Genomic DNA, 70308 nt, shown 5'->3' with positions numbered 1-70308 from the left:
GCTCTCGGGGTGAAACCCGAGTGTCTGACTTGATGGGCCGAGTGTCGTATGACCTCGCTCGCTGACCTGTCCCAGCTCACCTCCCTATGCCACCACCACCACCACCACCATGCCCACGGGTCACACCTGCGCCCGTGCTGTTCCCTGGACGCCCTGCCCTTGTCGGGTCTCTGGGCACACACTCGCCGTCTTCCCTCTGTCTGGGATGCCCTCCCTCCCTCGGGGCTACTCGGCCTCAAACCCTGGCTCGGAGACAGTGTCCCTGGGGCCCCCCTTCTGCCCGGCCCCAGGCAGAGAAAGCAGTGCTCCCTTCGGGGCCCCCCATCCTCAGCAGCTAGCGTGTCCCTCTGCCGCGCCCCACTCACCACTCCCCGCTCTGACGACCGCAGTGCGTCTGTGCCCCGAGGGCAGCGCGATGCCTGATCACCTCAGGACCCCGGGCGCCTGCGGCAGGCCCTGGGAGTGGGGACACCAGGGGAATTTGTGTTGAGTGCGCGAGTAGGGACACCCCACTGCGGGTCCAAGCAAGATGGGGGCGGGGCGGGGGATGAAGGCGGTGATGATGGAGGAATGATTGACAGCCGCCCATGAACTGACGACCCCGTCTCCATCCTGCTGTGTCAGTAACTACGGAGGAGTCACCTGACCTTTCACCAGCCCTCAGTTTACTCATCAGCCAAATGGGCTTAACGGCAACGCAGGGCCAGTCTCTAGCGCCCTCCAAGAAGCCAACGACACAGCGCAAGGCCCTTCAGGAAAGTCGCAGCTCTTTGGAGATGTGGCTTCTGGGTCGCTTCCATGGGTTGGGGCTCTTTAGGGAGCTGGGTGCCAGAGGCCCCTGAGAAACGGAGCTTTCAAGGATGAGTAAAATGTAGGCAGATGGATGGAGAGGAGAGGAAGTCTGTTCAGTGAGAGAACATGACGTGGGGAGACCTTGGCAGGAGGGAGAGGAGCCCAGGAGATAAGCCCCTTCCGAGGCCCCTGCTGTGCGCACGACACGCCACGTTCTCTCACTCCACACGCCCGAGACTTGCCTGCAAGCAGAAGTGGGGGGCTGCAATCACACCCACGACTTACAAAGAACCCCCCCCCCCCATGGCAACGGTGAAAAGACAGCCAACCCAATGTCTTCGGTGACAAAGCCTGGGGCAGACGTCACGGAAGAAAATACAGGGACAGCCCGTATGCACCTGAACAGTGCCTTCAGGTCACCAGCCAGCACAGAAATGCAAACTGAAACCAGAACGAGACTCCACTCCTCGTCCACCAGAGACACTGAGGTTAAAAAAAAACCCGACACCGACACATGTCGGCAAGCACCTGGGGCCCCCTCACGTCGCGAGTGAGTGAGAAACGGCAGGGCCACTTTAGAAAAACTCTGGAAATTGTACCGTTAAACACACACCTACCTGTAACCCAGCAATTCCACCCCGAGTATCCACCCAAGAGAAATGAAGACATATGTTCACATTAAGATTTGTACAGGAACATTCATAGCAGCTTTATTCAAAACAGTGCGAAACTGCAAATAGCCCAAACGTCCATCGGTAAGTGAAAGGAAACACACATCGCGTGGTATATCCCTACAACCGGATACTGCTCAGCAATGAAAGTGACGCGCTGTTCGTACGTTCGTGCAAAAACATGGATTCACCTCAGAAGCGCTGAGCTAAGTGCCTATAAAAGTATATACAATGTATACAAAGTCCCGTACACTGCGTGATTCCACTCCTACTAAACCCAGGGACAGAGCACGCTGAGATCCATCAGACCGGGGGGCGCCTCCGGCTGGGGGAGAAACCGGCGGAGAAGAGGCGGGAAGAAGGATGGGAGTGGGCTACGCCTCGCTTGAGTGCTGGGTACTTGGGGGAACACATGGGTCGACACTCATGGAGCTGAACACCTAAGATCTATGCAGTTCTGTGTATTTTAATCGCCCCTGAATTTAAAAATAAAACACTGTGTATAGTCGGACCACCTGAGTTCAAATCCCGGCCCCAACACCCCTCACCATCTTCGTGACGCAGGTGAACCTCCGAGCCTGCACGTCCTCGCGGACAAAGTGGGAACGCAATAGCCCTTACTGTTCACTGAGATAATCCGGTGCCACGAGGCTGCCTCCGCACCCTGAGACTGGGAAACGCACGCCGCACCTGTGAATTCGGTAGGAGCAGCTGGCCCCAGGTCCGGCAGCAAAGCAAGGGGAGTGAGGTGCAGGCAGTGCTGACCTGAGGGTGAGGGATGGACAGATGCAGGGCGAGGGGTGGACAGACGCAGGGGGAAGGACCGGAACGGGCCGGGCCGGGCTGGGCCCGGCGGGGGCGCCACCAGCCCCCCGACTGCCCCCGGAGGAGGAGGAGGAGGAGGCAGCAAGGCCGGAAACTCTGGGAAGGAAAGAACCAGCGCCGGGACCCTGTGTGCACCTCGGTCCAAGGCACAGCTCGGGGCTGACGCTGTCACGTGCGAACGAGACGTGGCTTCCGGGCCGCTGGGGGCTGCGGGGAGAAGACAGGCGGGCGCTGCCAACACCCGCTGTGCGGGTTCTCAGCATGGACAGCGGCGGACATTCAGACCCCAACAGCAGAAGGGCTGCCGTGTGGGGAAACCGAGGCAGGCGCACAGGCCGCACATCGGGATGAGCATGGGGAAGCTTCCCCCCACCCCTGCTCCCTGGGCCCACGGGTGTGACGGAGCCCGGCCCCACCTGGCCCCTCCGTGGCCCCCGGCCTCCCGCAGACCCTAAGCGCCCCCACCCACTGCTGACGTCCACAGGGCTCACCCCTCTGCAGAGCCTTGAGGCCAGAGGCCCGCGGACCTGGCCTGGCGCCGCCCATCACGCATCTCGAAGGGCCCCCTCTCCACGAACGACACTAATTAATGCGCAGCCCCCAGCGCGGGGTCTGCTGCATCCTGCTTCTGCCAACCTAATTGTGAAGCAGTTCCTCCCGACTGGCTCACAGCGCCGGGCGGTCCCCGCACAGGCACCGGCCGCTGGAGGCAACAGCAGCGGCTCCAGAAGAGAATGGGGAGCGGGGCGGCTAATGACGACAACGGCAGTCACACTGGCCGTTATTTATCAAGCTCCTGTGAGGTGCCCTAAAGGTGCTTGACAGACAGTAGTAAAGGTACTTGGCAGATATTACCTCCAGTATCCCCGGGGAACCGAAAGGCGTCGTTAGCATTGTTTCCACGCCAGGCAGCGAGGGCAGGGAGCCAGTCTGCGGTGACACGGCCGGGGGAGCAGGCCCGGGACAAGGACGCTTGCATGCCTCACTCCGACGCGCTGGTTCCCACGGGGCAGCATGCCTTCCACCCAGTGTGGGCCAGTCTCCCCATGGCTAGGTGATGTCCACTCTGGTTCACCGGCCTGCTGCCCAGGAACACAGCCCGGTTTGTCAGCCACACCAGTGGCTGCCTGGGCCCCGGGAGGACTCAGTGAGAGCCCGCTTCCCAGGGACAAGGGGGCCGGGGGGTGGGCACCACTGGGCAGTGAAGCCGCAGTTACGGTTTACTGCCCAAGTCACGAGGCTTCTGTCCCACAGGCAAGTGCCAGGGTCCTCCCTCAAAAGCTGTGTGCTCCCCACCACGGTGTCTGCAGCTAAGAGTAGTTGAGCGCCTACTGTGTGCCGGTCGCCTACGACATGCCAGGCACCCACCACTCGAGAGACATGTGGAGGTGGCTGGTGAGAGGGAGAAACAGTTGTGGGACCGGGCGAAGCTCGGGGAGGGCAGGCCGTGTGAGGCGCTCGGGCCTCCAGACGCTCGTGGGGCGGCCACAGGTGAGGAGAGGGGGGGCTTGCTTCCAGCGGGGGGCGCGGACGGGGGCCCCCTGAGGAGGACCGCCGCAGGAAGGAGCGTGTCAGCTGGACCTGGGCAGGCAGGGGCGCCGTTCCCCTGCGCAGCTGCGGGAGAAGATGCTCAGAGGAGAGCAGGAGCAAAGGTGCGGAGCAGGTGGGTCTGCTGAGGGCGAGATGATTCGTTCACAGGCTCCACAGATATTTTACCCAGGAAACCGAGAGCTCGGGAAGACAGTGGCTGGAGGGGTCCCGATGACAAGCCACGCGAGACCCAGCCCCAGGACCATGGGTCTGGGCTGGGAGGAGGTTGTGCAGGTGATTGGGAAGGTGTGGGTGTCGCACACAAGAGCAGGGCCAGCGGCTGCAGAAGCTGACTGTGGGTGGAGACGGCCCGTCTGGTTGGGGTAGGAGGGTGCTGAGCTTCATCGGCCCTGCGTCCAGTCAGCCCGCGAGCGCCCCGCCCCTGAGACTAGTCCCACCAGGCAGAGGGGGGGACCCCCCAACCCCAGGGCAGTGGGATGGGCTGCCCGAGCGACAGCCCCCTGGTCTGCACCAGGTTTAAAATCTTCGCTCCTTCATTGCTGTAAATTACCACTTTTTCTCTCCATCCATTTGCTGGGCGTCTTTGACGCTCTGCTCATCAGAGAGAAAAATCGGCTGCGAGCAGAAAGGCACAGCAGCGTGGCGTATGTGAGCATCAGGAGGATGAAATTGACTCAGAGAGTTTATTTCCAGCCAGAGTGCCAGCACACGCACCCACCGCAGAGCCCGTCCTCTTCAGGACCAATGGCTCCGCCCTGGGAGGGGGCGGGAAGCTCAGAGAGCAGGAAGGGGGTGTGGCAAGTGCCCCCCACCCCCGGGGCGAACAGCACAGCCTGGCTTCTGCCTCTCTCCAGCCTCAGGAGGCTTGTACACAATGCAGATCCCCAGGGCCCCGGAGCTACTGTATCCAAATAGGGTGGGCTGGGGGGGGGGGCTGAGAATATATATTCACAGCAAGTTCCTAACTGCCCACGCAGGCTTGGAAAGCACCCTCTCTCCAGCCCTGACCTCTCCGAAGGACTGGCCTTCCCTCTGCCCCTGGGCCCACTTCCAGGACTCGTGGGGGTCCTTAACTCCAGCCCCCAGTGCTTCACGTGGGAAGTCCTGCTCTGGGGGTGAGGTCCAGAGCCCGGCCCCACGAGCTGATGGGAAATTCCATCTCAATTTCCTGGGGTGGGGGTGAGGGTGGGAACATCCCGGAGTACCGATGGAAGGAAGTAACACCTGCAGCCCTGGGGGCATTCTTATGCACTTGAGGTCACAGCCCATGTTCAAGATTCTTCCAAACCCAAGGAAGCAAGGCAGGGAGCCCGGGGGCCCAATATCCTTAGCCTTTTCAAGCACCCCCCCAAACCCATCTCCCTTCCCCAGGATCCGTGGAGGGGTTCACCAAAAACACCACCCCCTTCCCAGTCTGGGGACTCTCCTCCCAGGGGCCCCATCGGCCTGCTCAAGAGCTGTCCTGCCCGAACATTCTCCCCTCCACCCCCGCCCCCTCTCCCGGGTGTGGGGCTGGGGCGGGGGAGGACGTGATGAGGCTGGTAAGCTTCTCTTCATGACCTCGCCCTTTGCACTTGCCGTGTCTATATTTCTTCATTTTACCAAGGGCTGTTTAAATTAATAAAGTCCACTGGTTTCAAATGAGTGGCTTAAAATGCAACGCCAGGCACTACACTTAACACGACAATAAACAATCATGAAACAAGAACTCTCATTTGCTGACGGCCCACTATGCGCCAGACTGTGTGACAGGAGCTTTGCGTACAGGAGTACTTTTCCTTCCCAGCTGCACCTTGGAATGACCTGGCAGCTTTTACAACGGAACGCTGACATCCAGGCCCCACTGCCCAGAGATGCCGACGCAGTGAGCCCAAGTGGGTGGGGCTTGGGGGCGGGCCCAGGCGCTGGTCCTTGCTCTGGTCTCCCCAATGATCCTAGTGTCCAACCAGGACTGAGGACCCCTGAGTTCGGTCCTAGCCAGGGCCCGGGAAGGTGAGTGGTGTTGGTGTCTCCAGCAGGTAAACGGAGAAACTGAGGCCTTAGGACGAGGTAGAGGTGGGAAGGCACCCAGGCTGGGCGACTGGCATGATGGCGGGGGTCAGGGATGAAGGGCTCCGACCCGCTCTGGTTCTGTCTACGCAGACTGGGGCGAGGGGGCAGCGCAGAGCCTGGGCCCCGCCCCCCCGCCGGCAGCAAGTCACCGGGAGGGGGCTGCACAGGGGAACAGGCTCCAGCCAGCAACGAAGCAGGAAGCCGTCTAGACAAGGGTCCCCGCCTGCTGTGTGTCAGCCTCCCCACGGCTCTGACTGGACATCCACCCCCCACCTCCCCGGGGGCCACGGGGGGCTCCCCTCTCTCTCCCAGAGCCGCCACGGCGGGAGATCACCGCTGGCCGGGCGGGGCTGGCCAGGCTGAGATGAGAAGTAAGAACAAATTTCGGAAAGGACTGAATTTTGCAATTTAAAAATAATTGGGGATGGGGGTTGGGGGAAAGTTGTGAATCGAACAGCATAGGGGAGCAGGGGAAGGGGGCAGTTCTCCTGGCCCTGAATTACCCTGCTTCTGCTCCCACAACCGGCAGCGGAGTCATCAGAGGGACGTAGAATTAACAGCTGTTATTGCACTAGCACGTGAGGTCCATGCTGATGCGAGCCTGGGTCTGAGAGAGGCGCAGACCAGGAAGGCGGCGGGAAGGTGGCAGGTGCAGAGGACCCCTGCCTGACCTCTGGACCGCTCCCAGTGGCCAAAACACACCCCGGACCCCCCCACCCACCGCCTCCCAGCAGCCTCCACCTCCGGGGGACCGACCTCCCTCTCCAGGGTTGGGTGAGGGCACTCGCCATCCCCTCAGCCTGCCAGACCATACCTCCGCCCCTCCCCCCGCCCCCAGCCTCCTTCCAGGACCACCGTCAATACTTAACATTCCCCATCAGGCTCCCGGAAGATGTTCTGAGTGTTAATAAATGCAGGGCACGTTGGGATTCTGAGCAGCTGGTTATTTCAAAGCCACACTTTGACACGGTCCGGCAGGCAAACACCACCCAGGTCTGAGACCAGCAGGGCCTCAGCCATCAGAGCAGCTTTTCTGGGTCTACCCGGGTTGGGGAGAGATGTCCCCCAGAGCTACCGTCCCACCCGTTCACAGAGGTAAGGCTTGAGGCTGGGGACAGGATGCTGGGCCTCCCTGGGGGCATCTACGCCCTTGATTCTCCAAGTGTCTTCCACGAGCCACCCATGCCACCATAGTGCCCATGAAATGCAGATTCCTGGGTCCAGCCCTGCTGCATCCCTGGGGGCCCGAGACTCTGCATATTAATTGTAACACATTTCTCAGGTGCTTCTGAGTCATGTGGAAGTTTGGGGAGCCTCAATCTGAGGGCACGGTGAGAGGGCATGCGGTCACCAGTGAGAAGAGCCAGACGCTAGGGGGACGCTTGTTCAAAGGTCCTGGGGCCGAGCTCCTACAACATCCAAACCCCACACACACGAGATCCCGGCCCCATTTATGCCTCACAACGTGAAGATGAGGAAATGCGGGGGTCACAAAGGTCCAGGTCTCAGCTCAAAGGTACCACTGCCTCCCAGAGGCCGTGACCACTGAGTTACTTCACCCCCGGGGCACTCCCCGTCACAGGATTTGTCCCCGTCACAGGACTTGCCCACGGCACTTGACACTGTGTGAAATGATCTTGGTTAGTGGTGCGTTTATGCCCACAGTGGCCTTGACAATCATGTCTTAGCAACCCCGGCGCCCAGCACTGCATCTGGCACCCAATCAATATGCCCTGAAGAACAGAGGCCATGGGGGCAGGGCTCACCATCCGGTTTTGGTGACTCCATAGTTGTCTTGAGATGGTGGCCCGGGGCAAGGCCATGGGCCAGGCAGAGCTGAGTCCACAGGCATCACCTTCACCTGCAAGGCGCTGGGTTCAGAAGCATAAGGCAGGCAAGGTCACACTTCCTGTCATGCAGATGAGGAGCGGACACCAGGGGGCCGAGCGATGGGCCCAGGGCCCCCCAACCAGCTCCTGTTCCCAGGTCCGGAATTCTTCTCCATGGGGGTGCTAGGGGCTGAATCTGGCCTTGCACACAGGTCAGCCAACACCCAGCCTTCCAGGGTTCTGGAAGGATCTGCTGAGCTGGGTGGGGCCGGGAGGAATGTGGGCAAATGGCCCAGTCACGTCCAGCGGCCAAAGACAATCGCAGCCCAGCCTTGTTCTCGGGGAGACTCCTGTGGACGCCGCATGTTGAGTGGCTGCGGCAGCTGGTCCACAGCGAGGCCACAGACCTGCCCCACCGGCGCCTGCCCCGGCGCAGGAATGGGCTTCTAACAGACCGCAAATGAACACATCAAGCCCAGTCACTCCACAGCCAAGGACCAGGCCTGTGGGGGTGGGGGGACAGCTGAGGGACAGTGGCCTCAGGGCACAGCTGTCTCCAGTGAGGCACTCCTCCCTGCACAAGGCTCTCAGCTCGGCCGTGGACCCTCCAGTCCGATCCCGTACACTTGGGCCTGGGCAGAGGCCACGGCAGAGCCGCAGAGCAGAGGGGCCAGCTGTCAGGGGACACCGACAGGCTGGTGCAGGGGGACGAGGGGACTGCCCTGGGGGAGGGCGGGGTGCAACAAGGCCTAGCCAAGCTTGACCAGGCAAGCTGTGGCCCCAAAGCCAGGGAGGGTCTGGCCCCTCTGCTCTCCGCTTGACTCCAGGCCCCGGGAGCCTTGCTTCTCCACGCCTCTCAGAACAGCTTCGAGGGCAAGTCCCAGTTGCAGGGGAAACCGTCAGAGGGCTGGATGCCCTTTACAAACCTAGCCATCCTGAGGGGCTCCCCTCGGACAGGCCCACCTTGCAGGCTCAGCCCAGTCACTGCGGACATCAGGGACCCTCCCCATCGCACCCCCACCCCGGCCCTAAGGACCTTGAGTCCCCTGCAGACCCACCCAGCCCCCCACCTCCTCCCACAGCCCTGACCACAGTGGCCTCAGCAGGGAGCTGTCTCTCCATTTAGTGGGGGAGCTTCCAGAAAGCAGGAAGGAGTGTCTCCCACACCCCTAGGCCCGAGCCCAGCCCAGGCTCTGCTGGGTGAGGCAGAGAGCGGCACCTACTGAGCGGCAGGCCTGGGGCTGGGTGCTTCCCCTCTGCCTCCCAAGAGGCAGCATCCCTGCTTTGTCAGGAAAAACGAGTCCAGGAAGGCTGGGGGGCTCGCTGAAGTCACAGCATGCGCGGCACACCTGGGACCCCCCGGGACCCCCAGCAGCATGCAGCACACCCAGGATAGAAGCCAGGTGGCCCGTCTCCCAGCCGTACCTCACCAGGGTCCTTTCAGGCATTTTGTATTTAAGATTTCGGCAGAGAATGGCTCCCCTGTCATGCTAACCGGCAGAAACCAGCCCCACAGACGCAGCCTCGTGTTCCTGGCCTGTTCAGATTCTGTGGTCACTATCGCCTTGTCACCCCGTCCACCTTGTCACCCTCTCCCTGAAACCTCAACCTACATCCACAGACCTGGGCGGGACACCAACTCACCACCAAAGGCAGTGATCGGCTGGATGGGCACAACTGGGCCCCGCCCCCCAGCAGTCAATCTGAGACATGACTCGGAGACGGTGGCCTCCTTGGCCTGCCCTCAGCTCCTTCGTGAGGGACAGAGGAGGCCCCACGGCCGGACTGGGGTCAGGCAGGCAGCAGGCTCCGGAGCAGCGGGGCCCTCTGGGCGGGCCGGGCACATCCAACATAGATGGGCGAGGCCCTGCAGGGCTATCGGTTTCCACAGAGAACATCGCCGGTCTGGTCGATGGGGTCATTAGCTCCTGAGGCAGCTCACTCTGCCGGATGGAGCATCCCGGAGCCCCACCCCTTGCTCTTGGCCTTGCCCTTTCCCCCTCCACCACGTGTCCTGGAAAACGCACCCAGGGCTCCTCCGTCGCCCCTGGCCCTCGAATCCACCTGGCCAGGATCACCGAGCCACCCCGTTGGGTTGTCACCTGCCTAGGTTTTCCCTTTGAGTCCTTCTGAGGAATGGGCACTGGCAAGCAGCAGGGGCCAGTGCTGACTCCCTACCTCGGGCACTGACACTTCTACGTGAGGCAAACCTCAGCACGTGGTGCGAAAGGAGGAGAACCTGCCTGAACCGCTAGCAGAGGCGGAGCCCAGAATGAAGATCCGAGCGCTGGGAAGGATGTGGAGTGACCTCACTGACCATCCGCAGGGCCCGCCTGTGTGTAAGAATCACCACGCAGAGGGCCAGGTTAACTCTCTTCCATACACACCTTCTCTCCTAAACTGGAAGGGCCAGGAAGAACGGGGTTCCCAGAGGGGTGCCCAGCATGTTGCTTCACTAAGTTAAACTAAAAGGCAATGATTGGAGCGACCAGGTAAGGCTGGAGCTAAGGGCCATCTTGTCCAGAGCAGGCCCAGGTGATGGACAGGTGTAGCCCAGGCCTCTGGTAGAAGCTGGGTGTCAGCACAGGGGCTGGGGTGCCCCACCCATTAGAGTGGAGCATGCAGAGCAGCCAGGCCTGGGCCAGTGCAGAGATGCTGCCGGCGCTTCCAGCTCTCAGAGGACACAGTGTGCTTGAGGGCAGGCAGGCGGGACAGACACAGCGCACCGAGGGGACTGAGGACATTGGCACATGGCCTCTGAAACGCAGACCCAGCAGCCAACTGACACGGGCAGTGGCAGCATGTGGTAGAGGAGCTGGGGTCCATCACACCACGCAGCTCCTCCGCAGTCTCATGCCCAGACCGGTCCCGCTCGGCTCCTTGGTTCCCGCAGACGCAGTATCTCAGGCCCTACATGCAAAGAGGCATGCAAATACTCACAAACACGTATGCACACTCATACTCAGCCCACACACACACAGCTCCCCTGTCTGCACACACACACAGGTCCACACGTAGCTACACGCACACCTTGCGAAGACGCAGGCACTTGCACACAACATCCCACGACCACACAGCGGACTCAGAGCCACAGATGTACGCACATGCGCACAGAGCACTCTCCCTCAGGATGCCCCACCTCGCAATGGCACCCGCGGCTTATATTTAAAGCGTTTCCCTGGCTCCTCGGCGGAAAATAAATTTCTTTTCACACTTTCCAGATTTGTTATTCTTAACCTGGTGCCAACTTCCATTTAACAAACGACACCCAAGAAAGACCAAGAAGCTAGAAAGGGAAATGAGTGTCGGCGCGGCAGATGCTGGCACTGGGCTGCCCCCGCGGTGTGTGACGCGGTCACAGCCCGTCTCCCTGGCCGGGGCGGAGGGGCGCAGGGGAACAGCTGAATGGGGCTGTGGGGCTGGCGCTCAGGCCCGGCATCAGTGGCGATGACCGGGCGCGGGGTTCACGCCTCTGGGAGGCAGACACTGGGGCAGTACAGCGGCAGGTGGGGAGCAGAAGGAGGTGGGGGAGGCGGGAGCGCCACGAACTGCACAGGCCTGTGACCGCAGCCCCAGCGGGGACGCTGCCTCTGAACTGTGCACGATGGTGAGGGTGGGGAAAGGGGGGGGGGAAATGCAATGGCTTTCCGGGAAGTACTGTGGCAGCCGGGACCCCAATCAGGAAGGAACTTCTGCCCCCTGGTGGCAGTGCGGGCAGGATGCAACCGGGTGACTTGCCAAAACTTGCCCTAAAATGAGAGAAGTCAGAGGAGCTCAGATAAAGCATTCGTTAGTGAGGGCTGCCACGCCAAAGCACCACAAACGGGGCAGCTTAAACCACAGAAGTACACGGCCTCACAGTTCTGGAAGCCACGAATCTGGAGTCAAGGTGCTGGCCGGGTGGCTTCCTCCTGAGGGCTGTCTCCTCCCTGTCATTTCACACGGTCTGTGTCCAAATTTCCCCTTTCCGTAAGGACACCAGTCCGATCGGATTGGGCCCTGCCTTAATGAGCTCATTGTGACTTGATTACCTCCGTAAAAACCCAATCTCCAAATAAGGTCACGTTCCCAGGTACCGAAGGTTAAGACTTCAAACTCTCAGCCCTGGCTGGCGTAGCTCAGTGGATTGAGCGCAGGCTGCAAACCGACGTGTCGCAGGTTCGATTCCCAGCTAGGGTACATTCCTGGGTTGCAGGCCATAACCCCCAGCAACCACACATTGATGTTTCTCTCTCTCTATCTCCCTCCCTTCCCTCTCTAAAAATAAATAAACAAAATCATTTTTAAAAAAAGACTTCAAACTCTCTTTGGGGGGACGGGGAGGACACAATTCAACCTGTATCACCCATCCCAAGACAGAACCACGTTGCTAACAGAACTGACCGAGGCTGTGGTTAATCTCCACCCTTCGGCTCCCAGCGGAGCAGGGCGCCCGCCCGAGGTGGAGCCCATTACAGAGGGCCGCTAACACTTCCACAGAAAACCAAGGCTCTGCACTCCGCTTTAAAGTTTTCCGTTTACCCCCACGTATTTATTATTCTTACAAAATAGTCTTTCTAGAAGGATGAATGGCTTTATTTGCGTTCCCAGCTGGGAGCAGGCACAGCCTTTCGTGCGGATGGGGCTCATTATACCTGTATCTGTGAAGTCCACATGGGCTCATTTTCGGAGCTGGTGAATAAAGTCAACCTCACATAAAAATCGTGCGTTACAGCTTTAAGTGAGCAAACCATTTTCTGCAAACATTCTAACAAATTTGGTTTCCTATAACAAATATTCATCATCTCAAATGTAAAAGCCTACAGTCCTTGGAATGATTAAATTACACCTTTCAATATTTCAGGAATACTCCTTGTCCCCTTAGGAAATACACTGGGACAGAAAATCAACTTTATGACGACAAGATACAGAATAAATACGGACTTGACTTGAATTTCATGGTAACTGGTATGTAAATAAATATTTGCTGCACTCCTCTCGTCTCTCTAAATAAAGGCTAACCGTTAATCCAGAGTTCTGCATTCTCGCAAGTGCTGGTACCCTCTCAGGGCACCGGCTACAGAAGCTTGAAGCCTCTGGCCTCAATTTAATTTTAATCAAGCCTGATTTGAAAGTGTTTAGAGTTTATACTTTTTAATTCTACAGAGCTACCGGGAAACACTCCCAGGGCCCCGGTTGGAATGCGTGACCTTGAGGCGGTCTTGAGGCAACTCAAGTAAGGCCAGGCCTGGGTCCTGAGCAAAGACCCGGGCTGGTCTGGCGCTGGAATGGCAGCCCTGCCTGGCAGGAGCCCCAGGGTCTTGGGCAAAGTGTGTTAACGTCTTTGAGCCTCAGTGTCTTCCTCCGTTAAATGAGGATGACGATAATACCAATTCCACTAGGTTGTTGTGGGAATTAAATGGGATAATGTGTGGATTCTGGACACAATGGTTCCCGCCTCCCACTTTGGAAAATGGAAGTCTCCTTCCCGCCCCCACCCCCACCCCTGCCACAGGGTGCGCTGCCAGAAGATGGCCTTTGGCTGCCGACCCCCTTTGCGGAATTGCCCCGGCTGCAGCGACCTGCCTCCACCGAGGTCACATGTCCTTCCAAGGGCAGCCTGTGTTAATGACGCATCAGCGAAGGAGTGTAAAGACTGGGTGCCCTTGTCTTCAGGCCACTCTGGAGGACGATTCCAGAGCTTTCTGTGGGGCTGGCTGACCCTCCGTCCGCCCCTGCTTCCTTCCCGCCTCTCTCCCAGGAGTCGACCCCAAGACGACCCCTGCTCCTCTAGGAGCCTCCTTTGCTCCAGCACCTGACTCAGCGTCTGCTTCCCCAGCAAGGACACCACACGACTCTGTATAAAGTGCTCTGGCAAGTGCCCACCATGCAGTGAACGTTATTTAAGTCCCTGTTAAATAAAAAGTTAGAAGATGCAGTGGCCACTGGATGTCCCCCATGCCTTGGGGGTCAAGGGGTGTCTGGACCCAAATCTGCCTTAGAGCAGAGGCTGGGGAGGATCTTTGAGTGGGATGGGGGAAACGTGGTCAGACTGCCTGCCTCCGACCAGGGGGTGAGGGTGGGGGGTTGGGGGGGTGCGTGCTCTAACCCAATGCCCCGGGCAGGAGAGGAGGAAGTGGGCCACCTCTGCACCTCACTGCCCTGAAGCTCCCCGGCAGAGACTGGTGGAAACAGGGGAAATACGGACCTTCCTTCCTGAATTTTTCAAACTCTATTTTAATATGAGATCTCTAGGTGCTTTTTTACCACTGGAGCTCAAAAACGGTCCCAGGGCAAGAACCTGTGGGGCACTCAGAAGAGAAAAATGTAGACCAGAGAGGAACAGACATCCAGGACAGTTCTTAGCCAAAGGTACCCAGGGCAGAAGGCAAGTTTTTCATTGAAAACTTCTAGATGCCCAGTTTTACAGGGAGTGATTCTCTCCATTGGAGCGTGGGGCCTACCCCCCGCAAAGGGATAAGAAGGAAAGGACTGGCCCAGTAGACCCTGACGGTTACCACTGGGGAACTTGGACAAGTGTCCATCATCTCTCATCAAAATGCAGACATCAAGGGCATCAGACGAGTACTTTGACCAGAAAGGGCTTTAAATACAGTGGGAGCCCAGAGAGGGTAGAGATTAATTTTGTCTGGAGCAGTGAAGGTGGGCTTCCCGGAAGAGGTGGTGTTCAAAGTGGGTTTTGACAGCTGATTAGAATCAGCACACAAAGTACAGAAGAATTTCCAGGTAGAGGAAACAGCACACCCACTGACGCCTAGACACAAACAAGCAAGGAATATTCATGAAAAGTTTAGGTGATTTGGTTTAGCTAGACCTTGGAATGCTTAAGAACTGGCTTGAGGGGAAGTTGAGAAATCACACAGGAACCTGATCGTGGCTGGTCCTGAGTCCCAATCAAAGAACTTGAACCTCATTCTGAAGCTGACGGGACATACACAGGAACCCCTGAGCAGGGGACTGGCCAAGCCAGACATGGTTTTTGGAAATGTAACTCAGGTGGTTGGCGTGGGGGATGAGATGAAGGGGTCAGCTCGCCACAAGGCACGTCCTTCCGGTTTGGGCTGGCCAACTAGGAGACATCACCCTGGGGGGCCGCACATCTGAGTGAAAATCAGAAGACAAACTCGGGTTTGAAAAAGGCAGCTGGCCCCCAGTGGGAGGAATCCAAGGAGCTGGAGCAGTTTCCTTCTAAGCAGCTGTGGTTACAGGCGTTTGGATTTCATCCTTTTAATGGAATGTGCTTCTCCCTGCCTCTCCTTGTTTTATGTCAACATCTGAGGCAGCTGCAACAGTATCCAAATAATCCAGGGACCCACTCAGCAAATGGCAGACGCTCAGCCACGAGCCACAGCTGGACAGCCCATTTCTCTATGGAATTGTCAGCCATAAAAAGACCCAGATGTTCTAGGATGATTTTGTTTGTCAGGAAGATGGGTGTCTTGGAGCGAGTTCCCTGGACACAAACTCTGGGATGGATATTTGCTCACGGGGGGATTTTATATGAGGGAGGGTTCCTGGGATATATATACACCAGGGATGGATATACACCCATAAGGAGGAGAGGGAGGGGAGGGTGGGCTGGGCAGAGGGAAAAGCTGGCCTGTAACACAGCAGCAATGGAGGCCTCCGCCAATCCTAGAGAGCCTTGGAGCTGGGAGGGCCTCAGATGGAGACAGGGAGGCACATGACGTCACATGCATCAGCCACTCATTGGCCACAGACTCTTGGCCAGGAGGAGCTTAGCACTGCACAAGGACGCCCCACCAGCTGAGGGCAATTCCCAGTGAGTGGTGCAGCTATGAGCTGATATGCTCAGCAGCTGAGGGGTGGGTGTGTGAGCCCTGAAGTAGGGAACTGGGTAAAGCACCCCAATATCCACCATAGTGGGGGCTGAAATCGGCCTCCTGGTCCAGGCACCCTGCCTGCCCGCCCGACCCCGCCCCCACCACCCCACCCCAAATACAGACTATGCAGCCAGAGCTGGATTCAGGGACAGGCAATGCTCAGAAGAGGGGACCGTTTGCCCAATTCAGTCCACAAACTGTGGCTTCCGCAGTCGTCTGGGTCAGCAAAGTCGTCTGGGTCGGCTGGGTCTTCCCAGCTCAGGGGCTGCCTTGCTGGACATGTCACCAGGCGCCTGGGAGCAGCCACAAAGCCCAGCTGGAGACCCAGACCACTCCAGAGAGCCAGCTCTACGGCGGACAATCTACGCGGGTGGCCCCTCCAGACAAATGCCATCAAATGTTTTACCCTGGGTACCTGGAAATCAAGGGGCCACCAGACTCAACAGTGACACTTTCTAAAAAGGCACACGACTCCCAGTTCCTGCTTCAGAAAGCCCGGGATGGGCCTGGGGATCCCTGTGTTTCGGGAGCTGCCTGGCTGACTCTCAGGCGCAGGCCTCTTAGGACCGCCCTCCTGGCCCAGCCTGAACTGACCCGTGTGGACGCGTGTGACCTGGGGTCACAGACCCGAAGGCCCCGAGGGCTCAGGGGGGCATCGCCGAGTGTGCAGTGAGTGAGCGGGGACATCGTGCACACAGGATGAGTTCGTTGGCTTGAAGAATTCTGAGTCAGCCAAGAGCTCTCAGTAGACCATTCTGGATCTGGTAGCACGGGGTGTCTGGGGCTGAACAGAGAGAGGAGTCGGTGCTAGAGAGATAGAGTGTGGTCAGGGGGAGGGGGAGGGGAGCAGGTGAGGAGATGGACAGGGGACAGGGGCGGGGGTCACAAGAACAGGCAAGCACGGGGGAGTCTGTACAGCCCCTGACCGCAGTGGACGGGGGAACCTGAAGGCTGTGAGTCCCTGGTGAGACTGGGCCTGTGTTGTAGAACACTCTCCTGGCAACACAGGGAAAATGAACTCAGAAAAAGACAAGACTGGATTTTACACAGAAAATGCCCTGGAGGACACCAGGACTGTATTTTGCTCCCCAAGACACCCCTTGTGCCACTCGGCATATGGCGACATTCAATAAATACTTGAATGAGTGAATGGATCAATCAGTCAGCATCTCTGATTCACATTCTGTTCCCTGCCTAGTTCAAGGTCACACCTGAGCCCTGCTTAGTGGATAGCAGAGCCTTTTTCTCATCTTTCCTGGTACAAATTAATTCCCAACTCCCAGTCTCCTGAAAAGAGAGAGAAAAGAAAAATATTATTTCTTGGAAAGAAAAGCTCTCTGTGGCTGTTTTCCCTCTTCAAATTCTTAAGTAAGAAGATGTTCAGAGAGAGAGATTAAAGGCATAAAATCCAGCATCTGGACCCCCACACAATTTGTTTTCTTTCTTTTCTGTTCTGTGTGCAGAGAAGAGATGGTGTGTGGGTGGTGCAAGTCCCAACGGCCGGGGCCTGGGGACCTGGGGAGACCCTGGCAGAGGAAGAGACCCACCCAGCAAAGGGGGGACAGATGCTCCTGGGGGTCGGCGGAGGGGACGGAGCAAGACACTGTCCAGGACCCCAACACCACGCCCAGAGCCGACGTGTCCCAGGCCGTGCCACCCCGGGCAAGTCCACACGGCCTCTCTGGGCTCGCCCTGCCCCCCCAGGGGCAGTTACCGGTGCAGGGTGGGGCACTCGGGGCACCCTGGCAGAAGCCATCAGATCCCCCGGGCACACTGGTGAGTGTGGCAGGGGAGTGGGGACAGGGACATCAGACAGGAGCCCTGGCCCTGGCTCGACTCAGTTGTGCCAGTGGTGGGGGGGGGTCTCATTTTCCCCACAAGGAGGAGGTAAATGGGATGGTTCCTGCCCTCCCCACTGGGCTGAGTGCGCCCCTGTGGAGCAGGTGTCAGACCGGGGGGCACCAGGATGTCCCATGAGTAACGCACATCTACACAGCCCAGGAGAGGTGAGCTGTAGCTGCCTCTCCCAGAGGGGGCAAGGGCTCCTGTGAGGCCTGGAGGGACCCCTGCTCCCACCACCAGTAGGACGAGGTCTCCGTGAGGTGGCTGACCAAGTCAGCCTCCGCCTGGTGGACCGAGGTTGTCTCTCTTCCCCTTCCTGCAGCCCGGATTGCCGCCCCCCGCCCCCCACCCTCCACCCTAATGGTTCACTTAACAGCAAGAGGTGCACTGCGCACTGGAACTCAAGGAGAGCAGACCCTCTTTACCATAACAAGGTTTGTGAGAAATGCTAGCAATCAGCATCTCTGATTCCCTCCTCAGCGCAAGAGATCGACGGGTTTCAGATCTTGGGCCCCGAAGCAGGCACACCTGTGGGGCTCTCCCCTCACACTGCCCCACTTCCACCGTCAGAATCAAGGCCTCCCCCACCCCACCCCCGACCACCACCCAGCAAAGGAACAACAGAGAACCCGCTCAGAGCCCAACTCAGGACCAAGTGGGACCTTGGGAAGAAGGGGGTGGAGGGTGCAACGTGGCAGGGGGACGAGAGAGGCTAGAAGCTCCTCCGGAGGAGAGGGCAGAGGTCCCGCACCCAAGGACAGAGCTGGGGAGATGCAGGAGGAACCGGGGAGTCAGGTCACCCCAGCCGTGCGTGCGATCGTCAGAGAGTGTCCCTCGAAAGGGGCGGGGAAAATAAATGATGTGCATTCTCTGCGGTTTCTGGGCACTGGGCCCCGCCCCTCCTTCCACAGCAAGGCAGAACATGTACGGAGCACTTCCGAAGCGGGGCGCTGCTGTAATGCACGGTTTGGTTTAATGCGCAGCCCGTGGCACTCCACTCGGTTTCTTCACGGCGCGCCCTGTAGGTCCTACCGGTCGGTCGTTAACCCCCTGCGGCGGCAGACTCGATGGCCACGCCTTGACTAAGGGTCACAGGAATGAGTGTCCCTGAAGCTAAACACCATATCTCGGCCTAAGTTATGTTTCAGCTCCTGAGCCCAAAGGCGGAAGGACCCCGGCTGCTTTCCCGCAAGACCAGACGCAGGGACGCCAGAGTGAACCCCAGAGCTGCCCTCAAGACCTGAAGAAATGATTTACTACTTTTACCTCACCTCCGACCAATCAGCTCAGAGGTGAGGTATGACCTCGAACCGCCCAGCATGACGTCGAACCGCCCGCCCATGGTGTCTTGTGACATTGCCCCATATAAACTGTACCCCACATGCTATTGGGGAGACGCTGCCCTGTGTAATCTGTACCCGACATGCTATTGGGGAGTTCACCCTTTTGAGCATCAGCTCCCCGTTCTCCTGCTCAGCGCCCTTCATCAACAGAACAGCCACTCTCTCTCCCCTGCAGTTCTCAAGGTCTAGTGTTTGGCTGCGCCAGCACCAGGTGGGCGAACCTCTCTGCTCTGGGACACATGATCCCCCTCCTGCTTCCACTACAAGGGTCATCTGCCTGTTACAGAGACTGCTCACCCCACCCTGGTGCTTTCCTCATCCGACCCTCCAGCCTTCGGTCCCCGCCCCCCATCCTCTCTGCTGAACCCCTTAGTCCTCGCAGGCTGCAGGACCACCTTCTCCACGGCCCTTCCCTGACCGCTCAGGCCTGCTTTACCTGAATGGTGAGTGCTTTCTAAACATCGACCCACTGTCCGCAGTGCAAGATGGAGTGATGAGGCAGAAGGAGCACAGGATTTGGAATTAGACAGACCTGGGTTCGAATCCTGACTACCACCCAAAGGCTTTCAATCCGAGAAAACAGTCTCATCTGACCGGGACTCAGCAGTCTCAACTGCAAACTGGGGGCGAGGTCATCGGACCTCATCGAGTAGCCAGAGGAGATGATGAGGTGGTGTGGACAGAGCTCCTTACACTGGGTCCATACAGATGGCATACTGTCATCATCGCTGTGACGGCATGTCACAAAAGGGGAAACTGAGGCCCAGAGAGGCCGAGGAACTTGCCCAAGATGGCGGGGAGGCTGCCGAGCAGGGCTTCCAGCTCTAGTCTCACGACTCCAACCAAGTTCAAGGCTGTCGTCTCCCCCTCTGCCTCCCACTGAACTTGGTTCCAGAACAAAGAAGACTGAGTAGCCCAGAGCCCCACCTCTGCAGTGACCCACAAACAAAGATTTTTGTCTTGGACTTGGATCTGCTTACAGAACAGGCACACCCCGTCCCCTCTCCCCTGTCTCAGGCAAAGAAGATGAGGCTCATCAGAGACTGTGCTTCCAGCCATCCCCCCGAGCCTGGCTGGGCACTGGCCACAAGCGAAACTTGGGCCGGGGACTCAGTCAGCCACCGTGCACTAGGCATTTAGAAGGTGCTGCCCTCCAGTGTCCCTGTGAGGAATGTCAATAGCTCCCAGTCTTGGAGTTCATGGGCCAAGAGACAAAAATTGTTGGGGGGTTGGGGGAAAGAAGGAGAGACACAAAGAAAGAGTTGTCGATGCTTTTTACTGTTGGCTGGAAATTAGATTGTGCCACTTTCACTGCTTGCCATCCTCTGGTGCTGCCCTCTAGTGGTGGATCCAATAGTCACGATTAATCCCAGGTGGCTATTTGAGATTATAGAGTTATTGCAGTCAAATAAGACTGAAAGCACAGTTCCTTAGGCACACTAGCCACATCCCAAGGGCTCAGGAGGCACATATGGCAAGTGGCAACCACGATGGACAGCTCGGGTACAGAGGTCCACGGCAGCGATGCCCCAGCAGCTCTCCACTGATGCAGTCGGGAGCGGACGAAACTCGCGGCCAGCCAGCCAGCCAGCCAGCCCTCCTCCCTCTCCAGCCTCGTCTTGGGCCGCTCTGCCTCTTTCTGGCGTAGGTCTCACTAGCCCCGTTGGGCAGGTGAGAAACTGAGGCTCACAGAGGAGCAGCGACTTTCCCAAAATCCACAGAGCTAGTGAATGCTGACACCCAGACTCGAACCCATGCCTGACCCATGAACCTTCAGGGCTTCGTTCAAGTTGCCCCACGACAGTTAGAAAGAGCCCTTTGTTCTGCTTTTCCTGAGCACAGCTCAACCCCCTTTGGGCTCCTGCCCCGATAGCCTCTCAGGCCGCAGGAGCTGAGGTGCCCCTCTGCCCGTGAGACTGCCAAGGTCAAAGGCAGAAATTCCAGGGTGTGGCCCGGGCTCTTCTCTTCCATCAACAGAAGGAGCGTTTCCCAAGTGGCTGGTTCTCATGGGCCAAGAGCCAAGGGGACAGAGAAGGGGCCGGGGGATCCTATTAAAACAAGAAAACAGCTTCAGAGAAATTTCTTGATGGCAATACATGTAAACACATGTTTACACACAGGACACACACGATGGCTGGCACACACTGACACACATGCACAGGTGAGTGCATTCAGGATGCACAAGCTGGCTGACTCTGACGGCAGCGCCCGCACCCAAAGCATCTCAGGAGGACAACCCACAGAGTGTCCCCCAGCTGAAGGCAGAGCTGTCACTCTGAAGGCCGTGGCCATACACTCTTATCTCTGCTGAGAAACACGCCCACCACCTCAGCCAGTAGCTGACAGCCAGTCGGGGCAGCGTGCAGGGGGAGGGACAGGGCAGAAACACCCCAGTGGGAGCCTCGGTGCCCAGAAGGGAAACCAACCACAGCTATGAATACGACCACTGCCACCATTTCTGACCCGCTATGTGACATGCACACACTAGGGGGTGCTGTGCCAGCAGCCTGTGAGACAAGCGTTGGGGCTGCCTTCTGACCCCTGGGCCCCCCGCACTTTTGCCTTTGTGGGCACCTTCCTCCAAAGACAAAAAACTGAAAATTATATGCTGTGACGTTATCAGCATAAAGACAAATATAACCCAGCCTGATTGCATGGCATTCACATCTCGCTGCTGCTGTAACAAGCTACCATCAACTTAGTGGCTGAAAAACAAGTGCATTATTTTGCAGTTCTGGAGGTCCCAAGTCCGGAATGGGTCTGATTGGGAGAAAACCAAGCGTGTGGCTGGGCTCCGATCCTTTCCTGGAAGCCCTAGGGGAGAGTCTGCGCCCTGCCTTTCCCAGCCTCTGGAGGCAGCCCGAACTCTGTGGTCCATGGTCCCTTGCCTCCCTCCTCAAAACCAGCAATGGGAGGTGGAGTCCTTCCTACATCACACCACTCTGACACCCACTCGCTCTCGCTTTCTCTGCCCCATGGAAGGGCCTCGTCATTGCAGAATCCAGGAGACCTCTCTATTGTAAGGTCAGCTGATTGGCAACCCCAGGTCATCAGCGACCTTAATTCCCCTGTGCCATGTAGTGTGACACACTCGCAGTTTCCAGGGGCTCGGATGTGGGTGTATCTGGACAGCCCTCCATTCTGCCTGCCACAGTTCCTAAACTAGCATCTTGGACCACCTATACCTAATGGATAAATCAGCCCTGGACATTAGTGTCCCCCCACTTGACAGCTGAGAAAACTGAGGTTCAGAGAGTCCAAGCAATTCACTGGAGGTCACACAGCATGGAGCTGAGACATCAGCTCGGTCTTGCCTGCCTCTGAAGTCAGGGGTGGGGTGGGTGGCTGTGGTCAGGGTCCTGGGGAAGCCACACTGGCACAGCAAAGCCACCTGTACCAACAGGTATGGCACCTGGAAGGGCCTGGATTTGGTGGGGAGGGCGGGAGGCTGGATGGCAGGGGCTGGCCCAGCCCTTCCAAGCTCCCAGTACTCAAGCAGGAAGGCAATGCTGGCAGGCACCAACAGTGCAGGGAGGGGGGAGTGGGGGTGGCGTGAGCATTTGTTTGCCAGGGGCTGCGTGATTGACGGCCCAGCAGATGCCTCCCTGCACCAGTGTGCTGATTGTTAATAAAATACATTCATTTATCTCTGACATTTATGACCAGAGACAGAAATCATGTTGGGGGAAATGTATTACTTTTCAAATGCACATTTGTTTCCTTCTCACCACCTACCAGTAAGCAGATGCAGGTAAGAGATATTTATTTGAGATTCCTATTAACTGGTAATTAAGTTGCTAACACACTATGAAAAATGCAGCAAGGCGGGCGAGGGCATCCTCTTCGGGACAGCCACGCAGGACTGCAGAATTGGCCAGAGGCCACGCTACACCCCTGTGACATGGGGACTGTGACCCAGAGGACCCAGAGAGGCCAACAGTTGGTGGAGATGGGGTGGGAGGTGGAGAAGATGTGTCCCCCACAAGTCAGGGACTCGGCACTCTGAGCCTGGGAACTGGGGAATTCGAGGGGCACCGGGGAAGGTGACGATGGACCACCCGGGGGTCGCAGTGGGGCTGCCAAGCATGGCGAGGAAGGGGACAGGTCCAGGACTTGAGGGTGGGGCCCAAGAGCTTATTTATAGTGCACCCCCAGAATAGTAACCCCTGCCCTCCCCACAGCGCCCCCTGTGTGCTGGGCACTTGACGGACAGATCACGGTGCAAGAGCCAGAGCTGACACATACGGGCATGTCGACCGTGGGTGGCAGTGTCCCGGTGTCTAGCAAAATCCTGCCAGAAGTGTCCCCAGTTTTCCAGGTGAGAAAGGCACAGAGAGGTTAGTTCACCTGTCCCTGATCACACAGCTCGAGAGCTGAGAGTCATACTTAGGTGAGGGGGTACCAAGGGCAAAAGGAGCAGACCTCCCCCTGCTCTGCCAGGCCAGTCTGAGCAACCAAGAGTCCCAGGGGTGGGGCCCAGCCTCTCCCCAACTTTCCCAAATCTTCCACCCACATCAGACAGCCCTGCCGCCTACCCTGTCGTTGATAGGGTCTCAGGCTGGGAGCAGCAGGGAGGGAGGTGGGGGAGGGAGGCGGGAATCACCCCCCCACCCCCCGCTGCCTGCCCTGACCCCCCTCACAGATCATTCCCCCTGATGTTTATTGCCTTGCACTTGTTTAGGAGCCAGGCTGTCTCAGAATTTATGCCAAATCAATGTCATAGAACAGCTCAACTGCGAAGACTGATTTCTCCTATTTAAAGGGAAAGCAGTTCAGCTGGGAGGCCCCGAGCAAAATCCCCCCATTTGCTGAGAAGACGCTGCCCGGCAGAGGAGGCATCCAGAAAGCCGCAGCCCTCGGGGCGAGCTGCCGGCCTGCAGGGCTCCTGGTTCCCAAGGCAGCGCCCTCAGTGCCAAGGGGGACAAAAGAATGGGAAGACATGTCGCCAAGGCCAGGCACAGCCACACGCCTCAGTAATGCCAGGCACCTCCCCCCTCGATTCCTACCTGAGAAAACTGAGGCGCGGAAATGCTGAGAAACTCACCCGGGACCCACGGCCAACTAGGTCTGCCTGCCTGTAAATCTACAGGATGCTCCCCGAACCTAGTGACAGTGGGAGTCTCTTCCCCCAAAGGATATCTGTGGAGTTTCTGAAACCGCCTCCCACGACGGGCTGTCACAGAGCAGGCCACGCTCTCCCACAGGCACGGCGCAAGACGCCCAGCTTGGGATCCTGATCAATGACCGGGCGCCCAGGGATTCATCAACGTGACTAGCTCTGTGTCATAAATATAAATGTACACCAACTGTAAATGTCTTCATAATCAGCCAAAACATAAACTCTAAACGGTCACGTAAAATCTGTCACAAGTCCTAGCACTTGGGAATAAATACGGTGTGCATATTTGTCATAGGAGGAATCCTGAAGTATTATAAATAATGCATATATTCAGTGTGTAAAAAATACAGTTCTCACGTGTCATAAACTTGAGTTTAAAGCAATAAGTTGCTGTAGCAGAATTATAGAATTGCAGAGGATGGAGGAAACTTAAATACTATTTATCCTAGTCCCAACCTTGGTAAGGTCTTCCAGCCTCTGCTTGCATATCCCCCAGGGACGGGGAGCTCACTACCTCCATGGCTTCCTAGTCTACTTTAGGTCAGAGTTCCCTGTGGCTGCTTCCCACGAACACTATGGTTACTTAAAAGGAATGAACACAGCACTTCACTCAGGGTCTGGCCAGGACAGAGCCAGCAGGCCTTGAAGGAGGACCTGTCCTTGAAGAATGCTCTGTCATCTACTAGTTATGTGACCCTCAGCAAGTTATTTATTACACCTCTAAAGCTCCCATTTCCCATCTGTTGAAAGGGCATCGATACTAGTCCCTACCCACCTACAATAGTGCCTTGTTATAAGGGCCAAATAAGGTAACCCACATTAGCTAGCATTATTTTTATTAATATTATTATTATCATCCCAACCACTGACCAAGTGGCCTCCGTTTCTGTCACATGTGTCTCCCCCGCCTTTGGGCAGCTGCTCCTGATTTTTTTTCTTTTTTTTTTAAGCCCAAATGCAAGGCCTTGGACTCACTGCTGCAGTGCTCCATATTGTTGTTTTGAACCATTTCCTCGCTGTGTGGGGATGCCTATGGATGCCAGCCCTGTTGCCCAGTGCATTCCCCATCCCCCCAGGGTCTAAACGGCCCGTCGCTGTGACTGGTGTGACTCACGGATGGTGGATGCTTCCCTCCCAGTGATCGATGGGAGTGCTAACGAGAGGGACCTGGGATCGAGCGCAGCAGCAGCATCCCACTGCAGATCTCCCTCCCTCGGCCGGTGTTTCCCAAACTAGGTCCCCTGGAACTTTTACTTCCCTTGAGGTGCAAACGTGTGTTCAAGAACAAAGGAGTCTGTGGTCAGATGAGGCTGCCCCACAGCAGGGGCTGAAGTGAAGAACAGACCACTGTCAAACAGGTCTGAGAGCCCCCAAGGGTGGGCGGAGCTCCACTGTGTCGGGGGCGGGGATCTCTCTCCATTCCATATCCCTCTGTGCCTCCCCTTCCCCCCCCCGCCCCCCCCCCCGCGCCTGCAACCCAGCGCCCCCAGGGTTACAGAGAAAAATCACTGGGACACTTGCGAAGAAGGTGAGGCAGCCCCCCCTGGGGACCAGCACGACAGGAGCAGGGGCCACTCAGTGGGGTTTTGCAGCCGGGGATGGAGACTGGGCTCAGCTCTGAGCACGACAGCGCGGGCAGGTGGGAACTCACAGCCACGTGGCAGCACAGTGGGGGCCCGTGGACGGACAGCCGCTGGGAGAAAACATCGGGGAGAAGGGGGCCTTCCGGCTGAAGCAACCTCAGAGGACTCTAGCTGGTCGGAAGTCACGGGGGTGGGGGGGGCCGAGGGGGCCGATCAGATCTGAGGATGACCACAAGTGGACGGTGGGAGGTCCTGGTCAGCGGGCTGTGGGCTGCGCGGCGTTCTGCTACAACCGCCTTTGAGGAAGTGCACAGATGGGTCTCGGAGAAGGTTCCAGCGCCCGAGCAAAGGTTACACTGAAACTCACCGCCATTCCACTCTCCTTTCCTCAGAGGACACCTTTTGGAAAAATGGGCCCAAATCTCCCCAGAACGTCTATCTAAGCAACTGTCAATGGTGCCCTTTCCTCTTCCCAGGTGTTCCCTGAAAGCAGTCATTGGAAGTCCCGAAAATGCGCGTCAGTTCTCCTCAGTTGCCACTAGATGGCGACATTATGCATCATTTGCTTTTCCAAAGAAAGCTCCTGGGAATCAACACGCAGGTTCTAATTTTATTTTTATTTTTATTATTACACAGGTCCTGAATTAATTTTAAAAAAGTAATAAATGGAAGGAAGGGAGGGAAGTGGAAGACAGGGACTTTGAATTCCAACTGCCCCCCCACACACACACGACTATGGAAACTTGGAGGGGTCCTTTAATCTACCGCTTCTGCCCCTATGAAGCAGCGCTAGTGGTGGTCCCTACTCCTGCGACTGCGATCAGATCCCGGCGTGCATCTTACACTCTTCTGGGGAGCTTTAAAAATGCCGTCCTCAGCCAGACCAATGAACTAAGAATCTCTCAGTGTGCCTCCACCCAATCTGGTATTTAGAAACAAAAATGAAACAAAACAACGCAACCCAGGCAATTGCAGAGTGTGGGGGCAGGGCGGGGGAGGGGGGCACTGCTCTAAGCCAGTGCTTCTCATGCTTGAACACCATCAGAATCCCTTGAAGCTCTTAAACAACACAGATTGCTGGACCCCAGCCCCAGAGTTCCTGATCTAGCTGGCCTGGGGCGGGGCCCAAGCACTGGCTGATGCTGCTGGTCAGCGCCTCAGTTGGAGCGCCCTGCCCTGCAAAGAGAGGAAATGAGCTAATGCATCCAAAGCACGGAGGCCATGGCTGGCATCAAGGAAACCCCCCCAGTCAACTCGGTTACTCCTTTCCTAAACCCACGGCTGTGTTCCCAGGAGACATGGGGGTCACCCTGGCACCCACCTGGGCCCAGTGCTGAAGCTACACACCCGGCCACCTCCTAGCTCTCTGCCTAGGAATGAACCTGGAGCCTCAACTTCCCATCTATAGAATGGGAGTAAAAACCCCTCCCTGCCTTGCCAGGCTGAGAAGAGAGAAGATGGTCTATGCAAAGTACCTGGTACAGGGTACATCTCAAGAATTGGTTGCTAAGCTAGATGACCTTGAATTAGACAATGACTTCTTAGGTTTCATATCAAAAGCACAATAGACAAAAGAAAACCCTATCTAAATTGAACTTCATTATATTCAAAGGACACCATCAAGAGGTGATGACAACCCAGAGAATGGGAGAAAACATTTGCAAACCATCTATTTGACAAGGAGCTCATATCTAGAACACACAAAAACTCTCACAGCAAATAATTTCAAAAGAAATTTTCCCAAAGATGATACACAAATAGCCAATAAGCATGCAGAGATGCTCAACAGTTTTAGTCATATGGGAAATGCAGGTCAAAACCACAATGAGATGCCAGTTTCTATCCACTAGGATGGTTAGAATAATTTTTTTTAATACAGATATTAACAAGGACCGGTGAGAATGTGAAGAAATTGGAGTATCCACATAACAGGGTGCAGCCACTTTGGAAAACAGTTTGACAGTTTCTCAGAGATTAAACTTATAGTTACCATATGACCCAGCAATTTCACTCCTAAATATATACCCCAAGAGAATGAAAACTAGATCCACATAAAAACCTGAACCGCATTCGTGGCAGTCTCATTCATAGTAGCCCAAACAGAAATAACCCAGGCGGCTATCAACCGATGATGAATGGATAAGCAAATGTGGCGCATCACACACCAGAATATTACTCCGCCATAAAAGAGAAAGAAGTTCAGGTACGAGCGACCGCACCGATGAACCTTGAAAACACTGCACTCATTGAAGGAAGTCTGTCACAAAAGGCCACATATGACATGATTCCGTTTGTATGAAATGTCCAGAACAGGCACGCCCATCCAGACAGGAAATCGACTGGTCGCTGCCAGGACTCCGGGGGCAGGGAATGGGGAAGACTGCTAATGGGACGCCCCTGTTTGTTTCAGGGGAGACACAAATGTTCTGGGATTGATTGCTGGTGACTGCTGTACAACTCTGTATATACGCTTAAAAAACATTGAGTAGTCTGCTTTAAAAGGCAGAACTTGATGATATATGAAATATATCTCAATAAAACTGTAATTTTTAAAAGGAGACTATACATGTTTTTGTCATGGATATGGTATTTGGATTGGATTTCAGGGAGCTGGAAGGGCTAGAGGTTCTTGAGGTGGTGGGACTGCAAGCAGTGGAGGCGGCCTGTGCAAAGGCCCTGTGGCCCCACGGAGCACCGTGCTCACAGGGAACGCCATCCCCCAGCACACTGGAGGTGGGGCCACAGGCAGCAGCGGGCCTCGGATGCCAAGCTAAGGAGCGTGTGCCTCGTCCCAAGGAGTGAAAGATGGTTCCAGCTGCAGCCTGGTAAGAAACTACATAGGTTGGGGTGAGGCTACGCGGGACCCTCCAGGGTGAAAGAGGACCCGAGTGGAGATCCCAGAGTGGAAGGGGAGGTGGGAAGCCATCCCCCAGCGAGCCTCCCCAGCCCCAGGTTTCCACATGGCCCCGCCCCCTAGCCCGGGTCCTCCTCTACTCCAGTCAAGACCCACCACGTGTTTCCCGTGAGTGGCCCCAGCCAGGACTCAGAACGGGAAGGAAACTTTCCCAGAAACACAAAGAGGACTGAGGCCATTCTCAGCGATTGTTCCTCAGCCCAAGGCGGGTGGCCCTGGGATGGCAGCCGGATTCTCAGGCACCAGGAGTGCAGAAACAGCCCATACAGACAAGAGATCCCCTCCTCGTCTTGGCTGGTCTCCCCAGCCCCGCAGCAGAACTGCCCTAGCACCGCCTTGCCCTTCCTTGCCACCCCACTGGGTAGCACTGTGTGCAGACTGAGAGTTAATGGGCAGCAAACCGCCCCTGTGAGGGTATGAGCTTTGGGCACGGGGGCTGGAAGGATTCCTTCTGGCTGGAGGGATGGAGTCTTTTGTTTCCTTCTCGGTTCTCAGCGGCATGGCAGGCGGGCAAAGCTCGGGGATTCCCCAAGATGTCCACCGGCCTGAGCGATCAGTCCCATCCTGTCCGCCTTGGGTTCTCCCTCCCCAGGACCAGCTGGGACGCCCTCTTCCCCAGCCGGACTGTGCCCAGAACACCTTGCTCAGGCTACAGGGGCGAGGGCAGTGTGTGCCAAGGTGCCTGGAGACAGGACGGGCCAGGATAGGCAGGGGGCAGAGGTCCCAGGCTCCCCACGCTCTGGCCCCGCAGCCACACTGCCGTGCCTCGGGCAGGTGCCAGAGCCTCGTCTGGATGCCCCATCAGGGGCAGGACGGGCTGGCCCCTGCCCCACCTTCCTGCCCCACAGACGGTGAAGCCCTGACCCATTGTTCTCCAGGACACTTTGACGGAGGGCACAAGGAATGTGGGGCCCGGGGACAGGAAGTCCTGGCTTCCGCGGGGGGAGGTCTCTCTGCCAAACTCAGGCCTGTCCTCCAGACAGAGAGGCCTTGGTCCCCTCGTGCCCCTCCCAGCTGGCTCGCTCGGGCAACAGGGGAACGGGACGAGGACTCCAGATGACGGAGGAGGAGGGTGCTGCCCAAGGCCTGGCCCTCCCTTGGCTCAGCAGCGCCCCTCAGCCCGCTCATGCCTCCTAAACACACACACACACACGGTCACACCCATGTGGGCACCCTACAAGCTTCACACATGCTCTGCCATGCACCCATACAGCCACATGGCTGCCAAACGAACACACAAACAGGACCTGTGCTCACACCCTGACGTGTGCACGCATGTGACAGTGACGCGGCATCGCTGTCATGACTCGTGTTTATTGAGTACCTACTGTACACCAGTGACCGCTCTGGGCACTTCACTGGAACCTTCTAAACTCCTCCTTCCAGCAGGCCCATGAGAAAGACTGGAGATCAGTCCCATTTTACAGAAGGGGAAACGAAGGCACAAAAGCTCTGTGGCCCGTCCAGGATCGGCAGGATTGTAAGCGGCAGAAGAAGCTGGGTGCTCCTTGCTCCTCCCCTGCGGTGCACAGCACGGCACGGCTCCCTAACAGGCTTCCCCCGAGGATGTCGAGAGAAAAGTGAGACCCATCTGGGAAAGTGCTCCGCGGATGCGGCATTGTTCTCAGTGTCGGGAATTCAGTCCCTGGCCCGCCAGTCCTTTCCTGGTCACGGGGAGGCCTCTCTCACCTCCCGCCCCCCCACCCGGCCCCGGCGACCGCCCGCCCGCTTGGCGGCCCTGGCCTGTGGCTCTCCAGCCTGTGGCCTCTCCCTGGCCTGCCAACAGGCCACAGGCATGGATAGGGTGACTCTGCTCAAATTCAGGGCTCCTCGGGCTCCTGCTTGGGGCGCGGGGCCCAGGGTCCCCCTGCCTGAGCTCTCAGTGTGGCATGAGAGGCCCCGCCCCCTGGTTTGGTCCTCAGCCTGTCCCTCCCTGAACCTCAGTGCTTCTCCCACCCATGAATGGCTTCTCCTTCCCAAATAGGCCTTTGTGCCCTAGACCTTGCTGTTCCCTCTGCTCTGCCAGTTCTGCTCTGTGCTTGGTGAGCCCCTGCTCACCCTTTCTGAGCAGCCTGGGGACACCGTGGTCCAGACGCTGTGAGCACACCCAGCAAGGGCACACACCTCAGCCACCAGCCTGGCCCTACCCAGCACAGCACGCACGGGGCATCTGCCTCTGCCATCAAAGTGGGGGAGCATGAAGGACAAGGACGCAGCCCGAGTCACCTCTGTGTCCTCCATGCCCGGCACAGAGCTATGCCCAGTTTGGCCACTGTAACTGAGCATAAAACTATTAAACAATGACAGGTTGTCAGCAGCAGGAGGGTGCAGAGTGAGCATGACACTGAGAACCGAAAGATGAAGGTGGCTCCTGGTGCCACTTCTCAGGAGCTATGTGACCTTGGGTAAGTGACACAGCCTCTCTGAGCCTCCTCGGCTCCCTTATAAGGGAACACAGATAGTATTTACAACTCTTGGGGCTGTCGTGTGGAATCATTACCTACATAAGGAAATAGGGGAGGGGCCCAATAGGCTCTCAAGCTGAACAAGCGGGGTGCAGGATGGGGTGGAAGCTTCTGAGAGGACAAAACCCTTTCCAGAGTGGGAATCTAGGAGTGCTGGACACAGGGTGAGCTGCGCCCTGGAGGGCTTGGAGGGTTTGGGCAGAGGTAGAAAGGACAGGGCACCCCAGGTGGCGAGGAGAGGTGGGCACAGGCTAGGGGGCAGGAAGCTGCGGCATCTCAGCCTAAGAGTGGGTCTAGGTTGTTCCGCGAGGCTCGGGCACTCACCTGAGCCCCCGTTCCAGCTGGGCAGTGACGGGGTGGGCTGGTCACTTAACGCTATAAAATGGGCAGAGCCATACGCCGGACTCAAGGTCAGCTCGTGGCTGTGTTAGTGACTGTAACTAACTCCACCCCTGTGTCTGAGTTCATCAGTGCACAGGGTCTTTCACTTCCCTGAGTCCCACCCTCCTCCTGGCCCAGGGCTGGGCTCCCAGCAGGGCAGGGAAGCCTTGGAGGAAAGGACTCACTGCGCGCTGGGGTAAACCACAGAACCCAGGCACACACCTGGCCCCGCGCCCATGTCTGCCTCGACGTGCCAGTGGCTCATCCGCCCAGTCGTTCACTCATTCACACCTTCATGGGTTCAATGACCCCCCTCTGTGCCCCCCCTAAGCTCAGCCCCGGGCACCCCAGGGTGAGCCCAGCCCCACCCCTGCTCTGAGGAGTGCTCCCTGTTTCTGTGGGACCACAGCCGGTCCTCCTCCCTGCTCTTCCTCCCTCCCACTGGAGCCCCCAGTGCCCCTCCACACTGGCCCCCATTCTCTTTCCCCTCAGCAAAGCCAAGGAGCCTCCCCAAATCCTGCTGGGCAGTAAGGCAGCAGGCCGGCAGGCCGGCCCCCAAGCCAAGCCGCCCTCTCTCCCTGCAGTCAGCAGCCCAGCAGGCAGCCTGTGAGTCTGACACGCCCCACCGTCCCCCTCTGTGAGGGCTTTGCACACAGGCCGGGGCCACTCAGTGCAGGGCGAGAAGACCTGCACCCCACACGGCCCCCGCAGCAGCTGTCGGTCTGGCCCCCAGTGCGCCGACTGCCATGCTAAGGGCCCGCAGCGTCACATGAGCATGTCTGGAGCACCCACCCTGCGCCGGGCGCCCCCCAGGAGCACACGCACCAAGGAGAACCGAGCTGGGTGGAGGGAGCCAAGATTAGCGGCTGAGGGAGGTGGTGGGAGGTGAAGGGGACCTTATAGATGCTTCCAGAGCCTAGAGGAGGGCGTGGAGCAGGGGAGAGGTCTGGGCGGAGAAAGCAGATGGGGCTCTGCAAGTAGACGGGGCAGGGAGCAAGCGGCCCAGACAGCAGCATGGCGGACGGGTGACCGCCTCTGCCGAAGCCACCAGCACGGCTGCTGCCCTGTCCTCAGGCCTGCCACATCACCCAGGGGAAGAAGCGACAGGGAACGCGGCTCAGTGGAAGGGGAGGCCGGCTCAGAATTCCCGTCGTGCCACTGCAAGCTCTGACCGCAGGGCGCGCTAAATTCCTAGTCTCTGTTTCCCCGTCTGTGTGATGGGGGCGACAACAGTGCCGTCCCCCAGGGCTGGCCAGAGCCTGAAGGGGATGGCCGAGTGCACGGCCAGCACACATGGACCACAGACCGCAGCCCTCGACCGTGCGCACAGGGACACGTCCTGGAGGCTGCAGACAGCAGGTCCGGGGGGCCCACTGCCAGCGAGTCTCACTCCGTGGGCCTGGGGAGGGGACCAGGAATGTACATTTCCACACACCCCTCCCCCGCCAACTGATTCTGATTCGGAGACAGGTGGAGAGAACTCACTCGAGAAATGCTGTTGTTCCCAGCATTTACTTTCGTGGTCTCACCTGATGCTCAGGACGGTCCTGCACACCTGACCCAGTCACCCACTTCCCAGGTGCAGAAAGAGGCATGTCAACAGCCCCAGGTCATGGGGTCATGGGGTCGAGGGGGGCCAGGAGGGTCTGTCCTGGGCCTGCCAACCCCCAAGGCCGGGCCGATCCAAGCAGGACGTGCCAGGCCCCCTCCCTGGGCAGAGGCAGGTGGGCGTCCCAGGCCTCCCCACCGCCCCCATCATTGCTTCCTCCTCTTCGCCGCTAATCAGGCCTCACACACCATCCCGTTTCCTGCCGGCAGCTGCCTCCTTTGCCCTGATAGCACTTCCTGGCCTTGCACCTTCCCCTTGTACCTCCTTAGCCCCCACACAGGTGGGAGCAGGGGTGGGCGGTGGCAGACATTGGGCATGAGACCCTCAGGAGCACTAGCCTCCCTCCTGGGGCCTGGACTACCTCAGCATGGTCACCCTGTCCCCACCCGAGGGGCACAGGCCTGGACGGCCATCCCTTGTTTATGACAGGACAGGAAAAGTGGGTTTCGGGGCAGAGTCAACTTCCCCACAGACTGGAACACAAAGGAACCAGCAGATGGTGGCAGGGCAGACCCTGCCAGGGTCCACCACCAGTCACAGGCAGGCCGGAGACCCAGCAGGAAGCTATGCCCTGTGGACACGGACACCACGAGGGCGAGGGCAGAGCCGGCCCAGACAGAGTGAGGGGCTGGAGCACCAGGGACGGGGCGGGCCGGGCCGGGCCTGGCCTGGCCTGGCCTGGCCTGGCTGCTCAGAGGCCACCCCCGGCCCCAGGCAGGAGAAGGCAGAGTTAATCCAGTTGGAGAAGCAAAGGCTGAGCTTTGTTTGCTCCACAAACAGTGATCAAATGTGCTGGATCCCACTCAGAGGCCACCTTAGGGCCGAGACCTCCAGCAGACCTGGCCTCCCCCGACTGCTGGACATTCCCTCGGCATACAGACATTGCTTTAAAAAAATTTTTTTTAAATCAAACAGTTTCTTTAATTTTGTTTTTTCAGGTCTTTTTTTTTTTAAGATTTTATTTATTTATTTTTAGAAAGGGAAGGGACAAACAAAAAGAGAGAGAGAAGCATCAATGTGCGGTTGCTGGGGGTCATGGCCTGCAACCCAGGCATGTGCTCTGACTGGGAATCGAACCTGCAACACTTTGGTTCACAGCCCAAGCTCAATCCACTGAGCTATGCCAGCCAGCGCTAAAAAAAAATGTTTTATAAAAGCCAGGAAGCCTCCCACTCACTGCAGGTCCTGGGGCAGGGGCTGTGATGCACACGGCTCTGTGTCCTCGCCCCCTCGCCAGCCCCCCATCTGTCTGTCTGCTCCTCTCCATTTAACCTGCTCTGTCACAGCCACCGACGGCCTCCCTCTTCCAAAGCCACGCTCCGGTCTCCAAGGGTGACCCAGCTGACACCTCCCACTCTCACCTCACTTCTCTGACTTCCCTCCCTCTACGGGCTCCCTTCCCTCGAAGAGGATCTACACACCTCAGGGGTCCGAGGCCCCCTCCCTGTGGGCACCTCCACTGCCAGGACCCCAGGTGCCGGCCAGAAAGAAGTCCCTGGCTTCCAACCTCATCTCCAGGCCACCTGTATCCATCTGCCCGTCTCCAACGGCCAACTTAACATCGCCACCTGGGTGTCCGAGGGCCATCGCAAACTCAACACGCTCAGAAATCCTGACCTCCCCCTCCCCAAAACACATCCCCCCCCCACACCATGCCCCGTCTCCAGACTCAGTGGGCAGGGCGTCCACTGCCCTACTGAGTGCCCCCGGGCAGGGCCCTGTCCTCTCAGGTCTCTGTCCCGCTGTCTAACAGGACGAGTTCGGGACTTCCCAACCATGCGTTTGCCCGTGGAAAAATGGGCGGCTATTCAAAGGGCAGGTGCTTCCACTGTGCGCCCTGGGAGATTCCAAATCAGCTGGCCCGGGGGGTGGGGCCCCAGAATCTGTAGTTGGTGAAAGTTCCTCATATGACTTTTATATGAATCTGAGACACCCACCCCCACTTGCCCGCCCAGCTTCTTGGTCCCCGTGAGCTCTGGCCCTGCCTCGGCTGCCCTACCTTCCAAGCTGCAATTTGAGTTTTATGGCAACAGCCCTGTAGGGTTGAGGCTCTGATTATCCCCATCTCACAGGTGGGGAAACTGAGGCTCAAGGGCACACGACTGGCCCACAGTCACATCAGAAGCAGAACCTGGGCACTTGACTCCACCTGATATTCCTAAACCCACAGAGCCCCCCCAAGGCCAGGCTGGCACCGTGCACTGGAACCCCGCCCACCCCACCACCGATGGGGCCTCCCGGGCCAGGAGCAGCGATCTGTTCCCCTTCTCCACCCCGCACCACCAACCTCACCCCCGAGGCCCCTGAAGCCTCCTCAAATCCGGCAAAGTCTGTGCCTCCCCCCGCATGTCAGGAAGTCACCGGAGAGAACCCGGGCCCAAGCTGAACCTGGCGGGCTCTCCCTCCGACTCTGCTGTGCCCCAGCGGGGCGGCCGGCCTCAGACTGGCTGAGTCCCCTTGTCCTGAGCTATAAAACAGCAGTGATGGTGCCCGCTCTTGGGGTCACGAGGAGGATGGGCCAAGGCTCTTGGCAGGTGCTAAGGCCCCACTCGGAGCAGGTTTGAGGCCTGGGGTCAGAATATGAACTGAGCGTCCCAGGCGGGTCCAGGGCTAGGCCTGCGTGGGGACAGCATGGCCAGGACGGGGCGGCCGCCCCCCGCGGCCTGCCTATCTGCAGCCAGCCCGGCCCTCACACAGAAACAATAACAGGAAACCATCCCAGGGGGAAGTGGGCCAGGGCCAGCTGGAAAACCTGAAGGGGCGGCGGCCGGCCTCCCTCGCCGCTGCCGGGCGGGGCTCCCCTCGAGAGGCCGTCGGAGCTGCTCCGCAGAGCTCCGCAGAACTCAGCCTGGACAGACTGACTGACAGAACACGGACGCCGCTCAGCCCACAGCACGGTGAGTGAGCGCCCCCCGAGCCCCGGCCCAGCCCACACCCATCACCGTGGGCCCGACAAGGAGGGTCCCTCCTCCCCCACCTGCGGAGTGGCTACCGTTGGGGTCCCAGGGGAGAGCCAGGCCTGGGGCAGACGGGGTCTCCTCCTGGCCCGGAGCAGGGCCGGGAGCACACGAACGGGCATTCTCGGGGCTGAGGGAGTGGGCAAGGGCCAGGCTTTCGCATGTGTGGACTCTCCCCCTCGTGACCCCCACCGGCGCCGGGCTCAAAGGGAACGAGGGACCCCCTGAGCCGCCAGCACGCCAGGGCCAGAGGGCTGGCACCCAGGCCTAGGCCCCCTTGGTGCCCCTGCCCCCATGGGAGAGGACCGACCACGGCCTGCCCTCATGCCCTCGACCCCAGGCCCTGTGCTGGGCCCAGGAGAGGAGCCTGGGAAGGGGCGTGTGGAGCCTCGGCGCCTCCGCCAGCCGGCGCCCCCGGCTTCGGAACAGGCAAACGGAGGCTTAACTCCGGGTGCTCGAGGCCCTGCCGGGGGAAGCCCCTCCCCTGCCTGCCCCACTCAGAGCTGTGGGAGCTGGGGTCAGGAGGGCGGCCACCCTCTCCCCCGCAGCACCCGGGCACCCACGGCCCTCGAGTGTTAGGGAAGCCCCTCAAAAGGACCTGACTCAGGTGGTCGAGGTGAGAGCGTGGGCCGGAGACAGTGGTGCTGGGGGCAGACTCCGGGCCCTGCCGCTCGCTTCCCGTGTGACTTTGGGAAAATCCCTCCGCGTTACTGGTCTCCTGGTCTGCTGGCCTGAACGGTCCACTGTGGGACTGGAGGCGGCGCACAGGCAGCTCCTGTGCGGCGGAGCTCCTTACCTCCCCCCACTGCCAACCACCCCGCGGGTCAGCTACAGCCTCTCCGTTTCTCTGTGAAGGAAACTAGGATGGGGGGGGCTCGAACCAGGAGCTCACGCCCCAAAGCTCAGGCTCTTTCTGGCAGCTCGGAGCTTCTCCGTGTCTCAACTTTCTTGTCTGTCAAACAGAGGAGAGGGTCTCTTTATCAGGGAATTCAATGAGGCAACGGACACTCCTGGCTCCGGCAGTGGGTCCCAGTAGGGCATCTTCAAAAATTCACAGCTGGCTCAGTTGGTTGGCGCGTTGTCCCAGGCACCAAAAAGGTCACAGGTTCCATCCCCGTCAGGGCACATCCCCGGGTTGCAGGTTCGATCCCAGGTCAGGGCGTGCACAGAAGGCAACCAATCAGTGTTTCTCTCTCCCGTCAGTGATTCTTTCTCTCTCCCCTGCCCCACCCCTTCCTCTCCCTCTAAAATCAATAAACACCCTTGGCTGAGGATGTTTTTTAAAAATCACAGCTGAACTTACCCGCTATCCCAGAGCTGACTGTGGCTGTGAATCCACGTGACTGGACCACAGAGGTTTCGGCCCCTGAGGTCAGGAGGCCCCAGCAGGTGAGGGGGCCAAGTGAAAGCCAGAGGACCTCGCCTCCGCCCGCCCTCTGGCAAGCACACGGGGAGTTCCTGTGAGCCAAGCACCACGTGCTTGTTCCCCAACCAACAGGGACGTTGCTGCCCCGAGGGGTGGGCAGACAGGACCCTGCAGGGGGAGAAGGGCATCCTGGGGGAGGCCGGTGTGTGTGGCCGGGGGGCTTGGAGAGCAGGGCACGGCAAGAGGGCTAGCGATGCTGCAGGCCAGGAGCGCCTGGACCAGGCGCTTTGGTTCACTTTCAGGGGCCAGGCAGCAGGGTCTCTCCTGTTATGGCCCGAATCCAGCCACCCGTGGGCTCCGGCCCGCAGGGCAGCAGCGGACTCCGAGGGCCTGGGAGCCGCTGAGCCCCAGGCAGCCCTGCCGACTCCAGCTTCCTGCAGTGAGGGGGTAGGGGAGGCATCCACTGGCCTTGAAGGGGTTAAACTGCCCGCCCTGCAGTCTGGGCCTGAGCAATTGTGCTGCTGAACAAGGGCCGGACATGGGGGCAGGAAGCTAGAGGGGGCCATGCTTATTTTCTCCCAGAGTCAGGTGACTCACAGCTCTGCTGCTGCCTCGGGGGCGCAAGGTGGACACAGCGGCCACCAGCTTGGGGAAGCTGTTAAGCCCCTCAGCCCTGGGGGCCCACGCCTGCTACATCCGTTGCTTCTCTGCACCCCATACACCCCCGCCCCAAGCAACCCTGAAGCTACTAAAAGAATGCCCATTTGACAGATGGGACCACAGAGGCTGAGAGAGGCTGCGTGGTGAGGTTACAGCACAAGATGAAAGCAGGATGTGAGTGAGACCAGATCCTCCTGACCCCACAGCCCCCACCACACTCCGTAATCAAGCTCAGAGAGGGGATAAGGCAGGGAGGGTTGGACCTGACCGTTCAAGCCACAGAAGCAGGAGTCAGGATGAGCCAGGAGCCCAATAACCCTAAGGAAGGAATGTTCCAGGAGATAAGATCTATCCTGAGGAGCTTGGCTTGTGGCTGGAGAAATACTGAAAAACCCATCCTAACCCAGGTCCAAGATGATGTTGGGTGGAGAGATCATGGAAGGCTTCCTGGAGGAAGCAGAGAAGCACCAAAAGATATTGGCAGGCCTTGGGTCCATAATCTGATCCTCAGTCTTCTGTCTCTAGGGCAGGGGATGAACCCAAAGGGCCCCAAACTCTTTCAGGGACCTCCAGACGGCCTGCATGGGGCCCCAGAGTAACCGTCAGATCCTGGCACGTGTAGAGACCAGGAAGAGGAGGGAGTGGGGCCCGGGGGACCAGGCCAGGCAGGCAGTAAATGAGATTTCCTTCTGGGGAAGAACAGAGGGGAGCAGAAGTGGGCCCAGGGCAGAACCAGGAAGTGAGGTCAGGTGTGACTCGGCCAGTCGAGTTCATAGCCTTCTAGGCCAGGACTTACTGAGCACCTCCCATATCCTGGGCTTCAGACCGGTGATTTCACTTAATGCTCCTGACGAGGGATGCAGCTGTTCCTGAGGAAGCAGCGAGCTCAGAAAGGGCAAGGAAGGGGCGGGCCTGCGGCCACGCAGCTCATGGGCAGGTTCAAACAAGCAAGTGGTGGAGCTCATTCTGCTGCCCCCACCAACTGCCTCCGAGCCCCAGGCAAAGTCGGAAGGCCCAGAGGAGCCTGGGAAAGGCTCTGTAGAGGGAGGGTGTTCTCTCCTTGAAGCTTGGAGACGCCCCATGAGGAGACAGGGGCATAGACCCATGATCCTAGAACCCAGCGACCCGAGCACAGATTTGTTTCAAATCGCAAACCAGCTCTGCTGAAGTTGTGGTACCTGCTTCAGAGTCTGTATTGAAGATTCGGGGGCCGAGTTCAAGTTCAGGGGGAATAAACCCTGTGGTTGATCAGTGATGTCTACCAAGGGTGTGGGAACAAGTGAGTGACAACCTATGAGGTCTGTTTTCCCAGCCCTCCTGCAAGAGGCCCCCTGCACAGGGGAGGTGTGTGTTCATCAGGGACCCACAAGAAGGCTAATCTTTTTTTTATATTGTTTTTTTAAAGATTTTATTTATTTATTTTTTAGAGAGGGAAGGGAGGGAGAAAGAGAGAGAGGGAGAGAGAGAGAGAGAAAGAGAGAGAGAGAGAAACATCAATGTGCGGTTGCTGGGGATCATGGCCTGCAACCCAGGCATGTACCCTGACTGGGAATCGAACCTGCGACACTTTGGTTGGCAGCCCGCGCTCAGTCCACTGAGCTACGCCAGCCAGGGCCTGCAAGAAGGCTAATCTTAATGTTCTCATCAAAGGATCGGCCCTTCGAGTGGTGTGTCTAATAGCATCATGGCCATCAGCAAGACTATCTGGGGACAGGGAAGCGCTTCTTGGAGTTAAATCAACTATTGCACTGCTCCGCACACCCAACAAGGTGTTGTCTGCAAATAGGCAGATTTGTTCCGAACCCCATGAGTGGAGACAGACACAGTGGCAAGGCCAGCACTGGGGACTGAGGCAGGCTGGCAGGCAGCAGTGGGGACACCAGGGCACAGAGTTCCCGCCCGCAGCTGGGTGTGGGATGCAGTGGAGACAGACCCGGACCTGCCCGGTCAGAGACACTCGGCTGTGCTGGGGGCAGGACTCGATCAGGAGACCTCATGAAGGAAGTGGCCTGGGGCTTGGAAAGAAGCACAGCATTCACTCGGGGGACACAGCAAGGAAGGGCATTCGGGAGCAGGGAACAGCCTGTGCGGAAAGCCTGCAGGAGAGAGGAAGAGCACTGTGCAATCTAGGAAGGCCCTGTTCTCCTCCGGCAGGGAGGGGCAGGGAGGTGAGGAGAGGAGAGCCAGAGGGGTGGGCGGGAGACAGACTGTCCTTCAGGGCCTTGGACTCTGGCTCAAGAGCTACATTCACCCTGCAGGGAGTGGGGCCCCAGGGAGAGGGGTCAGCAGGGGAGCTGTGTGGTCCGTGTGGTCAGCTCTAAACAGAGTCAAGGTAGGGAAGGACCCGGAGGGGAGGGGATCAGGTCTGGGACCCACGGGAGCAGGCCCCTGGGCCGAACTGAGCCACAAACCAGGAGAAAGCCCAGGGGAAGCTCTTAGCTACCCAGGCCCACCCCCAGCACGCCCCACCTCTGAGGCTCCCAGGGCCTCACCCTTCACCCTCCCCGTGTGTGGCTGCCGAGGCCCAGCTACAAATGCTTGGGCTTAGAGGACAATCTGGGAATCCGTGAAGGAGTCTGGGGATCCCTAGCTCCAGCCTCTGCCCTCGACTGAGGCTGTGGGGTGGGCGGGTGCAGGGAAGAGCTGCCCAGGGCCACACAGGGAACAAGGGCAGGGGGTGTGACCCAACGCGTCCCCTCCCAGAGACACGCCTCCCACAGGACTGGGGCCCAGCCCCTCATCCCTGACCTGGGCCTCTGGGCCGGAGCCCAGAGCCTGCAGGAGGCGGTGCTGGGACTGAGTGTCCAGTCCCCCTTCTGGGGCTTCAGCTGGAGCTGGGCCCAGCTGGCAGGTCTTGTCCCAGCTGACAGAGAGTGTGCTGGGCGGGAACAGGGGGGCCAGACCCCAGGAACAGAGGCCCTCCAGGAGCTGGCGTGGGCCGACTCCTGGGGACAGGGATATGACTCGTGTAGGCACATTTGCCGGTGCAGTGTATCTGTTTGGCCTGAGCATGTCATGTGGGTATCCCGGGTCCGGAGGCTTCGTCCACCACACCCCCAGGGCCTGCAGCCTACTCTATAACCCCCAAAGCCCAGCCTCAGCCCCTGAAACCTCAGGCTTGAGCAGGACCCTGGTCAGGTTGGGAGCAGGGGCCTGCCCGATGGTCAGGGGCAGGACCAGCCCAGGAGTATCTGCCAGGCCGCCCCACTGAGTGGCTCCCAGCAGGGTCCAGGCCTCCTGGGGTTGATGTAGCTACAAATGAAGCAGCTCCAGCCCCTCCCCTCCACTCCCTTTGTGCCCTGTGACCCCCAGCCCCTCCTTTTAAAGAGCACAGAGCTGAGCAGATCTCACAGCCCCAGCAACACATGGGGCCAGAAAGATAAAAAGGAGCAAAGGCAGTTTTGCCTGATGTCCCACACAGTAGGTCCGAGAGAGGTAGGATTCTCACCTGGACTGGGACCCTCAGACCAGCCGAGGCCCCCCACTCCCTGCCCCCTCCCAGCTTCCCAACTCCCCCCTCAAAGCCCACACCCGATCCGAAACCACGCCTTCTACCCAACGGTGCGTCCACCTCCTCCATGGGACGCAGCCCATGCGTGCCCCCCAGCACGGTGCAGTGCCAGCCCGCAGTCGGCATTCGACAAGTGTGTCGGTGACTGTGTCACCCCGAGGCTCCAGAGCGGGCGGCAGAGAGGCAGTGACAGGGGAGCTAAATCCGGGCAGAGGAGAGAGGGCGGCAAGGGCACAGGCCAGGATGTGACCAGGTCGGGTGGGTGTTACCGTCCTGCGGGCTGGAACTGCCCTTGGAGGCTCCCCAGGCCCCCCGGGACCCAGCCAGGTAGCCCGAGCAAACAGAGGCTCAGGACCCCACTGGGCTCGGCCCTGAGACCCCGCTCGGTCCTCGGGCCCAGCGGGGCACCTCCGTTTCAGCCGCGCTGTGGACACAGACCGGACCGGCGGCTCTCCACCGCCCCGCCCGACCGTCCCCGCCACTCCCTGGGCCCCCTGCCCCTGGGCCCCCTGCCCACTCCCCAGAGGCTTCGGGCCACACTCCACCCTCTCATTTTGGGCCCTCCAGATCTCCCCAGGCTGACCCAGGGCGCAGACGGCCCGCCCACACACATGGGTCTATCTGGAGCTGCCCCCAAATCTCCCGGGGATCCTGGGTGACAGGGACACGGGAGGGCACCTGGCCTCGGCGTGCCCAGCACGCACATCTCAGCGGCCACGTAAATCCTCCCTCCCCTCAAGGCAGCTGTCGGGCAAGTTGTCAGGGCTGCTCCACTAGGAATTTCTGAGCCTGGAAATCACTTCCAGAATCTTCCGACCCCTGCATATCTGTCACACCCAACCCACCCTGCACCAGCGGGTCACTCTGAAAACCGCGAGTGCATCCAGGAGGCATGAGTTCTATCTGCGGCAAGGTCAAGGGTTAAAGTGAGCCTGACCCCCGCTGTGGCTCTGACAGCAGGGAGGTGGGGCCAGGAACGCTGTGCTTCCAGCTGTGGGTACCATCCTGCCACCTGACTTCCTCCCCATTAGCAGCAGGAGGAGGAAAGATTGTCGGGAAAACTCGTCCCCTGGGCACCCTTTGTAACAGCCAAACTTCTCACACAAAAGGCAAAAGACACAAATAAACATGGCTTTTCAGATGGAAAAGTCCGTCAGGTCCCGCTGAGAAGAGGTGTAGGAGGAGTCCAGGGTGTCAGAGAAGGTGGATCTGGGCGAGGGCTCCTGATCTACCACTCTGAAGTCGTTTGTCTGGAGCCTCGGTTTCCTCCTCTGTGAAATGGGCTGATGACCCCCGCCTCCGGCTGGGGACAGTGGGAAAACTGAATGAGATGAGCTCTACGAAAGCCCAGCAAGGGGGACGGTTTATTATTGTCACTGCACATCTGTCACCACAGAGAGGGGGGCACAGTGGCAGAAGGGCTATGTGGGGGGAAAGGCAGCCTAAGTTCAAACCCCAGCTCCGCCTCTCGCTGCTGTGTGACCCAGGAGGACACGCTCCGCCTCTCTGAGCCTCACCTGCAAAATGGAATTACTTGCAACTGCCTCCCAGTTTGACCCTGTGCCACTGAGGAGGTGCTCAGGAATGTCGCTTACAGCTCACTGGGCACACAGGACCGCCCCCCTGCCCACCGCAGACAGACCAGTGGTGAGGGGTGACTCCGTGAGGCCGGGGCCAGTCCCGTGTGCCAAGGGAGCTCTCTCCGGGGCTCCCGTCAGGGCCCCTGCTGGCACGGACTGGTCTGCACACGGAGAAGAGACTTTGGGGATGGGGCCAGCCAAAGCCCACTGAGGGGCTGGGGTCCCCTGTAAGGCTCGTGGCCCTCGCCCGTGGCTGGCTCTGGGGGAGAAGCCATTCCCTCGCCTGTTCCTGGGCCTGTGGGCCCACCGCACTCCAACCTCCGTTTCTGTCGTCCCGTCTCCTTCCCGATTCTTCCCCACCCACCCCTCTGCCTTCATTCTACCCACATGATCCAGGACATCTCTCTGACTCAAGATCCTTAACTCAGGCTTATCTGCTGGAAGCCTTGTTGTCCTGTACATGTTCCCTGTACATGTTCCGGCGCTGAGGACGTGGACACCCTGGGGTGGGGCGCGGGGTCGGGGGGATCGTCCAGCCCACCGCACTGGCCTGACCACCTCTTCTCGCGCCCCACTCTCCCCCTCGGTTCATCTCCATCTGACCCAGGGGCCTTCTTTTGGTTCTTCAAATACACTAGTCACTTTTCTACCTCAGGGCCTTGGTCCTGGTGGGTCCCTGTGCTGAGAATTCCCTCCCTCCCCCTGCACCCCTAGGGCTGACCCTCAGATCCTGCCTGAAGTGCCCTCTCTGAGAGGCCTGCCCGGGCCTCTCCCTCCCAGCCGGCTGCCCCCCTGTTGCGGCCTCCACTGTACTAATCGCCTGAGCACCTCCGGGCCACGAGCTGATGCTCTTGCCCATTCACTTCCTTTCCTGGCGTTCCCACTACAGTGCCTACGCCCGAGGGTGGCCCCGTCGGCCGGGCTCAGTGCGGTACCCCAGGGGCCCAGCACACGACAGGCGCTCAGGGCCCACCCTGTCTGGCTCAGAGGCCTGAAAATTCTCTTTCCCTGTCTCTCAGTTTTAATTCGGTTTGCTTTACTTTTTCTCTTTCGAGCCATTTCTCACTTCTGGAAGGAAGAAGAACTAAGACTCAGAGTTCCTTTCTAGGCAAAGAAGGAAATGACCCACCAGGCCTGGGTCCAGAGAGGCTGGGACAGGGGTCATGCCTGCCACCTCCCCCCCGCCCCCTGCCCCCAGAGTCAGGACCAGCATCCTGGCCGGGAATCCCAACCTCCCCCGCCTGCGTCTGCCGCCCGCCTCTCACAGGAACGGATGCCCTTTCCAAATCGTACATCAAAGGGCACGTGTTTCTCCCAAGTAAACTGCCTCATCTGTGACTCAGGAATGCGATACGCAAAGCCAGGAGGGCGTCCCCCGCCAGGAGCGTGGCCCTTGCGTCCCGCTCGGGGCCTGCCCTGCCCCACCCCGGCCCCGGCAGGCCACTTCCTCATGGGCCGGTGGCAGAAGCCACAAGGTGGGGGCTTCGGATGCTAAGGTCAGCAGCCCAAGTGGCCGGGCCGGCCCAGAGCCGGCATCCTCAGCCCTTGGGGAGGCCAGCCTGGCGCCAGGGCCTCAGAGGAAGTTACTCGAGTTCAGAGATCTCCCGTGCTGCGTGCGCAGAGGCCAGCCCCTCCCTAGGCCGGGGCAGGGGACAGCTATAGGAGAGGCCTCCTGCCCAGCACCCCGAGGGTCTGCGTCTCCTCGGGCAGGAGCCCTGCTCCCACTGCCGCCCACCCGCCTTCTCCCCCTGCACCATCCCAGGGGCTGCAGGTCAGTGACACAGGGACCCAGCGGGGGAGGACGGACAGGGTCAGGGCTGAGAGGGCACAGGGACGGCCACGGCCAGAGCCTCCACCTACCGTGGGGCAGTGGGGCAATCGATCCCTCTCCCCGGATTCTGGAGGAAGCCAGGCCCCCCAAGGGGTGGCCCCAGGTCCCACCCAGCCCAGGCTGATCCGAGGCCTGCCTTCAAGGGCCTGTAGTCTGGGCAAGGCGGGGACCCTGTGCTTGAAAGCCCCCCATGCTTGGCTTCATATTCTTCTGTCTCCATCTTGAGATTCCTAGTAACTTCTGAACGTAGGACAGCACATTTCAATTCAGCACTGGGCCCTGAGCACAACGACACCCATCTCGTGAGCCCAGACGCTCGACCCCCTGCCCCGCCACCCCCCTTGCTCATGCGGCTGCGGCCGAGCTGACCACCTCCAGTGAGTTCTGGGGTGAGGCCTGACCCTCTGGGCTAAGACGTCTGGGGTTCCCAGCGCCTTCCGAGACAGCACCAAGGCAATGCTGCCCCACAGGGGCGCTCGGGCTGGCCGGGGCACAGGTTTACTTAGAGGAGCCTTTAAATCCCACGTCCTAGCAGCTGCCGGGACCACCGAGAGCGGTAGGTCCCGGTCAAGGTAACGGCAGGTGAACGCAGTGCAGGCGTCCTCCCACGACCACTTCGGAATTACAACTATCATTCAGAAAGAACCACCTGCAGTCTGGCTGAATAGAAGTCCTGTAACCAAGGATGTAAAGAGGAAACCACACCGGGACTGGGAGGAGGGGTGGAGAGGCAGAAGCAGCTGGCCCCACCCCCACGTGTGGCAGTTAAAAATCGAGAGGGGTGCCTGGGCTACAGGGGTGCCCCCGGGGCAGCGAGGGGTCTCAACCCCAGACCAAGCTCCCCAGCCCAGGAGGCCAGTGCCAGGAAGAGAAGAGCCCCTTAACTTCTGGCCGTGGAAACCAGCAGGGATTGTGGCTGGGGGAGACGGAGGGCTGTTGGAGTCCCAGGCGTTTCTCTTTTTTGTTTGTTTGGGGGTTTTTTTGTTTTAATTGACTGTATTGGGGGGACATTGGTTAATAAAACCACATAGGTTCCAACGGTACAGCTCAACCAAACATCACGTGTATGTCCCATCGTGCGTGTACCACCCCAAGTCAAGTCTCTTTCCACCCCCACTCCCCCGCTTTGCCCACTCCCACCTACCCCCACCCTCCTTTCCCTCTGGTTATCACCATCACGTTGTCTGGGTCTATCTGTCAGATACATTTTTTTTTTTGCTAAATCCGTTCACCTTTTTTCATCCAGCCCCTAGGCCCCCTCCCCTCTGACAGCTATCAGCCTGTTCTCTGTATCTGTGCTTCTGTTTCTGTTTTGTTTGTTAAATTATTTTGCTGATTGGATTCCACAAATAAGTGAGATCATATGGTATTTGTCTTCCTCTGACTGGCTTGTTTCACTTAGCCTAATCATTTCTAGGTCTATTCTTATTGTGGCAAAAGGTAAGATTTTGTTTTGTTTTGTTTTACAGCTGAGTAGTATTCCCTTGTGTAAATGTGCCCCAGCTTTTTAATTCACTCATCTACTCATGGGCACCCGGGCTGCTTCCAAACCTCGGCTTTGTAAATAACAGGGCAATGAACCTAAGGGTGCATATATTCTTTTGAATTAGTGTTTTGGGTTTTTCCAGATAGATTCCCAGCAGTGGGATCACTGGGTCAACAGTGATCCCATTTTTAATTTTTCAAGGACAGTCCATACCACTTTCCACAGTGGCTGCACCATCTGCATTCCCACCGACAGTGCATGAGGTTCCCCTATCCGGACCGACTCCCACTCAGCAGCTACAAGCTCTAGGGCCGGGGCAGCAGACTGAAAGCCACCAGGACGTAGAAGGAGGAACTGAATGGTCCGGCTTCAAGGTGGGGGCTGGAGGGGCAGCTTTCTCCCAGACAAAAGTGCTCGCGGAGGCCATTGTTCTTTGCTGAGCCCTCCACCGTACAGCAGGCAGACAGGCACCATACCGGAGGCTCCATCCACCTGGCTAACACCGTTTGCCCTGCCCTGGTGATTCCCTGAGACGCCACCACACCCAACTCGCAGCAGACCCCAGCCGCTCCCAGGGCCATTTCCATACAAAGGCCTGCCTTGGCTCAAGCTACAGACTTTCCTAAAATCTCTCAGAGGTTCAAAAATCCCAAACAAGGAGCTTCTGGCCTCAACACACCCAGTACTTTTTTGCAAAGTGGCCCCAGGCCCTTCGCTGGGGGCAGCTGGCCTTGGTTCGTAGCTTGGCTTTCCCAGGCACCTCCAAGCCCGGCACAAGCAGCCGCCTTCTGGAGATTGCTTTGTAGCTCATGTCAGGTGGCCCTAGGCAGGGCGCAGGTGGTGACTGACCTTGGCCCGCCCCTCCCCAAAGGCCCCAGCCAGCACACCAGGTGCACAGCGTCAGGTTGTGCTGCAGCAGCACCTAACCACCTCTAGAACAACGCACTCAAGTGGTAAACCCAATGGGGACCAGAGCCCCCCTGTAGGAAGTCCTGCTCCACAGGGCGGACCTCTATAGCAGCTTCTCCTCTGCAGACACAGCCAGTCCTGGCAGCTGATTGGCCTGGGGGTAAATCCCTCCCACTGACATGCCAACAGCTATCTAGGCTCCACTACAACAGGGGGGCACACACAACTCACACGGGGGTAGCACCTGGAGCAGCAACTCAGGTACTCGGGGAGGCCGCACCCTAGGGGCCTACAGGACACCTACTACATAAGACCACTCTACCCAGACTGAGAGATGTAGCAGCTCTTCCTAGTACACAAACAAATATAGGTAGGCAGCCAAAACGGGGAGACAAAGAAACATGTCCCAAATGAAAGAACAGAACAAAACTCCATAAAAAGAACTAAACAAAATGGAAACGAGCAATCTACCAGATACAGAGCTCAATACCCTGGATGTGAGGATGCTCAGTGAACTTAGGGGAGGAGCAGGTGAACTTAGTGAGAACTGCAACAAAGAGCTAGAAATGATAACAGTGGAGACAGAACACATTAAAAAGAGCCATTCAGAAATGAAAAATATAATAACTGAAATGAAGAATACACTACAGGGAATCAACAGTGGAGTAGATGAAGCAGAGGATCAAATCAGTGATTTGGAAGATAAGGATGCAGAAAACACCCCATCAGAACAGCAAAAAGAAAAAAAATATTTTTAAAAAAATGAGGACAGTATAAGGAGCCTCTGGGACAATGTCAAGCATACCAGTGTTTGCTCCATGGGGGTTCCAGAAGGAAAAGATAGAGAGCAAGAACTGAAAACCTATTTGAAAAAACAATGACCTAAAGCTTCCCTAACCTGGTGAAGAAAATAGACACACAAGTCCAAGAAGTGCAGAGAGTCCCAAACAAGATGGATGCAAAGAGGCCCACACCAAGACACAGCATCATTAAAGTGCCAAAGGTAAAGATAAAGAGAGAATCTTAAAAGCAGCAAGAGAAAAGCAGTTAGTTATCTACAAGGGAACTCCCATAAGATGTCAGCTGATTTTTCAATAGTAAGTTGGCAGGCCAGAAGGGACTGGCACAAAATATTCAAAGTGATGAAAAGCGAGGACCTATAACCCAGGGTATTCTCCCAAGCCAAGGCATCATTTAGAATTGAAGGACAGATAAAGAACTTCCCAGACAAGAAAAAGTTGAAGGAGTTCAGTACCACCAAATCAGTATTCTAAAAAATGTTAAAGGGGTTTCTTTAAGAAGAAAAAATCAAAAATACAAAAAATAAAATGGCAATAAATTCATATCAACAATTACTTTAATTGCAAGTGGATTAAATGCTCCAATCAAAAGACATCCGGTGGCTGAATGGGTAACAAAACAAGACCCTTACATATGCTGTCACTTCAGACGACCCTCACGTCAACCAAAAGACACACACAGACTGAAAGCAAAGGGATGGAAAGAAACATTTCAGGAAAACTGCAATCTAAAAAAAAACTGGGGTAGCAATACTTACAGCAAAAAAATAAATAATAAACTTTAACAAGAGACAAAGAAGGACCCAGCAATTCCACTTCTGGGTATTTATTTGAAGAAACCCAAAACACTAAATGTAAAAGATATATATATCCATATGTTCATTGCAGCATTGTTTTCTTTTTTAAAAGATTTTATTTATTTTATTTTTAGCGGGAGGGGACAAGAGGGAGAAAGGAAGGTAGACACTGATGTGTAACAGAAACATCGGTTGCCTCCCATACACGTTCCAACCAGGGACGTGGCCCACCACCCCAGCATGGTCCCTGACTAGGAATCAAACCGGTGATCTTTTGCTTTGCAGGACCATGCTCAACCAACTGAGCCACACAGGTCAGGGCAACTGCAGCACTATTTTCAATAGCCAAGACATGGAAGCAACCTAAGTGTCCGTCCATCAATAGAATGAACGGATGAAGAAGAAGTGGTGCATGTATACAATGGAATAGGACTCAGCCATGAAAGAAAACAGAATGAAATGTTGCATCTGCAACAACGTGGATGAACATGGAGGGAACTGTGTGAAGTGACACAAGTCAGGGAAAACAAATGCTACATGATTTCACATATACGTGGAATCTGAAAAACAGAACAGAAACAGACTCACAGATGCAGAGAAGATTCTGACCATTGCCCGATGGGAGGGTGTTGGAGGGGCACAGAGAAAAGGGTGGAAAGATGAACAAGCACAAACTGGAAGGAACTGGATGGCCATGGGGATGTAAAGCACAGTGTAGGGGATACAGTCGATAACACCATAGTAACTGTGTATGGTGTCAGACGGGTCCTAGATTTATCGGGGATGATCACAAGGTTATAGAAACGTCTAATCCCTGGACTTTCCACATGTGACACTTACACAGGAATTCTTTCTGCATCTGCCTTCCCCTCCCGGACCTGCAGCTCCTCTCTGGGGCAGGAGCGGAGTCAGCTCTGCGGGTACCAGCAGAGGGTGAGGGGTTAGGGCGTGCACAGATGTGGGGAGCTCGGCTGTCCCTGGGAGCTGCTCGCTCGCACGGGTGGCCACCAACAGGCCCTGATGGTGTCTCCTCTCCTTCCCCAGATCTGTGCCTCCTCGGAAGATGCGCCTGCCCCTGATACTACTGGCCGCAGTGGGCACCTGCCTAGGCCTGCTGACGGCAGCTGCCGCAAGCGCTGACCCTGCCCAGCTGGACAGTCCCAGCATGCTGCCCACCCACCGGCGCCAGAAGAGAGACTGGATCTGGAACCAGATGCACATTGACGAGGAGAAAAACACCTCGCTGCCCCATTACGTGGGCAAGGTGAGGCTCGGGCCCAGGGCAGGAGAGGCCTCGGCGGCAGGTGGCCCACGGGGATGGTGGTGGCGGTAGAGAGGGTGGTGGCGGCAGGGGTGGAGATGGCAGTTGCGAGGGCAATGGCACTGGGGGTGGAGCTGATGGGGGTGGGGCTGACATAGGGGTAGTGGTGGTCGAGATAACGAAGGGAAAAGGGATGTCGTGATGATGACCGTGGTGGTGATGACGGTGATGGCAAAGAGGAAGGTTGTGGTGGTGGTGGTGATGATGGTGGCCACGAGAGGGATGGGAAAGGGGAAGGCGGGCGGTAATAATGGAGGTGATGACGGCGAGAACGGTGATGAGGAAGGGGAAGCAGGAAAGTGGTGATGGTGATCATGGAGGTGGCTGTGGTGGTGGTGGTGGTGGTGGTGAGGATGAGGAAGAGGAAGCTGTTGGTGGTGGTGGTGGTGGTGGCAGCGTAGGGACTGTGCCAGTGATGATGGTGGTGCTGACGCAGGGTTGGTGACGCGGTTGTGGTGGAAATGATGGTGAACGCTATGGTACATCTTCTCCCAGATCTCGGTCCATGGACCAAATACCACCGGTGGAGGGACCACCCCATGCACAGGCTGAAAAGACCAGTCCAGGGCTCAGGGCCAGAGCCAGCCACCTCTGCCATCTAAGTTTCCTGGAGGAGAGGTCTGGAATACCTGAGCACCTTCTACAAAACTGTGCTGGTGACAAAATTAATCATCCAGGCCATAGTTTGCCATCCCTGGTCCAGGCCTTTGAACTTCCTCAAAAAGCCTCTCTCTGAGACGATCCCTCCTAGTTTTCTGTCACCCTACACAATGCCCCAGCTTCTAGAACACCCACAACAAGGTGCCTGGAGCCAGCCTGCCCTCCGGGGCTCCAGCTCCTACTTTCTTCCTCTTTAAAACCCGGTCAGCCCTCGTCACTGTCCTAGAACTCAGAGTGGCGACTGAACTGCCCGACTGTGTCACAGCGTCACTGATGTGCAAACCAGCCATTCTAATGGAAAAGTGGCTCTGGTGGGGGATTTCACACACAAGGACAGGGAGATGGACTAAGTATTTTCAGAGTTTTCAATGAGGGAAAAAACTTCTTTCAAGTGCGTACAATCCCACCATGTCAGCTACTTGGACCCTAAACATGGTTAGCCAAGGCAGTAATAGATCGATGCACCGTGAGAGGAAATACAGCGCCAACCACCATGGGCAAAGATAACACGGCCCCCATCCTTGTAGAGCCTGTGGTCTAAAATAGGGGCTGGCAGAACTGGCCCCCCACCTGGTTTTGTAGATAAAGTTTTATTGGAACAGAGTCATGCCCGCACACTTACAAATCATGGTGGCTGCTTTCATGCTAGAATGGCATATTGGAGCAGTTGTGATGAAGGCCACAGGACCTACAGAGTTGAAAATACTTACTATCTGGCCTTTTACAGAAACAGTTTGCCCCCCCCCCCCCGCCCCCGTCTTAGAAGCATAGCACACGTGAGACAGAGAACTCTGCCACCAGCGGTGCTGGGGAAGCCCTATGGTTGTAGAAAACAGGCTGGACAGGACTCTGTGATGGAGGAGGGCCCAGCCTGGCCTCTCGTCAGAAATGCCACCGCAGCCAGGGGGACCCACTTGCAACACGGCCAGCGGACTGTGTGCCTGGGCTCCCCTGGCCCCCAAGAATGACTGGGAAGTTTAAACCCCTCAGCGTGGCCACTCAGGGGGAAAAGACGCTTGCCCGGGACAGAGCTTCAGGAGAACGCAGCCCCAGGAAAGCACAGGGCTCTTAACTCCCATCACGAATCTGAACACCTGTGTCATAGAGGAAAATGCCATTCCCACCCACGTCCTTCAAAACGGGATGATTAGGCCATGAATCATCCCCTGAAGAGAGTGACTGGACCCAAGGATGAGTCAGGGAGGATCAGCAGCAAACAGAAACACCTGCGTCACGCGAAGCCTGACACAGAGACCTTTACAGGGACCGCCCCAGGGTCTGGGAGCGGGGGGAAGAGCATCAGGCCTGCCGTCATCTGCCACCAGGGTCCACTGGGCACCCGCATGCAGCTGGGGGACAGAGGAGCGATGAGCAGGTCCCACCCTGAACAGAAACACGGTGCCTGGGAGGGGCCAGAACAGGGCTCCAAGGATCACTTCTTGGCCCCTGAAGACGTCCCCTAAGGGAAGGAAGTCCCTGTTTACCGAGGACAGAGCGCGGGCCTTTGTTTGCAGAGCGGGAGGGACAATGGGAGTGCACCCTGGGCAGGCCTCTGAACCCACACATACCCGTCCTGTAGAGGTTCTGTCCACATGCAGTGATGATTGGGGTTTGTATTTATTTATTTTCTCATAACAGAAAGTTTCCTTAGAAAGTCCCCGAGGTAGGAAGCATGCACCAGCGGGGCCTGGGCTCGGAAAATGAGTCACACAGAGAGGCCGAAGTCGGGCCGTGGGGGCTCAGGAGCGGGCGGGCTGTGGGGGGCAAGAGCACGCCCACACATGGCGCCCACACACGTGACTGTTACAGCAGGGGGGGCCCCCCACAAAATCCATAACCCGCCATCTCGTCATGAGAAAAATGTCAGACAGATCCCCACAGGAGGGCAACCTACACCAGGGCCAAAGCCACCGCCGGGCCTGAGAAGCCGCCCCAGCCCAGAGGTGCTTAAAGAAACACAGCGACTGGACGCGACGGGGTGTCCTGGGTGGGGTCTGAGGACGGAAACAGCGCACAAGCAAGGGACTTCCGTCCGCAGGGATGCACCGATGCCGTTCATTTGATCACAACAAAGGTGCCAGACCCGTGGGAGATGCTGGTGACGGGGAGATGCTGGAGGCAGGCAGGGTATGCCAGAACTCTCTGCGCCATCTTTTCCAACTTTCCTCTGGATCTGAAATTTTCTAAACAGTAAAGTCGATTTAAGAAAAGCTGGGGGAAGGAACACAGAAACATAACCACATGAAGCCTTACGCAGAGTTCTAATACAGCAGATCAAAGCTGACTCACTCCCGCTCCCTGCCCATCCCCGCAGACCCCAGCACACCCACGCACAGCCAAGCCACCGTCTCATCCTGATCCTGGGCAGCTCCCGCAGGGCCCCAACCATCCCTCCTCCTGAGTCCTCGCTGTCCCTTCAGACCACAGGTTACAGAGCCTAGTTGCTCATCATATGACTCAGCCACTGAGCCTCAGGACCTCCTCACAAAACGACCTCCTGCCTCTGCACCCCGCAGCCCTGTTCCAGAAAGCTCCAGCACCTCCTGCTGCTGCCCGGCCTCCCTCCCTCCCTCCCGAGGAGAGAGTCCTCACTCCCGTCTCCACTTCCTTACCTTGCAGGCTCTTCTTTCTCCACACGCTGTGCCCTCGCCCCACCACCCCCTGGGTGCTGCTCCCACCCGGGGCTCCAGGGACTGCTAAACCCGGGGGACAACCCCAGACCTCATGTGATTTGACCACACCTTTCAGGAAGCTCCCTTTTCTGTCTGCAACCCACTCTTTCTTGGCCAACAGACATGAAAAAGTGCTCACCGTTCCTAACCATCAGAGAAATGCAAATGAAAACCACAATGAGACACCACCCCACACCTGTCAGAATGGCTGTCCTCAGAAAGACAACCAACGACAAGTGTGGGGAGGATGTGGAGGAAAGGGAACCCTCATGCGCTGTTGCTGGGAATGCAGGCTGGGAATGCAGGCTGGTGCAGCCGCTGTGGAAAAGAGCATGAGGTTTAATTAAACTAAAAACAGAACTGCCACATGACCCTGCAATTCCATTCCTAGGTATGCATCGAAAGAAAAACAAAAACACTAATTCAAAAATACACGTGCACCCTTAATGTTCGTGCAGCGTTATTCACAACAGCCACGATACAGAAGCAACCCAGGCGCCCATAGATAGGTGGTGAATGGATAAAAAAGATGTGTACACACACACACACACACACGCGCGCGCACACACACACAGCTTATTTCACTTACATGTGGAATCTAAGAAAACACAAACCAGAAAAAAAGAACTCATAGAGAGAACAAACTGGTCATTGCCAGAGGGGCGGGCGGTGGGGCCTGAGTGAAAAGGGTGGAGGGGAACAAGAGACACAGACTGCAGTTACAAGTCGTGACCAAGTCGTGAGGATGTCGTGCACAGCACAGCGAAGACGGTCAGTAGTGTCACGGTAACTTGGTACCGTGACAGGTGGTTACTAGACTTAGTGTGGAGATCGCATGGTAAGGAACATAAATGTTGGATCAGCATGCGGTACACCTCAGACTAACATGATATTGTGTAACCACTCTACTTTTAAAAATGGCAGTGGCACATCCCCAATACCACACACATGTGCACCAACGTGCACATGTGTGTGCATGTACACATGCATGCATGCATGCATGCCCGCGTGCACTTGCACACTCACGTGTGTACACACACTACGCACAGCACTGCCCATTCCTGGCTCAGGGCACCTCTTCTGTCCTAGATCAAATCGAGTGTGAACAGCAAGAATGCCAAGTACCTGCTCGAAGGAGATTACGTTGGCAAGGTCTTCCGGGTCAACGAGGACACAGGGGACGTGTACGCTCTGGAGAGGCTGGACAGGGAGAAGGTCTCCGAGTACCACCTCACCGCCCTCGTGGTGGACAAGAACACCAACAAGGACCTGGAGTCTCCTTCCAGCTTCACCATCAAAGTGCACGATGTCAACGACAAGTGGCCTGTGTTCACCCACCGGTTTTTCAACGCATCCGTGCTCGAGATGTCGACCACGGGTATGTGCTCCGTCTGCCCCTCTCCCCTCTCTCTCCCTCCTCCCCAGCCTGAAGGCACCTCTCCACCTGCAGCTTCACCGCCTGGCGCCAGGACCAGTGAGCTCAGGGCAGCGATTGTGATGACCCTAGTCATGGGCTGAGCCCTGAGCCCTGAGCCCTGACCCAGTCATGGACTGAGCCTTAACCGTCAGAGATACACACATGCCATTACTCTTTAGAGCAAACCCCACCCACTGCTCTGACTCTCAGGACTAACAGCAAGAGCAGAGCTTCTGCACGTGAATAATGCCAACTCTGCCACCAAGGCAAGAGTCGTCTCCAGGATCCACGCAGGAGCAGAGGGAGAGGACTAGAGCCCTCACCCCAAGGCGTGTCTCCAGCCTGGACCGCTGGCCTCCGGAGTTTACTCTTCATTCCTCAATTCTACCCCAAGCCTCCAGGAGGTGCCAGGAAAGGGTTCCCTTCCCCACCCCTTAGTCCAGGGTCCCTGGCCCGGGGACCCGACCTTCCTGTTAAGTATGGGGATCCTGAAGTTCAAGGGAAGAAGAGCTGTGACGCCCGCCCCTTTGGGGGCACCTTCCCATTCCCTTGCTTCCACCCTTCCGGGGGAGGGAAGCAGCAGCCCCTCACTCTCCCAGGTTTCTCCTCATGACCTCAAGCATGCACCCCTCCCTCATGTGCCCATCGATGAGAACCACCTGTTCTGTTCTCTCTGCCCCCTGCAAGGCCGACCTGGCTGGGCCTCCACCCCTGCCAGCGCTCTGTCCCCATGCAGCTCCTCAGGACACAAAGGGCCTTTCCTCCCTCCGGACCAGGGGGAGGTGGGTCCAGGGAACACCCCGAGCCCCATCTGCCTTCATCCGAGACTGGGGAAGGGCTGGCAGTCACGAGGCTGCAACCCCCGGTCTCTCTCTCCACAGGGACCTCAGTCATCCGTCTGACAGCAGTGGACGCAGATGACCCCACGGTGGGAGACCACACCTCCGTCATGTACCAAATACTGGGAGGAGGCGAACACTTTGGCATCGATAATAATGGTCTGTGTGACTAACCCTCTGTGGCTTGGGGGGAGGGGAGAATGATCCAGGTGCAGGGGCTGCAGGAAGTCCCACCTGGCAGGTGTTGGCGACCATTGAGCAACACCGTCCTATGGAGGTGGTCCGTATCGCATGTCAAGACAAGGTGGCTGAGGTTAGAAGGCAGCGGACAGGTACCCAGGCCATGGACTCCGGTCCCGGGAACCAGGTCAGGACCCAGGCGCTGACACAGGAGCCGGGGCGAGAGCTGGCCGGCAGCTCCGGCGCAGACTCAGAGAGGTCTGGCCTCCAAGCCCACTCCGCCAGCTCTCCTGCTCACCTGCTCTAACGGCCTCGGGCCGGTCAACTCGCCTCTGTCAGCCTGGGTCCCCGCACGGACAAACAGGGGCGCTGACGCTCACCCCGTACGGCTGCCGTGAAGCGGGGGTTAGAGAACGGGTTGAGAGCACTTGGCCACGGCAGTTACCCACTCGCTGTGACTTCTCAGACCGTAACGACTGAGTCTGGGGAGCAAGACAGGAGCCCGGTGGGCCAGGCCCGGAGAGACGGCCCGAGAGCGCCACACGCTGCTCGGCGCCCAGGCAGGCGTCGCCGATCCAGCGCAGCGCCCTCGCTGTGCTGAGGCTCGGGGTGGCCTCACGCTTTCTCAACGCGGTGCTCCGGGCGGCCACGGCTGACACTGACCAACCTGTCTGGGCAGCTTTGGCCTCGAAGGGCAGGGCGTGGAGGCGAGGGGGCGGTTGACCAGTGTCCCTCGGCCTTGGCTGCACCTGGAATGACCCGGGTGCTTGTAAGCCAGGTGCTCTCCGGAGAGGCCTGGACAGCAGTCTTTTCTCCAAGCTCCCCGGGTCACCCGGCTCCTACTGGGGCGCTTTTTGCAGGACTCATTTACACAAAAAGCAACGACTTGGACCGAGAGGTGCAGGCCAGGTACGAGATCGTGGTGGAAGCACGAGACGCCCAAGGCCTCCGAGGGGAGTCAGGCACGGCCACCGTGCTGGTCACTCTGCAGGACGTCAACGACAACTTCCCCATCTTCACCCAGCGTGAGCCCCTCCCCTGGGGCCCTGGGCAGGGCAGAGGCTGGGATACCCCAAGGACAGAGCTAGGAGTCCCTCTATCTTTCCCCCCACCCCAGGGTGGGCCTAAGGCCCAGGGAAGTCATTTTGGTGAAGGGAGGGGCCCTGCTCCCCACCCCTGCACAATTTCCCGGGGCTGTCCCGCTGTCCCCTGACTCAGGACACTGACCCCACCCACAGACTGATTCTCCCCAGAAGGAGAACTGTCTGGCAGGAGCTTTTCACACGCGCTGGGGAGGACATCAGAAGGCTCTTCCCTTGTGTCCCCATTGCTGAGGCGTAACTCACAGGTTCAGCCACCCCAAGGAGCGGCCAGTGTTCCTCAAGTGGCCTCGCTGTGTACAGCATAAGCTCCCCAAAAGCAGGACTTACCTCCTTGTCTCTCTTGTCAATGAATAACTCCCCTAGCAACGTGCCTGGCACACAGTAGGTGCTCAATAATTAGTTGGCTGGGAGGAAGGAAGGAAAGAGGGAAGGAAGGATAGAGCAACATCACTTTGCCTCGGGACCCAAAATTCTAGTGGCATTATTATTCATTGTTACTATTATTGCCCCATGCCCATTTCCTGTAGAAGAATACATCAGGGTAGTAGGAGGGATGATCGCCTTGTCTGTCTCATTAACCCAATGCCCTCTGGGGCGTCCTATTTACATCAGACGCATACACATTTGCGGTGCCTGAAGACATCCGTGTGGGCAGCCCCCTGGGCTTCCTGTCCGTTGAGGACCCAGACGAGCCCCAGAACCGGATGACCCAGTACAGCATCGTGCAGGGCCAGTTCAGGGACACCTTCAGGATCGAGACGGACCACACCCGCAACAAGGGTATCATCAAGCCCATGAAGGTTTGCAGGCCTGGGGCAACAGGGACGGATGTGGGGCTGGGGGCTCCCAGCATGCCCGGAACTTGCACAGGGGCTGCTGCCAGGTCAGAGGCCACCAGAGGTGTGGTCCAGGCCGGCATGGAGCTGGCCGGGTGCTCACGGGAACTGGGATGGGGAGCCAGGAGGGAAGGGTCGGTGCCTTAGGCTGGGTTACCCCGAAGCAGACTGTGAGGCAAGGACTTGGGCGTAAATAGTTTATCTGGAAGGTGATCCCAGGAAGCTCTGGGGGCAGAGACACATGAAAATGAGGAAGATGGTGCTGGGCTCCTTAGTGAGCGGGTTCTCACCGTGGACAACAGGGCGCAGTCCCACTGGGGACGTCCGGGGAACGACTGCCTCAGAGCTGCAGCAGCTGAGGGTGAGCTAAGGTGTGGACTGAGGGCTGCTGCTGGGGCATTCACTCCCTGGCACCTTCCAGCCTGCCCCGGGCACCACCCACTAGAGCGCCGACAGAGCTGCAGGTGTGTGCGGCACAAAGCCCCCAGCTCACTAGGAAGCAGTGAGCGCCGTGGGGATATCCATGGTCGCTGGCAGTGGCTGCTGACAGCCAGAGCCGCCAGAGGGACTGAATCTGGAAGGGGGGCGGGGGGGGGGGCGGAGGTCCTGCCAGGGGCACCAAGTGCCTCCAGAATGTCCATGCGGAGGACTGGAGGCCTAAGTCAGAGACGATCCACCTCAGACAGGACATTCCAGAACCCTTCTGCCCGAGCCAGACCTCTAGCAGACCTCTCCTGAGTCTGTCTCTGGCCCAGCCCTGCGCTAGGGGCTGCAGACACCCAAGGGTGTTAGCCTGCACGGTACCAAGTTCTCAGCGAGCAGGGAAGACACGCGGAGACGAGAAGGGTGGGGAGGGCAGTGCCACAGCGGGCCGCACAGGGGCATTTCCTGTGTCAGGAGGGACTGGGATGGGCTCTGAGAGAACACCTGACGGCCTCCCACCTGGCTTCGGGAGGGGTGAGAGGAGGAGGCGGGCACGGGGAGATTCTTGAGCAGAAACACGCGAGAAGACTCACCCCTAAGGAGCCGTGGCTGCAACCCCTAGTCTTTGACCCCTTGGGAGCATGCCCGGGGCTGACCCTGTGTGCCCCCAGTACTCGGAGCACGGCCAGGCACAGAGCCAGGCCGGCAGGTGCGGCCGCAAAGCCGCTGAGATGGAATGACGGGACGGGGGCAGCTGGAGACGGCCAGACCCAGCCACTCTCTTGGTGACCTTGGACCTATCAGTTCTCCAGGCTTCAGGCCTCTCGCCTGTAACACGGGTCTCATCCCAGAACTACACCACGGGGTTGCTATACAGACCATGCACCCCGTGCCTGGCTCTGAACGGGGGCTCACCGAACTTTCCCTATTTCCACCCCCCACCCCCCCGCCACAGCCCCTGGACTACGAATACATCCAGCATTACACCTTCACCATCGAGGCCACGGACCCCACCATCAACCTCTACTACACGAGAAACCTGAACCACCCCGGCAAAAACAAGGCCGTCGTCACCATCAACGTCACCGACGTGGACGAGCCCCCCGTCTTCCAGAAGCCCTTCTACCACTTCCGGCTGCCGGAGAACCAGAAGAAGCCTTCCGTCGGCTCAGTGGTGGCCAAGGACCCCGACGCCACGCGGCGGAGCATTGGGTAAGGAGGAGGGAGGAAGGGGGTGATCACGCCAATCTTGACCTTGAGGTTCTTCCGCCCACTGGACTGAGACCCAGGAGTCAAAGCAGAAACAACCCGCTTCTCCCAGCACCTACGTGGGAAGAGTGGCAGAGACGGGACTAGTAGCCCCAGCTCTTCCACTGGCCCACGTGGCCTCGTGGGCTCTTGTGCTGCCCGAGCACCCACCTAGCCCCGGCCATCGGAGCTGCTTGACCTTGAGGGGCCTGTTCTGTGGACCCTGGCTCCCTGCAGGCCCAGTCTAGGGAGATCTGATGGTGGAGAGGGCAACCAGATAGATGGTATAAGTGAGTCCTCTTCACCAAACATGTTTTATCTCAGTTTTCTTCCCCAAACCATGAGAGGAACGCATGTTCACTTCACAGAGGAACAACGCAGCGATCGACAAAGGAACACCTGTAGACCCCACCCCCCGATCACGCAGGTTCACCAAACGCCTTCCTTCCCAGCCACACAAACATTGGGATACACTCATCACTCGTGAAGGATTTGTTGTGTGCTTGTCTGGTTCAGGCGTTTGTGTAAAGAAATTTTTTTTGGATTATACGATGCCCATTTATTTCATCACTAGTCGTTCTTCTGTCTCTACCAGACTCCTCTCTTCTACCCCCGGGACAGAAGATAGAGCTCTGACTCTTACTTCCTAGAGGCACTTAACGTTGGACAGTACACATGGATTCAATCCAATCTCACTTTATTCCAAAGGAGTGGCCAGCTGTGCCAGCAGCACTGGAATGACTCATCGTTTTCTGGTCTTCCTTGTGCACTAAGCTCCTATATATACCTGAGTCTATTTCTGAATCCTCTGTTCTAGCTGTTCTGTGGCTAAGCCTTTTCGCTTTATTGTAGCAGCTTTACACTGAAACTTCGTGTGTCTAAGGCAAGCCCCTCACTCACTGGTAGTTGTTTCTTTTTTACTTTACATAATTTTAAAAAAGATTTTATTTAATTTTTAGAGAGAGGGGAAGGGAGGGAGAAAGGGAGAGAAAGATCAATGCAAGAGAGAAACATCTATTAGTTGCCTCTCGCACACCCCCACCCGGGATCAGGGCCCGCAAACCCAGGGATGTGCCCTGACCAGGAATCGAACCAGCGACCTTTTGCTTCCTGGGAGAACGCCCAACCCACTGAGCCGCACCGGTCAGGGCTACTTTACATAACTTTATGCACTCCAAAACACTCTTTTTTTCATATGAACTTTCAAATTCTTCATCAGATTTAAAAAAAAACAATTGGAATTCTAAAGAGAATTGTGTTTACATATCAGTTTTGGAGGAGTTAATGTTTCCATGTTGTCAGGTCTTCTTATTAAGGACAAAACATGTCCCTCCATTTGGGCCACATCACGTAAGTTTGGGGTCTCCTGTTTTCATAGCCATTCTACTCTAAACAGTCTGTGATGATCCCTGGTATTTCTTCACTAATCCAAGGGTTTACTCAAGAGATTTATTTTTTTTCTTTCCATTTGCGAGTGGTAGGGTATTTTGTATTTTTGCTTTAACTTGTTTCGTGATACAACACAATTGTATTTGTGTTCATTTTTTTCCCTGGAATATTTTGTGTATTTTAACGCTGATACTATTCACAAGGGTTCATACCTATTTTACCTTCGTCATGGCGTGGAACCTCCATCCCCACGATGACACCCAGTCTACACAGCTCCCACACTCTGCCTTCGACTCCGCGGTGCCCAGCGTTGAGTTTACCGGGCCCGTGTTGATGTCACGTGTGTTTGCCCAATGACGTTCTACCCTCTCCTTTCAACCTTCCTGGGTTCTTTGGCACTACGTTGTCGTTCAGAAACACACTGCAGTTGGCTCTGCTTTTCCATCTAAACTGGGACGCGTAGTGTTGAACCTATTCACGTTTTCCACCATAAATGATGTGTTTCATTGTACTTCGTTTATCTTATTGTGCACAGACTTGCAACTCAAAGGTATCGACAGCATCTACCTAAATACTGACCTCTTTTTAAAGCCGTGCCTAACATCATTGCCTCTTTTAATCTGTCAATGCGAGCCTTTCCCCGGGTCCGTGAAGTTTTCTTTTATTGTACCTTTTGCTTCTTCTGCTCCATCTGTTCTGGAGTTTTTGTCAGTAGAGGCAAATATTCCAAATATATGTGATGTCATTATATTTTTTCCTCTCTCTTTTCACCTATTCTTACCTTTGTTTTTGATGTCTCGAAGAACTGTTCGAATTTTTACTTGACGAATTGAATTGCCTTTCACTCACTGCTTATCTCTTCCAGCTCCTTCTTTATTTCTTCCTGGGTCTTCCCCAACTACCTTTTCATCCGTCACAAACAAGTCCCAGCTGCAGTGCAGCTGATCACAGCGCCGCCTGCCACAGCCCTGGAAAGGCTGCTGGTGGGATCTCAGGCACTGCCCTCAGCCTGGAACGGCACCATTGCTAAAAGCCAAGGGGTCACCTCACTGCTCTGAACCCCTCTGGACGGTAGGGTGTGATGGGCAGAGAGAGGAAGACGAGGAGGATGCCAAGGACAGATCCTGGAGGCCCTTGTCTCTCGTGCTAGGGATCCGGACTCAGCAGAGAACAGAAAGTCATGAATCTCTTTCCCCCGGGCAGATACTCCATCCGCAAGACCAGTGACAAGGGCCAGTTCTTCCAAGTAAACAAGCAGGGAATCATATTCAACAACAAAGAACTGGACAGAGAAATCTACCCCTGGTATAACCTGACTGTGGAGGCCAAAGAACTATATCCGAATGGTGAGTAGCCCCATCCGCCAGGGTACCTTTGTTCCTTGCCCTCATTCATTCAGGATTGTCACAATCTGTCCTGGTGGGTCTCTGGCGGGAGTAGAAGCTCCTCCTGAAGCACCACTGGGCTGGATGCTACGGAGCCTTCGTCCCCAAGTGTGGAGAGACCGGGAGCACGCATAGCCTCTGAGACTTTGTCGTAAGGGCCAATGCCAGGCCCAGACCGGACCAGAATCTCAAGCACAGTACAGTTGAGGAAGCACTGCTAATAAACAGGATGCCGATGTCCCTCCAAGGAGAATCACCTAGGGCACCCCTTAGCACAGAGCTCCTCAGGGCCCTCCCTGCAGGTTCAGGTCCAATGAGCCAGAAATGGGGCAAAGGAATATACGCTGAACCAGTGCCAAGTGATCCTTATTATCACGGATTTTGGATGACCGTGTTTGGGGGCGCTTTATGTTCCAGTGAGTTTATAATATTATGTAAAATCATACCCTGCAGTTTTACTTCACCTTATTCCACAACCATTTTCTTATGGTACTAAAATGTCCTTTTCTTAATTACATTTTAAAATGTAATTTACATGGGCATTATAAACAGTCCCATAGTCCATTTTTTTCAAGTGATATAATTTATTAACCCGATCTCACTTAGGTTGTTTACCTTTTAAATCATCTTGTAATTAATTTAATAAATCACATTTGTTTAAATTAATTACTTAATCAAATCATTAGATTAGTTTAACGATTCCTTAATTCAATTAATTTGATTAAAGCCATTTTAAATTCACTTAGGTTGCCTTTTTATTCTTGCAAATAATTCAGGCACCCTTGTGCATGAAGCCTGACCCCCACCTGTCCCACTCCTCTCATCCGGAACGCCACCCCTGGCTTCTCCCGGAGGGCCACAGTCCCCTCTCCCTGTTAAAAGGGCACCCCTCCAGGAATCCCCACCCACACATCATCTGAGCCACTTGAGGTGACGAGTCCTTTCCCCCTTCAGGGAGCCCCACAGGCAAAGAATCCATCGTACAGGTCCACATCGAAGTTCTGGATGAGAACGACAATGCCCCGGAGCTCGCCCTGCCCGACGCTCCCAAAGTGTGCGAGAATGCTCCTCAGGGCAAGGTGAGTCTGGCTCAGGTGGGCGGCAAGGTGCTGCCTCCCACCTTGGGGTGGGCTTCAGAGCAGCACCTCCCACCCATGGTCAGCTGCTGAATGTAACCTGCACAACAGCCTTGAGGAAAGGTGACATTGTCCCCACTTCACAGATGGAGAAACTGAGGCTCAGGGAAAATACATGGAGGGGAGGGGGCTGGTACAAAGAGTATCTTTGTGGAGATGACTTAAGTTAGTGTTGCAAGTGAGAGGCAGCCATGGTCAAGTCTAAACCCCAAGTCCCCATCACTGAACCCCAGGCCACCCCAACACCATCGCTGACCATTCCCCATATTCTGTGCTCCAGCTGGTGATGCAAATCTCGGCAACAGACAAGGACGTAACACCAAAGAACGTGAAGTTCAAATTTTCCCTGGGCACTGAAGACAGCAACTTCACCCTCACGGACAATCACGGTATGTACACATGAAAGTAGCCAGCCCGGTCTTGGTGGGGTCAAGGGTGGGCTTATTTGAGTCTTGATGTACCAGGGCCAAGGGCCAAGCCAACATAGTGGGGGCAGGCCCTCACATGGCCTGCCATTCCCCATAGGATGCTAGGTGCACAGAATCGATAAGGGTGCAGGCAGGCAGCTCTGCCCATGAACTAGCCCAGGGACTCCTCTCACACCGAATCTCCGAGCTCAGCACAACTCCAAATTACTCTATGACACGGAACTCTGAGGTCACTCCCAAAGAGTCACAGCCAGAAATGTGAAATCCAAAATGCCAAGGACACAGAAAACTTTGTCTTAATTCAATTACAGTAATTACTTACCACCAAGGGGGCCTGGGACAGAGTCTGGTCCACCAATCACAGCCCAGAGAGTCCTGGGATGTCCGTAGTAGCCAATCAGAGCTTCTGACGCGTCTGTGCTTAGGAGACAGGCCACGCTGAGTTGATTGAATTCCAGCAGCCAACGGTAGACAGGTTTCCATAGCTTCAGCAGCTTCCTCAGAAAAATAGGGAAAAAAAATTCCCTTAAATCTAAATAGAGCAATCCTTCACCCAGCACGGGGTGGAATCCCTGCCTTTTCCTGACTACCAAAACTGTTGTTGATGAGGATCCCTGTACGGAAACAGCCACTGCAACCGCGGGGGAAGGCAGGAAGTGGGGTCTCTGAAGGTGGGGGCAGACCCAGAGGACCAGCCGCAGCCTCCCTCCTGTGGGATGGGGAAGGGGGCCGTGACATGGTGACAACCAGTGACACACCATCCGTGCTCAGGTGTCTTTATTACTAATAATGTGGCAAAAATACCCACTACCCCATCCCCAAGACCTGCCTTAACCCCACCTCCCAGGGGGTCTGCAATAGGGTAGAAAGCTGAAGCGCTGCGCCGAAGACACCCAGGTGCAGCAGGAGGCAAGCTTGTTGGTCCTGGACTCGCTGAGAGCACGGACGTGCCCCCACAGCATTAAGTGAGGATAGTGAGAAACCTCTCATTTCTCACAAAGTGTCAGCGCCCATAGTGTTTACTCTCCATTGTAACAGACAAGGCTACTTAATAATGCAATATAACTGGCTTTCATTTGAAATCCAAAAGATGACCTCCTTTGCTTTCAGCTGGCTTTCTGAGTGGGCTGATCCTACACAGCTGGTCAAATTCCCCCTCCTGGGCCCACCCCTGACCATCAGCATCATGACCTCTCAGGGAACCTTCAAAAGGCACATTACCTGACCTCTGCCTGAAGCCACTGAATCAGAAGTGTGGAAAGAGGGAAAGGGAAGGTGGCAGAGGCGGGGAGGGATTGTGAGAATCAGCAGGTTTAAAAAGCCCCCTGGGGAGTTCTGTGCAGGAAACCACTGATGGGAGCTAGGAGGGAGGGCGAGTATTTGGGCCAAAGCACAGTCCCAATTCCGGCCTGCCTCAAATACTCTCAGTTCTGTATGTAATCATTCCCTCAGCACCTCTGGGAACACAAGCATTGTTTTCAGTTTCTAACCAATTTGCAAGGATAACAGGAAGAGCCTCAGAAGTTAGTCTGATGCTAAAAGACTTTTTAAAACTTCATTTCCCCCTTGATTACTTGTCAAAGCTTGAAATAATACATTCATTAATTGAGCTAAAGAGAGTCGACTATTATTAAAGTTAGGGAGGGAGGGGTCAGGATTATCAGTTGCCCACAGAAATGGAAAGCAAGGATTTTACATTCTGGCCAAGCCATCCTTAGTAGCTAAGTCCAAGTTGCTGCCCAAAATATCCCCTCTCTAGAGGAACAGACTTGGGCTCAAATGGCTGAAACATAAGGCAGGGGATGGAAAGGACACAGAAACACCCAAGGTGGCACGTGGCTGGCACAATCAGAGAGGACTCCCTGGAGGAGGAAGACCACTGTCAGTGTGGACAAGGGGACGGGCACTCCAGGCAGCACAACCTGACTCTGAGGCCCTGGTGCTTCCAGATAACACGGCCAACATCACAGTTAAGTATGGGCAGTTTGACCGGGAGCACACCAAGGTCCACTACCTGCCCGTGATCATCTCGGACAACGGGAACCCCAGCCTCACAAGCACGAACACGCTGGCTGTGCCGGTGTGCAAGTGCAACGAGCGTGGCGAAGTCACCTTCTGCGAGGAGGTGGCTCCCCAGGTGGGCGTCAGCATCCAGGCGCTGGTAGCCATCTTCCTCTGCATTCTCACCATCACAGGTTAGTGCCCAGGAGGGTGGCGCAGGGACGCTAAGGGGGCTGCTCCAGAGGAGGAAGAGGCCAGGGTCCCAGGCCTGGTCCTGCCTCCAGCCCACAGTGCATCCCTGGGCCAGCGCCCTGCCGGGGCCGCAATGGGACATGGGGCTGCCAGCTCCACCTCCCGGGGCGCCTGCGGACGTGGGTGGACGAGGGGCGAGCGAGGGAGGTGGTTTGAACTGTGGGCCAGGCACTGTCCTACAAGTTCACTTACATGAAACCTATTTTGAAAACAGAGGATTCCGTTCATCTTTTGGAAAGAAAAGCAGAATTTAAAAACTTCTCGTTCAGATTCTCTCCGGGAGCTTTAGTCCCTTTCCTAGGATTCCTCCTGCCTCAATATGTTTTTTCTTGTTGGGCCCCCAAAATTTTAGGAGCATTTTGGACAAGGAATGGGGTACGAGTGGTTTACTGGGGAGGTGCTCCCAGGAAGCCCGGAAGGAAGAGGAGGCCTGAGACGGGGAAGGGAGGCGGTGGATAAAGGGTGCATTTGCACACAAGCTACCCCCGAGGGTCCCTGGGCCTTCCTGCCCCTGGGGCCTGGGGGGCCGCGTGGCACTCACAGCCGATGTTCACCCACCAACTCCCACCAGCTGGGTGGGGGGGCTCCTCCTAGAGGTTCAAATTCTCCTGCACTTCACCTGCCATGGATGGGGTCCCCCAGGGGACACCCACAGGCAGCCAGAGACCACCGGCCTGTGCACAGCAGGGACGGGCCCACGTGACCACCCCAGGCCTTTCCTGCCAGGAGCCCCACCCCCAGAGGGCCCTTGCCCTCTTCTGTGCTCCAGAAGAGTGTGCTGCTCTTCTGGGGGGCTCCTGTGGCGGAGGGTCCAGGCCCAGGTTCCCCTGTGAGTAACAATGAGTAACAATAAGGACAGGGGCACCGCCACCACACACAGAATTGCACTAACCTTAGAACCACCTGACCAGACACAAACAGAGCAGAGATGTCGTCATTTCTGCTTTACAGACGAGAAAGCTGAGGATCAGAGAGGGTGTCCCAGCTTCACTGGTGTGTGCGATGGTTTGTTCAGTAACTCACAGCTAGAAGGACAGAGCCTGGGGGATGGCCTGCGCCTAATTTTAGAAGCTGTCTGCACCACACGGCCCAGCCCTGCTCAGGGGTGAGACTCTCACACACCCACCCCGCTCAGAGCCCTGAGCAGGGTCGGAGTCGACACCACTGCCTGGCCGTGAGATCCTGCAAATCCCTCAGCCTCCCTGAGCAAACTGTTTGCTTAACTCGAACGTGGAATACAAATCACTGCCCCGGGTGGGATAACATAAAAATGTGCCAATCATATGCCAGCACGTATACAGCAGGTGCTCAAGAGTGGCTGCGGCCCCTACAGTGAGTGTGTGTCTGCCGGCACCACCGCTATCCATCCCGAAGCCACGGCTCCAAATCTGGGCACTCCAAATCCCAGCTCCACCCTTTCCCCGTTTCTGCCCTGACCGCTGGCCTGCTGGCCCTCAGAAGGGACAGAGGGCTTTCCACAGTGGCATGAGAAGGGAGGGGGTGAGGATGCAGGCCATGAGGCTAGGACTGAAGGAGAGAATGACCTTGAGGGAGGCCCAGTTAGTGCCTCTCTCCCTCCCACCCGGCCAGTGGCTGGGAAAGCCAGCCAGGACCACATCGGGGCAAGATGGGGCAGAGACTCCCACCTGCAGAGGTGGGGAAGTGGACCCTCCAGGGTCTGGACCAAAGCAAGCCAGTGTGGGGCTGGGGTGTCACTGGCGAGTCGGACGAATGCCCAGGGAAGAGAGGGAAGAGAGGAGGGTGCAGGGGAGACCCAGCAGGTCGGGGACAGCTGGCGGCTGGGCCGCATCTGACTCCCTCTGACCGCTTGCTGCCTGCAGTGATCACCCTCCTCATCTTCCTGCGGCGGCGGCTCCGGAAGCAAGCCCGTGCTCAGGGCAAAAGCGTGCTGGAGATCCACGAGCAGCTGGTCACCTACGACGAGGAGGGTGGTGGAGAGATGGACACCACCAGCTACGACGTGTCAGTGCTCAATTCCGCGCGCCACCGTGGAGCCAAGCCCCCACGCCCCGGGCGGGACGTGCCGCCCTTAGTGTACGCGCAGGTGCAGAAGCCTCCGCGGCACACGCCCCTCCTCAAGCACAGCGAGCCCGGGGACATGGCCGCTGTGATTGAGGTGAAAAAGGACGAGGCGGACCACGACAGCAGCTGCCTGCCCTACGACACGCTGCACCTGTTCGACTATGAGGGCTCCGAGTCCATCGCCGAGTCCCTTAGCTCCCTGGGCACCCACTCCTCCAACTCCGACATCGACTACGACTTCCTCAACGACTGGGGGCCCAGGTTCAAGATGCTGGCCGAACTGTACAGCACGGACTCCCGGGAGGAGCTAGGATATTAGGGCCTGCGAGCCTCTCAGCCTGGGGACCCCCACCCCTGCAGCCCCAGCCACTGGACACCAGGCCCTGAGCCACAGCACTGACGCCCCAGCCCAGCAGCGCCTCCTGGTGGGCCCCAGCAACCTCACCAGCTTGGGTCCCTGAAATGTTTGGGAACACACTTCAGGGATGGCTACCCCGAAAATGCTGGAAAACCCAAGCTGGTGTTCTGTCTGGGCTTGGGCGTCCACGTAACCCTGGCACCAGGGACCACAGGTCCAACTCGGAGACTTTTTCTCTGGCTCCTCTAAGAGCTTATGTTTCACTCCCAGGGAGAGGTCTTCCCCTGAGGTCCCTAAACCCTCTGGTGATGCTGGCGAGGCCCTGGCGCCTGTCCGCCAGGGAGCAACAGGCAGGACAGCGTGACCTGTGGGTGGCACTCCCTGCAGCCCAGTCCAAAGGGAGCTGGGACTGTGCACCGCACCTGCCCTGCTGCAACGTCCTCACACCTCCCAAGCCCCCCCTCCCCCCACTCCTAGGCAGCTCCCAACCTTGGGTCCTCAGGCGACCTCACTCGCCTGCCTCACCAGTAACTGCACTGCACTGAGCGATGCAAATCCAACTGAAGTCAGGGAAATGGCTGGCTGAACCTCATAGTAACTGTGAATTCATCTTGGAGGGGAGTGGAGACCACGCATGACAGATCCTAGGGTGAGGGCCACCTCCACGCCCATACCCTCCCCCTCCGGAGAGGGCCTAGAGTAGCGGTGACCCCAACTGGAGACTCACTGACACCAGTTCGGCCTGGGGAGTGAGAGCAGAGGCTCCCGAGCACAGCACCTTTCCCCGTCTCCGCCTCGCCTGGTCACTCACGCACGCTCTCTCGTCTCTCTCTCCCTCTCATCTCTCGACTAAGAGGCACTCAAGTTATAACCCACAGCAATAAGCAACTCCAGCCAATGCCCGAACCCAAAGATCACTGCACAATGGAGCCAGGCAATCTGCCTTTACATCTTGTTGTTGCCACATCTCAGGGATCCCCAGCAGGGCCCCGCCCCTCGGGCACCCCCTGCGGAAGGCACGGCCTCTGCCCGACCCAAGCCCTGCAGCCCTCTGTGCATCTCCCACTTCCAGCCACACGTGGCTCGCTCCACCGCCAACACACCGGAGGGGAAGGAGGCAAACCCTCCAACTCACCCGTGGCCGTGACTGAGGTCCCCACTCTGGCAAGGCCCCTCCCTCGTCCGGGGATTGTAGATAACACTGACTTTATTTTTAACCAATGACTAGTTCCTCATAATTTTTGTTACTAATAGTACTTACACATTTCTAGCTCTCCAAAACGTATAAGATTTTTTTTTTTTTGCATAATAAGATTGCCATGTAGGTTAACAATTTTAATTCAGGTGTTTTAGTGGAATGAACCAATTCCTGTAATCTTCTATATCTCCTGTCGTTGCCATGACTGCTCTAGGGGTAATGGCTGTGTATCGGCCACACTGGTGCATGAGACGTACTGTATTTTTATATAGACCTAAATAAAGATCGTGAGATTCTTTCATTTTGAGAGCTGAGAGCATGCGTGTGAAACACACACACTGCCGCCACCATCACCACAATCAGAGGAACCCAAGGAGCAAGGGGACATTTGCCAACAGGATTTCAGAAACACTCACCGCAGAAAAGGGATTGCGGCAGATGATGACGAGGAACACCTAGTCCAGCCCCCTGTCCTCCAGGAGCCCCGTACCACCACCCAACCCTGTACACGCCCCCGATCCCACCCTGCACACCAGCAAGGACCTCTGGAAGCTGAAGCTTCCGGGGCTGGGGGCTGGGGTTGGGGGGATACGTCAGCAAGGAGGGAGGAGACCGATTTCCAATTCGTTGGTTGGCAAAGGTAAGCAGCTGGCACGTTATTGGGATGTGTGGGCCCCAACGCTGGGATCCTGGCTGGGAAAC

General features: G+C 57.2%; 1 protein-coding gene across 2 annotated transcripts; it reads left to right on the top strand.

Moving 5' to 3' along the window:
• Positions 1-35581: 35581 nt before the first annotated feature.
• CDH5 (cadherin 5) lies at positions 35582-69913 on the top strand. Of its 2 annotated transcripts, none has more exons than XM_045819072.1 (12): positions 35582-35717; positions 49762-49981; positions 54460-54748; positions 55669-55785; positions 56667-56831; positions 57522-57709; positions 59124-59380; positions 62009-62151; positions 63145-63269; positions 63607-63715; positions 65704-65949; positions 67849-69913. In XM_045819072.1, the coding sequence occupies exons 2-12, from the start codon at positions 49781-49783 to the stop codon at positions 68367-68369; spliced, it is 2361 nt and encodes a 786-aa protein (XP_045675028.1). In that variant the 5' UTR covers positions 35582-35717; positions 49762-49780; the 3' UTR covers positions 68370-69913. The 2 variants fall into 2 exon arrangements, with proteins under 2 accessions (XP_045675028.1, XP_045675029.1); XM_045819073.1 differs by lacking the exon at positions 35582-35717 and adding an exon at positions 44545-44665.
• Positions 69914-70308: the final 395 nt, after the last annotated feature.

This window comes from Phyllostomus hastatus, unplaced genomic scaffold (genome assembly GCF_019186645.2).
Source record: "Phyllostomus hastatus isolate PE091 unplaced genomic scaffold, TTU_PhHast_1.1 phas_scaffold_345, whole genome shotgun sequence".
Lineage (NCBI taxonomy): Eukaryota > Metazoa > Chordata > Mammalia > Chiroptera > Phyllostomidae > Phyllostomus > Phyllostomus hastatus.
This window is presented reverse-complemented; position numbering and strand designations above follow the sequence as displayed.

What these genes read in the sequence shown, in the direction of transcription:
- CDH5 (XM_045819072.1), top strand. Translation starts at nt 49,781, where the DNA reads ATGCGCCTGCCCCTGATACTACTGGCCGCAGTGGGCACCTGCCTAGGC. An exon ending in CTTTGGCATCGATAATAATG is followed by an intron (nt 55,786 to 56,666) that starts GTCTGTGTGACT and finishes CGCTTTTTGCAG; the next exon opens with GACTCATTTACACAAAAAGC. An exon ending in GCCACGCGGCGGAGCATTGG is followed by an intron (nt 59,381 to 62,008) that starts GTAAGGAGGAGG and finishes TCCCCCGGGCAG; the next exon opens with ATACTCCATCCGCAAGACCA.